Here is a 72089-nt window from a genome sequence, read left to right as displayed (position 1 = left end):
GGGATGAGTTTAGCGTAGCTGCCATTCAGCATGGACCTGTGCAAGTGGTGTTACCACAGTTCCCAGTCAATGAGCAGAAAAGATTTACATCTGAGAACTATTTCCATGTGCTGCCTAATGGAGCGAGAGCAAAACGCACTTGGCTGACATATTCGGTCTCAAATGATGCACTGTTTTGCTTTCCATGCAAATTGTTTGGACATTCTAACCATCTTCTCTGGTCAGGTGGTTACAAAGCATGGAGACAGATGTCCACAGCTTTACACAGCCATGACCTAGTGCCAGAGCATATGGCATGCATGATGAAGTGGAAGGAACTGGACCGAATAAAGAGTAGACAGACTATGGATGATAAGAGACAAGCAGTTGTTGAAAAGGAGATAACTCACTGGCATGGTGTGTTAGAACGCATTATTGCTGTTGTCCAGTACTTGGCAGAACGGAACATGGCATTCCGTGGTACAACTGATGCCCTGGACACCTATGGCAATGGCAACTTCTTAGGTCAAGTGCAACTTTTGTCGCAGTTTGACCCTGCCATGGCTGAACATTTGCGTGGTATTCGTAATAAAGAGATAATGGATCACTATCTTGGGAAGGACATACAGAATGAAGTTATCCACCTGATTGCAAATGCTATTTTAAGGATCATTGTAGGGAAGGTGAAGGATGCTAGGTACTTTTCTGTGATTCTTGGTTGCACGCCAGATATCAGCAATCAAGAGCAAATGACTGTAGTAGCTAGGTATGTGGACATTTCACAGACTGCAGCCACAGTTGAACATTTTCTGGGATTTGTGCATGTGAATGACACAACTGAGGCAGGACTGACAGAAGCTCTTCTTCAGACTCTTCAAAATCATCATCTGGACATTAATGACTGTCGAGGACAAGGATACGACAATGGCAGCAACATGAAGGGGAAACGAGCTGGACTGCAGGCCCGGATAAAACAGATGAATTCAAGGACTTTTTATGTGCCGTGTGCCTGCCATAATTTAAATCTTATAGTTAGTGATGGAGCACATTCATCAGTACAGGCAGTGTCATTCTTTGGATGCCTGCAGAATATTTATGTATTCTGTTCAGCATCAACAAGCTGATGGCAGATCTTAAAATGGCACACAAATGTCACTGTGAAGCCACTGTTGGAGACTCTCTGGGAATGCAGGATAGACTCTGTCAAGACAGTAAGATTTCAGTTGAAGGGAGTCATTGAGGCATTACAGGAGATAGGGCAAGCAGTAAGTACAAATGATGCTGCAACATATCAACAAGCAAGAGGACTGTGCTCAGAACTTATGTCATACCAGTTCATTGTATGTTTAGTGGTTTGGTATGATGTGCTGACAGAGGTAAATCATGCAAGCAAAGTTCTGCAGAGTCCATCTGTTGATATTTCACCATGTGTCAAAGTGCTGGCATCCACTATGGACCTGCTAAAGAATTACAGTGAAACGGGATTTCAACATGCCATGGGCGAAGCCTCCAAGATAGCGGAAGAACTGGATGTTGGCACCACGTTTCAAGAAAAGAGACGGAGGAAAGTAAAACAGTTCTTTGACTATGAAGGAGAAGATGAGACTGTACAGGATCCAGCGGTAAAATTACGTGTAGAGTTCTTCAATGTGCTGCTGGACACAACAATCCAGTCGTTTACTGACCGGTTTCAGCAGCTTTCCGAGTTTGATAAGGCATTTGGATTTTTATCAAATATTAAAGCCTTGAGTGATGTTGCAGAAGACACACTGCTGCAACACTGCAAGGCTTTGAAAGAACAACTGACTGACAGAATAAGTGGCCACTGTGATATTGATGACTCTGACCTTGGACACAAACTTAAAAGCCTTTCTCAAATGATTGATAATGAATCATCACCACTGACTGTGTTAAATTTCCTTATTCGCAACCACTTGCAAGACATATATATATAAATACTTATGTTTCACTGCGCATTTATTGGACTGCACCCATTACAGTGGCTACTGCAGAACGCAGCTTTTCTAAGCTGAAACTCATAAAGACATACCTGAGTTCGTCAATGAGTCAGGAGAGACTTTCAGGCTTAGCTGTGCTGTCAATTGAGCATGAAGTGGGACGAACTGTATCACATGGCAGCCTCATTGAAGACTTTGTCCGGAAGAAAATTCGTAAGATCCCAGTAAAACTGTAGATTAGGTATGTGCTCATATTTCCTTTCCAGTAATCTTTTATAATGCTGTCAGGCAGTAATTTCAGATAGTACTTTAGTATGGCTTGTATGCTGTGTATTCACTTTTTGTTTGCGTACCTCCAACAGGTAGGACCATGAGGATGGAATTAGCAGGATGTTAGGCAAAGGCAACTGGGAGCGGCTGGACTCGTCGGGAGTGGCAGGACTTGTCGGGAGCAGAAGGACTCGTGTGGAGCGGCAGGGTAGTGGCAGGACTCATCAGGATGGTAGGACAGTTGGGAGCAGCAGGACTCATCAGGGGCTAGGACAGAAGTGAAGGAAGAACAGACAAGTGGCAGCAGTCAGACGCTGAAGAGGTAAATGCATATGGAAGATGAATGGCACTTTGGTCTTCACCTTTTTCTCTCTGGGTTTGAGTCTGCCTGTGTCAGACTTACTAATTCCCATTACTCTCTTGTGCATGGGTTTGAGTCTGCCTCAGGCTCAGTAATCCCCATGTCTTTGTGTGTTTATTTGGGTTTGAGTCTGTCTGCCTCAGGCTCCATAATCCCCATGGCTTTCTTTTGGGTTTGAGTCTGCCTCAGGCTCTGTAATTCCCATGGCTTTCATTTGTATGTTGTCTTTAGTATTTTCTGTGTCCCATAGCTGTGTTGTGTACATCTGCAGTGTGACTGTTCTGCATGTCAGTAATTGTGTGGGTGTTCAGTCTTGCTGTAGTGCAGCCTTTATCATGTGTGTGTCTGTTTGTGTGTGTGTGTGTGTGTGTGTGTGTGTGTGTGTGTGTGTGTCTGTGTGTGTCTGTGTGTGTCTGTGTGTGTGTGTGTCTCTGTGTGTGTGTGTGTGTGTGTGTGTGTGTGTGTGTGTGTGTGTGTGTGTCTGTGTGTGTGTGTGTGTGTGTGTGTGTGTGTGTGTGTGTGTGTGTGTGTGTGTGTGTCTCTCTCTGTGTGTGTGTGTGTGTGTGTGTGTGTGTGTGTGTGTGTGTGTGTGTGTGTGTGTGTCTCTGTGTGTGTGTGTGTGTCTCTGTCTTTGTGTACCTCTGTGGGACTGGCTACCTTGATGCGATACAGAGGCTTGTCGTAATGTAACAACATTGCTACTAAATGCCAGTCAATGTGGGTGTCTTTGGGGAGTCAGTGTAGGTGTCTTTGTGTACCTTTTTGGGACTGGCTACCTTGATGCGGTACAGAGACTTGTCATAATGTAACAACATTGCTACTAAATGCCAGCTGTAGCTCTTTATCTCATGGCACAAAATCTGGACAAAGCCACAGATAATGGGGTTCCAGCCCCAAAGATCTGGGCAAATTTTAAATATTGCTCTTATAAACTGAAAATGTTAGAATAAAAGGTCTTACCATGCATGTTGTGAAGGGTATATGAAGTTAAACTGAAATGCCTGTCATTTAATGAATTCAGTCATCAATGATTTGCCACAAAAAGATCCAGAAAACTCTAAATTGAGGAACAGACCAAACAAGAGTCACATCTGGACATTTTTTAAAAAACTGGGCAGTTGAGTATGCAGTTAGTGTCTGCATCTGTGAGTGGCAACCTTGCTGTGATACAGGGGTTTCATAATGTCACAGTGGTACTCGATGCCAGTCAGAGTGTGCACCTGTGAGTTGCTACCTTATGTGCACCTGTGAATCGCTACTGCTGTGGTACAGGAGTTTATCAGGATTGTAACATTGGCACTAAATGCTAATCAGTGTGTGCGCACCTGTGAGTAGCTACCTTGCTGTGGTACAGGGGGTTGTCTTAATGAAACATTGGTATTGTGTTAGTCACTGTGCGCACCTGTGAGTAGCTACCTTGCTGTGGTACAGGGGGTTGTCTTAATGCAACATTGGTATTAAGTGTCAGTCAATGTGTGTACCTATGAGTAGCTACCGTACTGTAGTACAGAAGTTTATCGTAATATAACCTTGGTACTAAATGCCAGTCTGTGGCTTGGCACATCAATTCTTAATTATCTGAATGTAGTGACACTAGTGGTTAAATGGTGCTGGATGAGCTTGACAGGGAAGGAGGTGCAATGGCAATGTGGTAACGCTTGATGTCCTCTTGAGTAGGGCCCCCAACTTGAACCTTGCTGGGGGCCCCCAAAATGCTAGCACTGGCCCTGTTTAAAGGTAGCACCTGATAACACTGGTGATCTGTGTTCCTCATGTAAAAGCTGGATGATTTGCTTACCATTGTTAGAAGTAAATCTAGACTTAATGATGATGATTGCACTTGTGCAATTGGCACAGATTGGAAAACTGTTGTTATACATATTAATGACTGGATTGATGAAATAAATAATGTTAGGCAAAGAGCAAATAGAACACATTTAGGAAATTATGCATCTCTTGTCTGTAAAGATCACTCGACCCCTATGAAAACAAGATGATGCCCCTGATAACTTTGTAATTCTGGATGCAGGTATTCAGCAATCTGAGGATTCAGAGTGTTTAAAAGGAAACAAAAAAAGAAAGGCAGAAGTTCATAACAAATAACAAAGAAGAAAAAGAAAAATTACTGTAAAGTAAAGAATATACATATTTAAAAAGACACTGCTTTGTTATGTAACTCACATATTACAGGGAATAATATTTTTTTCTATCAGAAAACCTTCAATCTACAGAAAAAGGCATCTTTTTTCCAAAAGAGAAGGTAGAAAAAACAGGCAAGAGGCAGGTAAAAATGAGAAATCAAAATTAAATGTTGAAAGATTGAAGAACATTACTGTAAGAAAAAAGAAGAGAAAGGCGGATGTTGACTACATGGCTCAAGCTGTTGGATTTACAAAGCCAGCTGAATGACAATTGTATGCTTGCAAATTTGATTTGCAATGAAAACTGTGGGATTAATAAGACTAATGGTGATGAAGATCATTCCTTTGTAACAACTGATAGAGCAGATACTATTGTATTAGAAGTTGAAGATTCTTCATGTCTGGTCAGAAAAGATATTCTTGTAATTGAAGATTAAATTATTAGAGGAACTGATACTTATACTTGCAGAGAAGATAATGAACAGCGAACAGTGTTATGCTTGCCAGGAGCAAAAATAGAAGATGTGAGACAAGCCTTGGAATACCTTAATCTAAGGAAGTAAGGATTTGTTTTTATTCATGTCGGTGCAAATGATCTCATCTGCAAGGACTCTCTGACTATTAATAGAGAATTTACAGCTCTCTTAGTATAGCTTGCACTGGTGTTAAGATGTATTTTTCACAAATCACATATAGAAAGGATAGTCAGGTCACTGTAAATGAAAAACAATTATGGAAAAAATGTCCCGTTTTAAAAAATGGAAATGTATGCAACAGCATCCAAGCCTAGTTTTGGGCACACTTGTGTTCAGACAGGGTAGCGTGCATTTGTCAAGATCACAGAAAATAATTTTTGCAACATATATTTTGCAAAGTTTGACAAAAATTAGGTAGGATTTTTGCCAGGTCAAATATTTAACAGTTCACAGATGGTTGTTAATGCTAGCAGCGTAAATTTTTTATTGGAACATTTGATACATTTCCACAAGATTGATATTGTTATTGTTTGTGAGACATGGTTAAAGAACAGTAGCTGGAAACCAGTTCTGTTTTTACTGTAACAGACATTCTAACAAAAAAAATCAGATGTAGGTGTTATGATAGGAATTAAAGATAGTTATGAGACTTATGATAACACCAATACTGTAGACTGTGTAACTGTGACAATAAAGACAACCTTGGAACACATAACAATTGTTGGAGTGTATAGACCACCAAAGTCAAGTGCTGATGACCTAGAGGAATTTGTATATTTCTTGCATGAAACACAGGAGGGAACAATAATATTAGATGGGGACTTAAATTTACCAGAAACAGACTGGAACAATATTGATTCAACAGCATTAGTAAGGAAATTATTCAGAATGTATGTTCAGGAGCAACAATTGCTTCAGATTGTATAAAAAAACTACCAGGGAATATAACATGTTATGCATTGTTTCTGTTCCTAAATAAATTATTGTTACTTCAAGTCAAGTTTTACCATCATTGAGGTGCAGTGATCATGGGGTTATAAAGGTTAATTAGTTGCTAGTTATTTCTGCCAAACTGAAATATAAACCAATGCACAGAAGATTCATTACAGATTATATGGAAGTAAAAGAGTCATGTAAAACTAGCTGGAGTAACATGTTCAGTGGAAAAACTGCAGATTGAATGTGGAAAGGTTTGAAAGAGAAATTGACTGCAAAAAGTAATAAAAAATGTTTAACTCCAAGGTCTAAGCATACAATGTCAGGGGGGATATATTCCCACAAGGACAAGATACTTGATTAAGATGAGAGACAAAAAAATATAAGAAATGGAAAAGAGGTCAAACTAAAACTTTGAAAACTGAAATAAGCAAGCTGGACAAACAAATTAAGCATAGTGTGAGACAAACTCAAGAAAATTTTGAAGTAAATTTATATAAAGATATGAAGCATAATAGGAAACCTTTTTATAGATACATAAGATGTGGAAGGAGTAAAGACATACAAGTTGATAAACTGTGTGTAGATTCTAAAATTTATTCCTGACACAACAGAATATAGATATATTTACAAAATCTTATCCAACACAGTTTGACTCCACAAACTGGGTTATTAGTCAATCTAGTGACATCCAGGTAACCTCAGATACTGGAATCAAATTATTGAAAAAAAACTAGGAAGACTGAGCCCAACAAACCACAGGGAGGAGACAGAATTAATAATAGTGACCCAAGAACACTTCAGCAAGAACTTACAGTACCATTATATCTATTATTTACTAGGTCATATAAATATGAAGCGATTCCTCAAGACTGGAGACATGTGCTTATTAAACCTGTCTTTAAGGGAAAGGTGAGTAGGAGAAAGCCAGAATCGTACAGACCCTTAAGTCTACTTTCATGTTGTGGAAAATAATAGAGAATGTAATATTGGATAAATTATTGTCTGAATTTGGATAATATGGTACTTGAAACCATATATCAGCATGCACATGTTGAAAACAGATCTATTACCACCTGTAACATGATGTTCTATAAAAATATAATAACAGCTTTGAATGAAAAATAGTGCTGTGATGTAATTTATATAGATTTAACTTCAGCATTTACTGGGTCATACACAAAACACTGATTAATAAATTAGAACAACTAGATATTATTGTACTGTTGATAAGATGATTAGCTGCATGACTTACAAATAGGACATAGCAAGTATCATACAGCAATTGGACAGGTGAAATTCTTGGTTACAGTCAGGGTGTCCCACAGAGCTCTGTCTTAGGCCCTTACTTGTTTAGATTTCAGACCTAATATTTTCATTTGAGGTGTTCTTCATTCTATATGCAGATGTCCTGAAATTAGGTAAACTGATTACTTGTTACAGATAAGGCATGTCTGCAAAATAACTTAACTAAATTGACCATTTAGGCACAGGAGAATAAAATGCTGATAAATGTATCAAAAACTAAGCATATATGATTTGAGAGACATAAATTGAAAGGTAAATATTTAATATAGCACACAATGATTGCAACTATGGATTCATTTAAGGACCTGGGTATATGGGTATATGGGTATAGCGAGCTTTGAGTTTTTCTAATCATATAAACCAACGGGTTAATGACAGTTATAGAACTATAAGTTGTATAAAAGTCTAGGAAATCAGAAATTATGAAGTTATTGCTTATTAGTTACATTAGACCTAAACTTGAATATAGAATAACAATATGGACACCTTATAAGAAAACAAGCATGAGTAAACTAAAAGAGTACAGCAGAAATATACCAAGGGCATCCATAGATGTGAAAATTTAAGTTATTATAAAAGACTAAAATATCCGAACTTGTACAGTGTCCCTTATAGATGTCTAAGAAGAGATTTTATTCAGGTATATCGGGCATTTAGAGACAGCTACCTCAGGGAATGTTTGGGGCTATCAAAAATTAGTAGAGAGTCATCAGACAACCTATGTAGAAGATTCTATAGGAATGAGATGTGTACTAATTGGTTCTCTGAGAGAACAGTTAATGAATGGAACAGACTTCCAAATTACATTAAAGAAACTACTAATTTAGATATTTTAAGAACAGCCTGGACACTTATTATGGGAACAATTGTTTTGGTACATTGGCAGGTTAGAAGGGTATTAATGCCTGTGCTTGAAATATTTGTATGCATGTGTGTATGCATGTATCTTTTTACATTTGATCTAAAAATATTGTTCTTTTTGTATGTGCTCATAAGAACATTTGCTGTATGATGAGACAGTCTCCAGTATGGTTTGAGCACCCTTTGATGGATAAGTTTCAGGTCCTACTTGAAGAATTTGTTGGTGAAGTAAGCCAACATGGAAGTCTAAGACAGAAACACTTAACCCTACCCTCCCGGTGGTGGGTGGGTTATAATACATCTTCCTTCACAGGTTGTGGTTTCTGATATAACACAATGGATTAGGCAGCATAAAAAGAGTAAAGATGCGGGATTATGGAGAGGGGGGGGGTTAAACAACTATGAGATATGTGCTGGAAAGTGCCTCTTTACAAAAGGATCTGGGATCAGGCAGATGTTAAAGACAGAATTCCTAGATGTGAGCAGGTAGTATGGGAAGAAGCAGGTGTATATGGATGAGAACAGTTAAAGGAGCTAAGTAAGCAAGACCTTGGACAGGAGGAAAGAGGCCTTCATTCTCAGGAAACATGAAACTTTTCCTAGCTTATGTTCAACATAACTTCCCATGTAATACATTAATGAAGCTGTATGTTGAATAGTCCAGCACTGCATAAGGGAAGAAGTACAGTGAGGCTGCTTGGAACAAGTGGGGCAACATGAAAACAGGGTAAAAGTTGCCTAATATATAAAGATATCAGACAGCACAGAAGGGTTAAAAGAAAAGATGAGGGTCTAGATAATTCAGGTAAATATTAATGAGGAAATAAGTCAAGACAACTGGAAACTTACATGGGAAAATGCCTTTATCTTACAAAATGGCCGTATTTGTGAAATCACCCAATAATGGAACATGGGATAGACAAATTTCTAATATAAAATGTGAGAGATCTGGATCTGAAGAATGATTCATATGTTTTGGGAGTATACAGGAGAGCACAACAAGGATGGAGGTAGACAATTCAAAGGTGGACTGAGACATCTGGTAAAACCTCAACTTGGTCCTTCAGAAGTATTGGGACTCGGAGAAGAGACCCATGCAGCAGGGTGGAATAAAGAGGAATTGACCAGTCAAATGCTACTCAACATACCTCTCAACCTCTTAGTGCAAGGAATCTGGACAAAGCTTGACAAAATGAGGAGACAAAGGCCCGAAAATAGGGATGGATTATAAATATTGCTGTTATAAATTTAGAAATTTGCTAGACTAACAGGGTTTGTGTTGATATTAATTTTCTGAAGGATTTGAAGTCTGAAACTCAAGTGTATGTCATTATTTAGTGACTTCAATCTAAAGACTATCATAGTTATTTGACAGAAAACCACAAATTTTATAAGGAACAAAACAAAAATATGAGGGAAAAATCTGGACATTCTGTGAAAGTCTGGACAACTGAGAGATATGTGGTACTGGCATTTGTAGCAAAAGTGGTCACAGCAATGGAATAAAGAATGATTTAGTCTGTTAAAGTGGGGAGTTTGCATGTGGAGTATTTATTTATTGCTTTTTTTTTCTCCTGGGAAGGTCTGACTAGGCACAAGTCCCATTTTCAGCAGAGGCCCAGGGAGAAATGCTCTATTTTACAAAATGAGTAGAAGGCAGTTATACATTTACATAATGAATGCACATACATATACTAGTAATGATATGACAGTTAATCAAAAATAATATATGCACATACATAGAGTAGTAAATATACATACATAGAATAGCAAATGAACATATATAGAATAGTAATGATATAACAATTAATGAAAATATGACAGTTAAATGAAGAATACAGAAAATGTTAGCTAATATCAAGCTTATAAGAATCTAGTTATTTTCAAATGGAATCATCTGTAAATAGATATTGAGTAGGAGACAGTGAAGTAATTACAGGATGAAGATGGTTACAAATTATGAAGGAGCACTGAGGAGATCCAGGTAAAAGGGAGACAGAGATAGTAGTGGAGAGGGGTAGGTGATAGTCTAATAGTTAGAGATTGTGAAGAAGTAGCTGTATTATGGCCAGTTACATAAATGTGGTGACAGTAAGGTTTGGGGATTATCCCGGAACATCACATGTACAGAGCTGCCAATTGAGTGGGTAGGACATTAGTTGAGTTTTAAATGATTTTAGGGAATGTTCTTGTCATATAGCTAGTGATATGGAGTTCCAGGATTTAGCAATGTGGTGGGGGAGTTGTAATTTGGTAGCAGAATTGTTGGATTTGGACGCATGTAATAGGTATTTGTCCAATGAACGTAGCGGTCTGGAAGGGTTATATATTTGTATGAACTGGAAATGTGTTGACAGTTGTTAGGTTTATACACAATGTTGTGGATTTGTGGAAGTTGTGAGGAGGTTAGTTAATGTGGGAATTCCAGCCACTGTAATTCCCTTAGGGCAGCACAGTGGTGTGTTCTCTTGTGAAGACTGACAGCAAATTGTGTTATTTTGTTTAGCAAGGTCTTGGATCTTGTTAAGGATGGGTGCAGAAAACATTAGAGTAGGCAGGAGGAGAGAAGAGGTGACATGTTTTGTTACAGTGTCTGAGAAGAAGGGTTTGGCTCTATAGAGGTGTAAATTTTTTCACTATATTTTGGATGTGTGTCAAATTTTAGGTTTTTACCTACACAGATGCCTAACAATTTAGTATGTGTGACAAGATCAATTTTTGTTTTGTTGCATGACGTAACTGAGAGGGAGGTTTTATTGATTGTAAACTGGGAGCAAATAGGATTCGTTTGGATTTGAAAAGCTGGGCAGATATCAACCAAGTTTCAATACTGGAAAAGGACTGCTGAGTAAGTTCTTGTAGTTTGTTGATGTTTTTTTTTTTTTGCAATACAGATAACTGTAGTGTCATCTGTATACTGGACTAGGGATGCAGTTTTACAAGCTTTATGTAGGTCATTCATGAAGATATTAAAGAGAATGGGTCCCAAGACTGATCCTTGTGGTAAACCACCTGGGACGGGGAGGAAGAATGAGATGTCTTTTTGCCACTTGACAGTTTGAGCTCCATTTTGGAGGTAGCTACAAAACCATGATATAGCAGTGCTGACGAGTCCTAGGTTATGAAGTTTGTGTATGAGAATAAAGTGAGAGATCCTGTCAAAGGCCTTGGATAAATCAAGGAAGAGGGCAGACACTAGGTTTGTGTCATTCCTGTTTGTGTTTACTGTATTGGTGAAACTAAAGTAAAGCAGTGGAGGTATTGTAGTGGGGACAGAAGCCATGCTGAGATGAGGTTATTTTGTGTAAGGTAATATAAGAGTTGTGACTGGATGTATTTTTGGGGATATTTGAGAGGGGGGAGAGGATGGCAATGGGCCTGTAGTTGGAGAGTCCAGTTGAATGCCCTCCTATGTGGATGGGAAGAATGTATTTTTTTCCAGAGGGTAAGGACATATGCTTCACTGTTGGAGTGATTTATTAGAAATGAGATTGTGTAATCTATTGCTTCCTGAGGTATCCGCCAGGTATGCTTTCAGAGCTAAGGCTGTGGGTTTCAATTTAAGTAATATTTTTTTATATAAGTAGTGGGGACTGGTTGGAAGGAGAGGTTAAGAAGAGGAATAGTAGTTGGTGCTGTTGTCTGTTTGTTGTTGTTAGGGGAATTTTGAAGAAAAAGCATCAGCACAGGTGGTAGAGTTGTTGTTAGGGGTAAGTGTAGGAGGTGGTTGAATGATGCAGCCAGGATTAAGCAGCTGGTTTATACAGGACCAGAATGTTTTGAGATTTTTGTACTTTTCATGTTGCAGGTCAATGTAGTATATGTTTTATCTAACCTAATTTGAGCTATAGTTTAGTTTCCTGAGTTCTCTGAATTTTTGGAGATGTGTTAGTGTTTTATTGGATAGCCATGTACTCCAGGCTCTTTCTCTAAGTCTCATAAGGTGCTTTGTATTTCAAGACAGCCAGATGTCAGGATTGGCCCTAAACCTCTTTGTTTTTCTGAGTGGAGCAAGTTCATTTAAGATGTTCAAAAAATTAGAACTAAAACGATCCACTGCATCATCTAGTGGAACATATTTTAGAGCATTCTAGTTATATAGTTTTAGACAGGAGATAAAGGAATCTTTGTTGAAATGTATGAGGTTATGTGCTATGCTGAGATGTGACTGCTATGGAATATTAGTTTGTTTACTTATTACATGGGCAGGGAGATGATCACAGAGTATTTGGAAGAGTATCTGAGGTAAAGATTTTATGAGACCTACAGGTAAGAATCCAGTTCATTAATAGTCCCTTAGTGTTGCTTTTATTATAACGAGTGGGTGTGGTGATTAGTTGTGAGAGATCATAGAGATTTACTGATTGGTTAGGAGAGTCAGAGGGGAGAGGGAGACAGTCAATATTAAAATCACCCGATATGTCTGTTTCTTGACAGATGTTGGATATGACCCAGCAGAATAAATCTTTTAAACAGACAGATTACCAGATGGCAAATAAGCACTTATGATGGATATTGTCTTGTTTTGTTGGACTTTGAGGGTAAATATGATCATTTCTGTCTTACCAAATTATGGATGGCGGATTTAGTTAGTGGTGAAGGGGTAAGCTGTAGAAAATTTTCATACAGTATTGTGACTCCACCAGCCCTTTTATTTTCTCTGTCTGCTCTTAGTATATTATAGTTTGGAGGTAGAGTTCATTATCTTTTGTTTCTTTTTTCAGCCAAGTTTCAGTAAGTACTACTATATATGGAGGATGTAGGTTAAGCCAGGCATGGAACTGTGGTACCTTATTGTAGCTGCTTCTAATATTTATATGTGTAATGTTAGAGGATGAAGAAGTAGTGTTGTGTTGTATTGGAGGAGTGTGGTTTGGGGGGTTGTAGAGTTAAAGGTTTGTGGGGGTGTATCAGGATTTGGATGGATGTCACCACTCAGTTTTAGTTTGGAGGAGATATGCAGGCTGTAGGATAAACATTTCATTTTAATTTTTAATTTTAGCTTATATATTATGGGGTTGTGTCAGTGTAGGACGTGTTTGAAAACGTCTGTGGTATTGGGAGAGTATAAGGTGGGTGTTACCTTGGATGAATTAAGGGTTAAATATGCTGCAGCATGTTGGATAGTAAAACTAGGATGATGGTGATGGAGTGTGCGGTCTTGAGAGAGTATAAGGTGGGTGTTATCTTGGGTGAATTAAGGGTTAAATACACTGCAGCATGTTGGATAGTACAACTAGGATGTTGGTGATGGGCTGTGTGGTATTGGAGAGTATAAAGTGGGTGTTATCTTGGGTGAATTAAGGAGTAAGTATGCTGCAGCGCATGTTGGGTAGTTCAACTAGGATGATGGTGATGGGCTGGGTGGTATTGGGAGAATATAAGGTGGGTGGTATCTTGGGTGAATTAAGGGTTAAATGCACTGCATCATGTTGGATAGTACAACTAGGATGTTGGTGATGAGTTGTGTGGTATTGGGAGAGTATAAGGTGGGTTATCTATGATGAATTAAGGGTTTAGTATGCTGCAGCATGTTGGGTAGTACAACTAGGATGATGGTGATGGGCTGTGTGGTATTGGGAGAGTATAAGGTGGGTGTTATCTTGGGGGACTTAAGGGTTCAGTATACTGCAGTATGTTGGAAAGTACAACTAGGATGATGGTGATGGGTTGTGTTGTATTGGGAGAGTATAAGGTGGGTTTATCTATGATGAATTAAGGGTTTAGTATGCTGCAGCATGTTGGGTAGTACAACTAGGATGATGGTGATGGGCTGTGTGGTATTGGGAGAGTATAAGGTGGGTGTTATCTTGGGGGACTTAAGGGTTCAGTATACTGCAGTATGTTGGAAAGTACAACTAGGATGATGGTGATGGGTTGTGTTGTATTGGGAGAGTATAAGGTGGGTTTATCTATGATGAATTAAGGGTTTAGTATGCTGCAGCATGTTGGGTAGTACAACTAGGATGATGGTGATGGGCTGTGTGGTATTGGGAGAGTATAAGGTGGGTGTTATCTTGGGGGACTTAAGGGTTCAGTATACTGCAGTATGTTGGAAAGTACAACTAGGATGATGGTGATGGGTTGTGTTGTATTGGGAGAGTATAAGGTGGGTTTATCTATGATGAATTAAGGGTTAAATATGCTGCAGCATGTTGGATAATACAACTAGGATGATGGTGATGGGGTGTGTGGTCTTGGGAGAGTATAAGGTGGATGCTATCTTGGGTGAATTAAGGATTAAATACACTGCAGCATGTTGGATAATTCAACTAGGATGATGGTGATGGATGGTGCGGTATTGGGAGAGTATAAGGTGGGTATTATCTTGGGTGAATTAAGGGCTGAGTGTGCTGCAGCATGTTGGATATTACAACCAGGATGATGGTGATGGGCTGTGTGGTGTTGGGAGAGTATAAGGTGGGTGTTATCTTGGGTGACTTAAGGGTTGAGTATACTATGACATGTTAGACAGTACAACTAGGTTGATGGTGATGGGCTGTGTGGAAGTGTGAAGGAAAAGATGTTAAGTGGGCGATTTGCTGGGGAAGTGAGATAGTCAGCATAGAGATTGTTATTATGGTGGTTTGCTGTAGGATGATATTTTGACAAGTTTAGGGATAGACGAGGGGTTGAAAAAGAGGGGTGATGTGTTGTATTGGGAAATAATATTGTGCTGAAGTGTTAGTAAGTAAGAGGGCAGGGAGTATGTTATGATATACAGGACAGAATGGAGAACTGGATAATAGAGAAAGTATTTATGGGATCTGCGGTGGTGCAGCGGTAGAGTTGTTGCCTCACAGCAAGAGTTTCTCCTGTTCGATTCTCGGCTGGAGTGCGGGGAGTGCCTTCTGTGTGGAGTCTGCATGTCCTGCCTGCGGTTGGGTGGGCATTAGAAAGACATGCATAAATGGGCGTGCCTTCTTTGAAGGTCGAACATTGAGCTGGCACCTCGGTGTTCATGAAAATCTACTGCCAATCATTAGTGGACTGGAGTTCCGCTGTGGTGACCCCTAACTGGGAAAAGCCGAAAGACAACAACAACATTGAATGAAATATGGGATGGGCTGCAAAAAAGTTGGAAACTGATTACAAGAGTTAAACTTTATTACAAACTGTTATGGAAATTGAACCTAAAACTGAGACACCTGTGACACATTTTATTGGAATTTGAGCAAAACTAAGGGTCTATAACCTATATTGGATGAATAATGATGTTCAGGTTTGAGAACTGTGTAGACGGGGGCATTTTGGTCATATGTAAATATGTATCTAATATTCAAATATCAGAAGCATAACTAAAGTGTGGTAAGAGAGGCAACTACCTCAGGTGCAAACTGGGGAGATCAAGATCAGAGTGCCATCCATGATCCAGCCTCCCAGTCACTGTTTAGTGCAATACTGGCATTTGCAGTTAAACCTGAGCTCTGTATAGCTTCCATATGTGGTCTAAACTGTAGTAAGAAATTGTTACATTGTAGTACGGTTTAAAACTGAAAGAAAATATATTTTTTTTTAATTAAAACCTGACCGCTGTAGCACTCTATGAAGGCAGGTTATAAACTGTAGTAAATGTGTGCTACATTTGAAGCAATCAGTTTACTACAATTTAAAACAACAATTTTTTTTTAATTAAAACCTGATCACTGCAGTGCTTTGTGTTGGCTGGATATGAACTGTAGCAGTTGTTTACTACATTTGCAGCAAGCAGTTTGCTACAGTTTAAAAGAAGAAAGGATTTTTCTCACTAAACTGTGAGGAAAGCATGACGGGGAGGGGGGAGGGGTATATATACACCTGACTTAGGTACTGTCCCTATGCCTGTAGCAACTATCCTGCAAGTTTTAGAGAAATCCTATTTTTTTTTTTTGCTTGTTTGTTTTTCAGCTGAGGGGGTGGGGTGCTAGTTTGTGGGAACCAGCAAAGGGCAATGGTTGAACCAGCTATGCTTCTTTCAGATACTGTTTTTAATTCTGTCACAGATTATGTATACATACTGTAAAGATGTTGAATTTATTTACCTTCCTGTTGTTCATGTGCTTTTATTTTGAAAATGTAATAAAATGATTAAAGTAAGGATTAACCAATGATATATGTGCAACTGCTCATGACTACATGCCTATTCTTATCTCACTTGCACACATCATCAGCTTTTATACACACACCTACCTATGCATCAACTCACCAACTACTGACAACTCATGCATTTTTTTCCCTCACATCACCTGAACTCAACCTCCACTCACTACCGCACTTGCATACACACAAATACAGCAACTGTAATAGACCCCACTCACTACTAATTAATGAAATCAAATCCAAATACAACTGCCCATTGCGTAATACCACCACCAAACTTAAAATCACTGGTGACAATCATCCAAATCCCCGGTTCCACCATTTTCCTACAACCATATCAAATAACTGTACCACGCAACTCTAGCTCACTCCCTTCTACTCACTAAAGGCCCCAACCTTCTTCTACTCAACATAACCTTCCAAAGCATCTGCACTAAAACTCTAGACCTTCATGCATGCCTAGAATACTACAGCCCTGGCACAACAGTAGCAAGCAAAACGTGTCTGAAATGCAAAATAAGTGATAATGACATCCTCCTCCATGGACATAATACAGTTAGATCGGGTACACAATACAAACATGGGGATGGCACAGCAGTTATAATCAAAAACTCCCTAGAATAGCTAAATAACCAAACTCCCACAGTTTCAAAACACTGAAGTCCTAGCCACTTCATGAAAAGTCAAAAAGAACAAATCTGTTTCTGTTATAGGACTCTACATTCACCCAGGTAATAAGGCAGCCACACTTGAAGATGTCCTATGTTGGATAAACAGCAAAACAGCTCAAGAAGCCATAATAATGTGACTCGTGTACCCAGTGTATTCTGTATGACTATGCATGCCTTGGTGAGTTCCTGATATATGGAAGTAAGGCAACTGGTCAAATGACCAAAATGAGAACGACCATACTATTGATGTACTTACACTGAAAACACATAACATCAACACGTTCTGTGCATGCCGTGAGAATTACCCTGTGCTGGGCTAAATCAAAAGCAAATGTTTTTTCAGGAGGTCAAGCCCACTGCACTCCCATGTGGGGGAGCTGTACCCCTCATACCCTCTGCTAATAATATATACTAACTCTGAGACTGCACAATCCCCAAGGAAAGGGAATATTCCCTATCCAGACAATGCTGCTGTCACATACCTGTGATTTTCTGAAGCTTGGGGATTTTATTGGCTGTGCAGATAATGGCTGAATTGTCAGCAAACTGGATGAGGGCTGAGTTGGTAAGGCAAGAGGAAAGTTGTTAATGAATATGTGAGATATGGTGAAAGAATGTGACAGATTTTGACTAATATGTTTTATAGCAAAATAAGACTAGGTTATGTATTGAAAAGTCCAGTAAACACAAAAAAAGCAGCATTCCTTCCTTGGAGTCCAGTGTTCCATATGCTTATTTTTCTCTGAAAATGCCTTGAAATTTATACTGTGGACCTCTAACTAGGTACATCACATTAAGTATTCTCTAGCTTGAAAATATAGCTTTAAGCACCTAAATAACATCAGCACTGACTTAAAAGTCATGACCTCATAAATATCTGAACAAAATTTTGTACATACCCAATACACACAATCTTGAAACTGAAACAAGTCTGGTCCAGCTTTAGTTCATGGTCTTCTTGCTACTTAATAAGAAATAAACATCTCTGCTGGATTATTATTATTCTGATACAAATTCCATACTGGAGACTAGGAAGATTTTTGTTCAATTTGCATTGACATGTCTGGACAGTATAATGCATTACAAGTACTTTCCTTACACTTGACAGTTCTTAAATGTGAAGCGTATTCTTGTGTTTGTAGACGTTCTCTTACATTTGGACACATTTTCCTGTATTTGGGAACATTTCTCAGGGTTTGCAAACTTATTTCCAAGGATTCTTGATGCTGTGGGAGTTCTGCATTTTCTTGCAGAGCATTTATTACTGCACTTCAGCTTAAAACCAGTTTGTTTTACATTAAGAGGGTTTTATTCTGCACTCTGCTAGGAGCAGAGAGACTATTCAACCAATCTGGGTTGGGAACTGCTGGTGGAAGGCTTATTGTGTGTTTATCTGATTGACCTGAGGACCTAACTGTGTAAAAGTAACTCATCATGCTGGTATTTCTCTATTAGGGAACATTTCTCAGGGTTTGTGAACTTATTTCCAAGGATTCATGATACTGCAGGAGTTTTGTCTTTTGTTGTAAAGCATTTGTCACTGCACTTGAGCTCAAAACCAGTTTGTTTTACATTAAGAGGGTTTTATTATGCACTCTGATGTGTGCAGAGGGCTGATTCAACCCATCTGAGTTGAGAACTGCTGGTGGAAAGCTTATTGTGTATTTATCTGATTAGTCTGAGGGCTTAACTGTATAAAGCTTTCACCCTGCTGGTATTAAAGCCTTACATATTTGTGTAACTGTGCTCATTTATTCAGAGCTTCCATGTGCCTGTCTTGGATACCTGTGACTACAAGACCGTGGATTTCTTCTAAAAAATATGTGTGGATCTGAAATCTAATATAAGTATATATTTTTTGCACTTGTCCTAACTACTTCAGTGTTATTTTACAGTTCTGTGCTGCATTTTTTGATTTTGTTGAATTTATCGCTGTTTTTCAGCCTGCACTGTTAAAGAAATGCCATCTGTTTGTTACTGTACTGCTGTTAGGTCATTTTAGCAGTATTCTGATATTTCCTAACTTCCTCTTATAGTGCAGAAGCTGTTCTGCATTTACCAAAATTCTCCTGAGTTTATAAAGTTTTTCTGTGTTTGTAGAAGTTCTCCTACATTTGAGTACATTTTTCTGTATTCTGGAACATTTCTCAGGGTTTGTGAACTTATTCCCAAGGATTTCTGATACAGCAGGAGTTCTGCCTTTTGTCATAAAGCCTTTGTTACTGCACTTGAGCTCAAAACCAGTTTGTTTTACATTAAGAGGGTTTTATTATGCACTCTGATGTGTGCAGAGGGCTGATTCAACCCATCTGAGTTGAGAACTGCTGGTAGAAAGCTTATTGTGTATTTATCTGATTAGTCTGAGGGCTTAACTGTATAAAGCTTTCACCCTGCTGGTATTAAAGCCTTACATATTTGTGTAACTGTGCTCATTTATTCAGAGCTTCCATGTGCCTGTCTTGGATACCTGTGACTTCAAGACCGTGGATTTCTTCTAAAAAAATATGTGTGGACCTGAAATCTAATATAAGTATATATTTTTTGCACTTGTCCTAACTACTTCAGTGTTATTTTACAGTTCTGTGCTGCATTTATTGATTTTGTTGAATTTATCGCTGTTTTTCAGCCTGCACTGTTAAAGAAATGCCATCTGTTTGTTACTATACTGCTGTTAGGTCATTTTAGCAGTATTCTGATATTTCCTAACTTCCTCTTATAGTGCAGAAGCTGTTCTGCATTTACCAAAATTCTCCTGAGTTTGTAAAGTTTTTCTGTGTTTGTAGAAGTTCTCCTACATTTGAGTACATTTTTCTGTATTCTGGAACATTTCTCAGGGTTTGTGAACTTATTCCCAAGGATTTCTGATACAGCAGGAGTTCTGCCTTTTGTCATAAAGCCTTTGTTACTGCACTTGAGCTCAAAACCAGTTTGTTTTACATTAAGAGCATTTTATTCTGCACTCTGGTGGGAGCAGAGAGCTGATTCCACCCATATGAGTTGGAAACTGTTGGTGATAAGCTTACTGTGTGTTTACCTGATTGGCCTGAAAGTTTAACTGTGTAAAAGTCTTTCTTCCTGCTGCTATAAAAGCATAATGCAAATGTAGTTACCTGTGCCTTGTGTATAAGCAAACCTCTCCAGTTTAAAATCCTCTATAGGAAATGCTCACCATAGTCTCCACCTATTCATGTCTGCTCAAAGAGCTGTCAGTTTGCTCAGAGGGCAGCACCACTGCAGATCATCTAACAGCATACTAGTAAACACTCTCACTTAGACATTTAAGTGACTCTCCACGAAAAATAACACAGAAAAAAACAGTGCCATGCCAGTCAAGCGTTTATTGCGATCTGGTACCTCGGCTTTTCGCCTTCAAATGGATCACAAATTCAAGGTGCTGTTAACTACTTATTTATACACATCTTAATAAGTTAATCAGCACCAATTATTCAATCAGCTTTTACAAATCAGTTTAAAGTGCTCTAGCATTTTTTTATCCTTATGAAACATAGCTCATAATCATTAAAAGCAGAATATCAGCATTCAATCATTCATATTATTATATAATTCATGAATTTCATATATAAACATTCTGTAATTTAATAATATAACTATAAATATATGTTAAAGAGAGAAATTCAAATGGATTAAATTAAATAATGACCAAAAGAAAAAAAGAGTGACTCTCCCCTACTCCTTCCCATCTATTAAGGACCTGGTATAAAGGTCAGTAGCTTCCCTGTCATCTGTTTTTGGCCTTGTGGATATGGGCATCCTGAAGCAGGATTGTAACTGCCACATGTTAACTAGCAGCTATTTAATTTTAGAACAGACAAGCTTAGTATGTGAGAGATGTAGATACACGCAGCCATTGGAGGCAAAACCCTCACATAAACACATGAAAAATGAAAACTAGGTTGTCAGCACTCTACCCAAAGCACTCACTACCAACACTAAGGAACAAACACATAGACCTACATATGCAGAGGTACTCACTTGTAATCTACCAAATCCTCCAAGACTTCCTAAAAGCATCTCTAAGTGGCTCCACTCACGCTCAAAAAAGAAAGCATCTCACGCAACACATAACTCTGAAAATCAGGCCCATAAGGCAGCATACCACACAGCCAAAGATTCTAGTTATTGGGGATTCCATTATAAGTCATACTGATGTCCCCCTTAATAGGCTAATCAAGGAGAAACTCACAGTCAGCTGTCTGTCTGGAGCCAGGATCCATCAGAAAACACATGCACTTAGATCTTTAAACCAGAAGTACCAGTATGACACGGTCATAATCCATGTGGGCATAAATGACCAAAGTTGTACCTCACTGGACTATATTAAGAGAGACTCTGAATATGTATCCCAGGTGGGTACCAATGTAGCCTTGAGTAGCATCCTACCTTCATCAGTGATGATACCACAGTACCAGCAAAAATGACTGACTTCAACAATTGGCTTAGTTTCTGGTGTCACAATAAGGGAACTCAATTTCTGTCAGCCTGGAGAGGCATGATCGGCAAACCACAGTGCTTTGCCAGAGGTGGTTTGTACTTGTCACCACTTGGCTTCATACTAGCAAAAATTTTATCTGTCCTCATAGTGCACTTTTTAGGCTATGCCAAGTTATTAAACCCTCCATCATAACAAAAGTCACTCAAGACTTCTTAAAGGTACTGCTGCTCAACACCAGGAGAGTAAATAAAAAACTGCACTCCATGGAATTGCTCCTTAACCTAGAGAATGCAAACATATCTGCAGTGATGGAAACATGTTTCAGAACCATGGAAAGTATGGGTCTATGTTCGGCCATCAAATTGGATAACCACTGAATGGCTGAACAAGGAACAACAAGCATCGAAAGTTCACTCACCAAACTTTTATTTCATCAACAGGGTAAGTACTTGTCCAACACACATGGAAGTGTTTCAAACCCACCAACATGGGGGGCTTTAACCCCTACATCCCCCTTAAAATATGTACCAACTCCAAGACAACACTACAGTGGAGAAAAGGTGTTTGAAACACTTCCATGTGTGAGATGGGGAAGTGTTGGACAAGTAGTTACTTACCCTGTCCATGAAATGAAAGTTCGCTGAGTGAACTTTCAATGCTTATTGTTAGATGTTCAGACGTTTGATTGTTAGCCCATTTAATGACTGACAATTGACCAGGAAAGCACCCTGGCTATCAAAGGCTACGATGCTTTTCATACATTTAAATCCCCTCAGCTTAGGATAAAACAAAGGAAGAAGGTGTCTCAATAGCCATAAAGGGTAAGTACACTGCTAGACTGGTCCAACAACATTACTTGCTTGAGCTGCTCCATGCCCAACTAACAAGAGGTGCAATCCCTTATCATATCCTCGCTAGCTACAAATCCACTAACATGAGTCTAGAAAACCACAGATCCTACCTAAACCTACTGGAATCTCTTAACATTCAGCCTAACACTATACTTAAGGGTGACTTCAACTACAGCTCCATAATCTGTGAGACTTATACGACCCATAATTCACTTGATCAGAGGTTTTTAGACTTTATCAACACAAACACCCTGAAGTAACTAGTTAGCTCTCCAACTAGAGGTACAAGTGTCCTAGACCTAGTACTCATGAACATGGGGGAATGCTGCTCCCTCCCATGCATTAACTCCTTCTTGGTAATATCTGACCACAAAATGGTCTCCTTTAGTATTAAAACTAACCTAGAATCTCCATCAAACTTCAAACTTGTTAAGAACTTTGCTAAGACCAATTATCTGAAACTAAGCGACAGCTTATTAAACTTCCAAGTCCCTCCAAACCCAGGTGACTCTGATGCCTACTCTAAGCTGTATACAAAAGCACTGTAAAACCACATTCATAACTGCACACAGGAGTCAATACCTGTCTGAGTCAAACTTATGATTACTAGCAAAAATAAACCACCCTGGTGGACCCCTAGCATAAATAGGTTATTCAACAAAAAGAAAAATATATCCTCTCCAAAGCCAAGAAGGAACAGACAAAACAATGCAAAAAGATACTCACTAGTCTAAATAAACAAATTAGATAGTTGGTCAAATCTGCCAAAGCAAAGTATGAGGCAAAGATAGCCTCTCTGGTGAAAGACAACCATACAGCTTTTTTTTAATTATGTTCATGACCTCAGGGGAAACACTCATCAATGTGCCAAGTTAGTTATGAACAGCAACACTTCCACCCAGCCTGAAACTATAGCAAACCTGCTGGCCAACAAGTTTAGTTTAAACTTCTCCCCCCATCACCTCCTACTGCACCCAAAGTAATGCCCGCAATCATCCCCCTCCTGGGCATTATGAGGGAACAGGTCCTTACTGAGCCTGCTAAAGCCAAAAACACAGCCTCCGTGGGTTCTGATAACATTCCAGGTTGCTTCTTAAATAGTTTAAGACAGAATCTATCAGAGCCATTAGAAACCCTCTTTAACCACAGGCTTTGTCCCAGATGAATGGAGGACTGCAACACTCGTCCTTCTGCACAAGGGGTGCCCATCAATTGACTCAGTGAACTACAGATCGAAAAGCTTGACTAGTCTTATCTGCAAGGACACAGAGAGAATTATCATGGATCTGCTCAATAACAACATAGGAAGTATCCAAAAACTGCACCAGACCCAATTTGCCTTTGACAAAGGGAGGTCTTGCATGTTCAACTTGGTGGACTTCTTTGAGAAAGTGACCAGGGCCATGGATGACTGTAAAATGGTACACACCCCTTTTTCCAGACCTGGCCAAAGCTTTCAACACAATCCCCCACAAGCTAGAGTTTTCACTGTGTGATATCGTAAACCAAAGGATCATTTCCATATATCCCATGGGCCTGTATTACAGGAGGTTTAAGGTATCACACAGCAAAAACTCTAGCTTGATTATTTTTTCTTCTGGTTTTTACTAACTGGTTTGTCTGTGTGACCTTTTTTTCTTTTTGGTTTTGTTTAGTCGGGATATTTTGCAGACACCTTAATGGTTATAGACATCAGCTGGGTTTAAAGACCCTGGGTTTCTAGAGTATAGCCAGACAGTCCACTTATGCTATGCTGATGAGGTCATAGAAAGGCCAAAACATGCATGTCCACAGCTACAGACATTTTGTTTGTAGGCCTGAATCTGTCTATAAAGACTTAAAAAGGAAAATATTTAAAATCATGGACCTTCAAAAGCCATATAGATGAAACACTTAATGTCCATAATGGGTCATTTGCATATACCCCATGGCCTCTATTACAAGATTTTTAAGGTATCACACAGTGAAAACTCTCACTTGGCTAGGTTTTTCTTGTTGTTTTTAATATCTAGGAATTAAGATATAATATTGTCATATCCTAGGTATAACTGGCTAGGCTTGTAAAGACTCTTGTGCCATTAGCCTAGTAATCACCTATGAACCTATGACAGCACTTCATTCCATAGCTGATTAGGGATCATTACTTTGTCTGTTTTAAACATCAGACCATGTAATTAACCAATTTCTCCTTTAAATGAAAATATGGTTGTATTTATTTTTTTACAGTAGACTTCTTCTGGACATTTTTTATCACATTTCAAAGCATTCATATTTTATTTCATTTTGAGTGCACTATTATTCATTTATTTAATTGCTTATTTAACTTTGTTACCCTTGTAGGTGGGCTGGTCCATGGACCCTTTTCAGCAACAACCTAGACATATAGGCTACAAAGAGTTTAACTGTATGCAGGCAGGTACTGGGCCAGATTCCAAAGACTTGCTCTTGGTGTAAGTGACTTAGTCTGTTGTAAGGCCTTTCTATAAATCATGTTACACCAAAGTAAGTCACTTACACTCACAACAAGTCTTTTAGTATCAAGCCCTCCATAAATCATGGTAATATATACAGAGATAAGATATGGGAAAAAACTAGATAATACATGCAAAGATAGGTACATAAAGGAACTATCATTTGTAAGGCACAACAGTTCAGTTTACAGATTATAGGCATATTACAGAGGTGTACATAAAGTTAATAGAATTGGACAATACTAGTTTATAGTTATACATCAGAAGTTAGTGGTTTAAAACACTAAGAGTTAAGTCTATAAATAGAACATGCATTTGGAAGCAAATCTAAACAGCTTAAAAGACTATTTGCATATTTACTTGAGCAACTTTGGGTTTAACTTCAACATAGGTTTGAGTGGCATGCCTTTTTATTATTATTGAAGGATATTTGAAAATTCGGATAGGATAATTTCCCATTGTCCTTGAAACAGGTGCATAATACTATTTTAAGTCATTCAGCATTTTTTTCTATGCCTTTTCTAAGTTGTTAGTTTTCTTGTGTTAGGTAGAAGATAGTTTGAGATGGAAGGAAGAATTGTGGCAAAAAAAAAAAAAATACCCTAAAACACAAATGAAGAAAGCTTTTTAAAATGTTAGCATATTATTATCTTTTGTCCTAAGGATAGAAGGTGATGTTTTGATGTGCAGCTTATTTTAAGTGAAGGGCAATAGTTTATGTACATAAGTCTGGGAGGAAAGGAGGACGGTGGTAGCTTTCTGTAGGGTTGTAGGCAGTTACTGATTTCTTGGGGTAAGATAACTAATTCTACAGATACTGTTTATTAGTGTTTGAATGTGATACATACTTTGGAATGAATTAAAGGTTAAGATTGGTAGGGTGTATTACGGATAAGGAATGAGAGCAATTATAGCAATTTGACCTCTTTAAGTGTCTTTTCTATTGCAGTCAATTTAGAATTATCATGTTCGCTTCTTATTCCTTACCTAACAAATAATTTTGTTGCTGTGATAGGTACAAATGACTAAGCACATCTGTGCATGTATTTCTTTTCCTAGTTTATATTTCACTTTTAAATTTTATTTTCACATTTTTAAATCAGGATTTGTTGGTCAACTAAATAAAAATTTTGGACATATCTAAAAAATTATATCAACTATAAAGCGTGCTCTAAGGCTTTAACTGTATCATCAAAGACATTGAAAAAGTTAGTTGTGACTTTGTAATAAAATCGTGTTTTTTAGGTCTAGTAAGCTATCATTTAATGGATCTGAAATGCATGTTCCATAAACTTCACAATATCACCTATGGAAGACTAGTAAATTGAAATGTGATTAACCCTGCCTTTCCATTTTTCGGTGAGGATGATACATTGATTTCTCAAAGGGACAGTAACTCTCCAGTAGTTAAGAAACTAGCTTCTCAACAGTTACCATGCTATTGATCCATTCACTGTGTTGTATCTGATGCAGAGATGGTAGAGAAAATTAAGATCAAATGGCATTTTTTATCTATATCTTCCTTCAAGATAACATCTGGAGTAATCACGTTTTGTAGTTTTCTATCAATATAAGTAAGGATTCCCTCATTAGCAGTTGAGAGAAGCACATGTTAAGATACCACATACAGATAACTTATTTGTGGAAATAATAGAATCTTTGAAGGTTATTCATAAACATTGTGCTCAAGTTTGTAGGATTGGCATACAATATTAATGCATCCTACACTTAAAGAATACAGATGAAAAATTCAATAAACTTCCAAAAAAAATAAGCCTAAAGCCCTGTGCAGATTATAAAGGTCCCAATACCCATTGCATAATTACTTGCAAAACAGATTACCTGGAAGAGGCCAGGAATGCAACAGGTATGCAAACCAAGGTTCACTCCAACTTCTGCAAGTTACAAATAAGTGAATCATGGAGTACAGTAGACAAAATGATTTGGGATATGACTGCGGACTAGACACAAAAAAATAAAATATGAAATCCTAGTGCAACTTTAGAAGTTTATGAACTGGAATATACTATGTTCTGATGACCGAGTTAAAACTCTGGTAGGGACCACCCTTCAATATGCCTATAAGAACAAGAAATCCCTTAAGAGACTCTTATGTGCCCCCAAGTATAAGCAAGCAATAGAGGTTCAACCTTCCACTCTCATATATGGGACGAAACCCTATAACTCCTGTAACTATTGTCAATATATTGACAAGAGAGGGCATTTTAGACATCCAGACACTGGAAAGACTACCTATTTCAGACTTACAGCTGATTGTAATACCAGTAACATTGTGTACCTAGCTTTCTGTACTACATGTTGTTCATTCTATGTGGGCATGAAGGTTTCGTGATAGGATTAGGAAACACATATATGACATAAACAGAGGGGCAAGAACTAATGTCCTGGCTAGGCATGTTCTAGTATCAGGGACAACACACAACTTTCAATTTATGGTAATTGAGAAAGTTCAGCTAGGATGCAGAGGTGGTGCAATTAGAAATTTGGTAGAGACTAAAGAGCTTGAATGGATTATTAGGATGCGTGCCAACATGGGCAAAGGCCTGTATGATAAAGTTTGTATTAAACCAGTTTTGGTTAATAAGCCACAACACAGATAAAGTCTCTGTATATGCACTTTTATGTATTTTTATTCATTTTAATGTTTCATTAGTTGATATTATGTCTCTATGTAGTGCTTCTCCTTTAAATCAGTGGCTATTAAGGTAATTGTTTATTGGGAACTGACACTGATAGGCTGTTGCTGGTTTTAAAAATCCCTGTGGAGTTTATTGAGTTGTCTGATGAAGTAGCTCTGGCTATGAAAGTGCTCACCATTTTTGTACTGTGGATTAAACTTTGGAGCTTTATTTGATACTATCTGCTGTGGTCTGGCGTTTCCTATAATTTTCTGCAAATACTAGTTGTTTGGGAACCCAGTCTGCTCATATGACTTTGTATTTTTTATTTTTTGTATTTTTTATTAGGAGTGATGGTGTGCTTACACAAGCAGTGTCGAGTAGCATCAATGACAGAAAGCACAGTCCTACCATGCAACAGGCCATAGAAAAATACACTAATTCAGTGGACCCCATCAACAACCCTAGACTGCTCTGTAACTAGTGCTGCAACTAGACTCAAGGATGGCTGATATTTGCCTATGTAATACTGTTCGCACCTATAACATGCCAGCACACCAGTGGGTCCCATTATTAACATGTATTGCAACATACACCTGAACCACATATTCTCAAATGAGGTGGTCACATTCACGAATCTCTTATTGCCTGTATGCAGAACATGGATACATGTTATAACCTGCTCCATTGCAGCTGTGTAGCGATCTAACCTGTGTGACCGCTACCGATGCATGAAGGAGGTTACCAATGCACGTCCAGAATGATCTTATTTCTCTGTATGTATCCGTTGTAGTTGTATATTAGATTTAGTGATATCTCAGGAATGGGGTACGTGTCATATATACTGATTTTATGACTTAGAACAATGGCTCCTGTAACCTGCATTCTGTTATTTTTTTCTGAGTGCTATATATACCTTACTGTGCAGTGTTATTAGTTTGGCCAAAATGTAAAATAAAGCTTTTGTGTCCTAATACACTTTGATGGCATTCACCATGTGCATTGTCTACTGTTTCCTGACCCCCCCCCCCCCACCCAGCAGGGACTGTGCCTGAGAGTGATGCCAAAAACTAAGCAAACACAGTTCCTCCTATGAATATGGACATGATAATCCTCCACTGCCATACCATTAAGTGTCCAAATTGATAATTAAACCTGGGTCATAGTCCGGGCTTTATCTCTCTGTGTCACCTGCATGGCTGTACACTATGGATATATGTCATGGCATGCATTGTTACCCAAGTAGTTCAGCAAAGACTATGAAACTATTTTGGAGAGTAACCAAAGTATGCAGGCCATTTCTAAAAAAATTGACATCATTGTGTTTTCCCTTTTTTCCTAAGATATGTAAAAAGCGCATATTTATTATCTTTGCTTAGCTGTTGTGTGCTCTATTTTATTTCTGTGTTTTTAAAACTTTACTCAATATTTCACTGGGTCTGTTTACAAAGAAAACAAGAATGTTTTATTCTATACACCTGCATATGGTGATAATCCGTCTTTTAAAAGTGGATTAAATTATTAATTTTATTATCTAGATTTGGTCAAAAGGATACATTTGCATTGAAGGCTTCATTTATTTCTGATATGACAAAGTAGGATGTCAGTAGGTGTTTCACCTGACTTGGATGTAGACACATAGTTATGGTTCATATCACTATGCACAGAAACAACTGGAACACAATTTTATAAGGAATTATGTTCTTAACAAGTAGTGATGGGGAGATGTGAGATGACTGCTCTGTTACTTGGAGAAGCTAATAGTATGCATTAGTGTTAGTTTATCCAAGTGAAGAACATGTTTCAACACTCCAAGGCTCAGGAGAATTAATCTATAAAGCAGACATCACAAATATTTTCTTTATGAGTAGAAAGGTATACGTTTTGAATCACATCATAAATATATCAGAAAAAAGGCTAAGAGCTAGGTGTCAAAGGTTACAGGTATTCAGGCAGCCTAAAGCCCATCCAGTTATCCAGGTTGCACTTAAAAGGGATAATGAGGTACTCTGCTTGACGTGAAGAGGAAGCCTGTTCCACGGATGGGGGAGTCTCTGGTACACAGATCTGTCCCGCCACCAAGTCCTATTGATATCACAGATTAGGTTGAGGTTGTATGTACAGGTTGTTTGAGTGCAGCTTGACTTGCGGATATGCAGCAGTCCCATCAGGGCGGGGTCTGAGATTACTTTGTATGCCAGACAGAGGTCACCTCTGAGGAGTCTGTATTAAACAGAGTAGAGGGACGGGACTTTTAGCCTATCTGTGTAGGGTAGATGTTTGAGGCCCTGGATTCTCCTGGTGAGGAACCTCTGTGATCTCTCCAGCTGCTGCATGTCCTTTGTGAGGTACATGCCAGAAGGGAGATTGTACTCAATAATTGGCCTTATAAGGGAAGAATACAGGGATGTTATGACCTCTTTGTCCCTGGATGAGATACCCTTACTTATGAGGTGGGCCATATAGAAAGCTTTCCGTACAATGGAAGCAAGATGGTGGTCAAAAGTTAGGTTGCTATCAGCCTGGGTGCCCAAATCCCTCACTACTGAATGTGTACTTAAGACTCTGTTATTACTGTGATAATATGTGGGAACATCACTCACCTCAAAGGGGATGATGATGATGCATCTTTTGGCATTCAGCTTGAGGCCATGTTTCTGGCACCAGTCATTTGTTTGGGTGAGACCCTCTTGGAGGACATCCACATCACTTGGAAAATTGATGACTGTGCCCATCTTGCAGTCATCTGCAAACTTGGTCAGCCATAGCTCACTGGTTTTGGCTTGCACCTCAGAGAAGTATATCCCGAATAACAGAGGTCCCAAGACCAATCCCTGGGGTAACATATGGATTGATGCCTAATAATAAGGAAAGGAAGAAAGAGCAAAACGGCTCTCAGGCAAACACCAAAAACTTTTATTTAGCGTTTTCATCTGCTTGTCAGCCTTGACTTCATCAGAATACATCTCCTACTAGTTTAGTTCCTATTTATAAAAAATAATCACATGACTTAATTTAATTAATTAAACAATTGATAAAAAAATTTAAAAACATGTCATCTCATTGCCTAACTATAAACCTAAAAATATTGTTTTAATAATCTTATTTTAAAACATATTAGCAACAGAGGCACATAATCTTAACTATCAAAATCTATAAAAACTTAGCAAAAACTTGAACAAACAGACTTTGTTAGTCACATCATAAAAGTAATAATAAGATTTTGTACTATCACTAACTAGAACCTATATATCTAAATTCATTTATTTATTTTCATATGGAAATCAGCTTTCAATTTAAGATAATTAGAAAGGCTAACAGCTTCATTAAGTCCCGGGGGGTATGTCGTATTACATTTTAACTGTCACATTAATTCTCGGTACTCCAAGAAAATGTCCAAAGGACCCCCCCCACACTATTGTTCCTCACCTGTTCGGGAGCATTGAATTTAAACCAATGCCCCTCATGTTCCTTAATATGTTTAAAAAGAGCATTCTTAAGATTTTTCTTACTATCATATAGATGCTGATAGACCCGCCTGTTTAGACTATTGATAGTTTTCCCTATATAAAAACTCTGACACTGTTGACAAATCGCTATATATATTATACTTTTACTATAACAGTTGAACCTTTGCTTCAAGGCCATCCAACCAAACCCCTTGATAAACAAGGATTCATTTTCCATCATATGAGGACATTGATTACAATGTCCACATTTACTCATCTTACCCTTGGTCCCTTTTGTTGTGTTGGTCTCTAATAAGTTTTTAAAGGATTTGTCCTTCTTATTGTTGCTCCATATCAAATAGCACCCAATTCACATTTAATATTTCTTTTATTTTTCCATATAATGGACTAAATATAAGTATCATAGGATGCGAAAAAAAGAGTCCTGCCATTATCAGTCCTGTTATCACTGTTGGTATTAAATAGACTACCTAATATAGGGGAAACATCCCTTCCTCTCTCTTATTAATAACTTCTTGAAATATAGGCTCTATAAAAGGTAAGGTATACCCTCTTGCCAATAACATACTCTTTAAAGTTGCTATTTCATTGAGAAACAGATCCTTCTGACTGACCATCCTAGCCAAACTAACTCCTTGCCCCTTTACCAAAGATCTCTTTTGGTGGACTGGGTGGGCACTAGAAAAGTGTAGCAATGTGTTGGAGTAGGTTGGCTTCCTAAATAATGTAGAAATAAATCTACAATTATCTTGGTCCTTGATAATAGTAATGTCCAAAAAATGCATAACATTGTCATCAGCATGAATTGTAAACTGTAAGAAAGATGTACTTCTATTTAAATAATAAAAAAAATCATACAAAATAGACCCTAAGATTATGTTTCCTTACGAAAATTTTAAATTCTAATAAACAATTTTCATATGGATTGATGCCTAGTTGAGAGAGTTTTATCTTCTATGCCCGAGTGGGGAATAGTGTTGAAGGCTTTGGCCTGGTCTAGGTAGGCGGTGTGCACCATCTTCCCCTCATCCATGGCTTTGGTGACTGTCTCAAAGAAGTCAACCAGATTTAACAGACATGACCTCCCCTTGACAAAGGCAAACTGTATGGGTTGAGTGTTTGGAGGTTGCCATTGTCCCTGTTAATGAGGTCCATGATAGTCCGTTCCATGGCCTTGCAGATCAGGCTTGTTAGGCTGATGGGTCTGTAATTTCCTGGATCAGTGGATGCTCCACCATAGTGTAAAGGGATGACAGTAGCTGTCCTTCACACGCCTTGGACAAAGCCGATACTCAGGCGTTGGTTGAATAGGGTGCCTAATGGTTCTGCAAGTTCATGCCTGAGTTCATGTAGGATGCAGCCTGGGATGTTATCTGGTCGTATGGAGGCTGTATTTTTTGCCTTTGAGAGGGCAGTGATGACCTGTTCCCTAGAGATAAGGGGTGGGGGAAGGTACTGGGGATATCCGGATTTACTGATGGGGGGACAGAGGGGAGAAGTTTTCGCTGAATCTGTCAGCCAGTAGATTGGCTATATCTACAGCATTTGTGTATGTGGTGTCTTTGACCACCAGTTCTGAACAGATCTGGCTGCTTCCTTTGAGATTGCGGACATATGTGAAGAAGGCCTTATGATTGTCTCTAGCTGATGTGGCCAATTTGGACTCGAAGTTGGCTTTAGTGGATTTCACTAATGCTCTTATTTGCTTGTTCAGGGTACCTCTTATTTGCTTGTTCAGGGTAAAGAGAGATTGCTTCCAATTGGGCACCTGCTCCTTCTTGGTCCTGGACAGCAGTTTTTTCTTTTGTTATATAGTTTATTTATTGCAGATCTCCACCAGACAGATTTACTCTTCTTTGCGTTGGATGATATTGTCCTGTCAGGTATTCCTAATTCCATGCATCTATATAAATGCCCGTATAGTACTTTGGTGTAGATTTGGACATTGATGCCAGTTCCTACAGTGGGGGAGGTGGTTATGAAGCTGTTTATACCATCCCTCAGGAGGTTGTAATCAGCTTTGGAGAAGTTTTTTTGTTTGACCCTAGCTAGTGGGGGTTCAGGGGAGATGGGTGACTTTGAAAGTGACTGCTTTATTGTCAGATCTTACCAGGAAGGATGATACCATAGGGGTGCTGCAGTGGTTACTCATGTTGGTTAATACCAAGTCCAAGTTATTATCATCTCTTGTGAGGGTATTGACTAACTGTTCCAAGGCATTTTCTTTGATAAAATCGAGGAATCTCTGGACATTTGTGTTCTGGCATGAGTAGTTTTTCCAATCTATGTTTGGGTAATTAAAGTCACCCAGGATTAGGGTAAAGAGTTGAATATTGATAGATATGAAGAGGTCCAGATAGGTGGAGTGGGTATCTTGAGTCAAATTTGGGGGCCTGTAGCTAGCTATAATTTGAATAGGGGTCTTGTCGATGGTTAACTACACCTGAAGTGTCTCCTGTGTGTCATACTGTTTGACCAACCTGGAGGTGTGTGTGTGTGTCTTTAATATATATTGAAACCCCACTTCCTTTGGCTTTACTACCCACATGTTAAGGTCTGAATGTATGATAGGATGAGTAACCAGGTAAGGCTGGGGTACTCTCCACTGCTTTGAACCAGGTTTCTATGACTGCACAAATATCAGCATCTTCCAGGTTAGGAATGCTTGCAATGAGTGAAGTTTCATGTTTAGACTCCTAGCGTTTAGCTGCATGACCTATAATTTGTGTTTTGTTGAAATTCGTATGTTAGTAGTATCCACCTCATGACTTTTCCTAAAAAAGCCACTATGGGGGAGGCAAGGGCCTTTGCCAGATGCCAGATGCCTGCCAGATGCCTGAAGCCCAAGTGAGACAAATGCAGGCCATCTCTAGCAAAGCATCATGGTCTGTCAATCATATCTTCCCAGGCTGTCAGGTACTGGATCCCCCTGGAATGACACCAGAGACTAAGCCAATTGTTAAAGTCAATAATTTTCTGTTTGTATTGAGGCATCATTCTGGGTGACAGTAGAATGCTGCTTAAGGCTAGGGACATACTTACCTGGGACACATATTCAGCGAGCTTCTCTTCATATAGCCCAGGGAGGTATGTCTCAAGTTGTTCACACCAACATGGACTATAACAGAGTCATAAGGGTACCTGTTGTTGAGAGACTTGAGTGCGCGTGTGTGTCTTAAGCAAGACTTCATCAGAATCTGTAACCGCAGCACTTCTCCCACTTTAAATCATACAAAAACATTTGCAATCACTAACTATTTGTGCATGTGCTTAAACATGGAAATATCACCTAGTATGTAACATTTCTATCTAACAAAAAGTAGTTAAAAGTCCTTTATAAATTACCACATAAACTGTATAAAATGATAGTTATTATAAGTCAACATTTTTCAGTGTTAAAATATCATAGTGAGGCAGTTTATCTCACTCTTTACAGATCCCTCTTTTTATGTAACAGTAAATATGATTCTTCCAGGAATCTGCCAATTATTTGATTATTTCTGATACCCCATGCAATTCTTCTGAAGCTTGTGAATCATGTAAGTCACCAATCGCACAGTCTTTAGCTCAGATGTTTAATGTAGTGCACTGTGCCTCCATGGGGTAGCAGATTTTTTTTTAGATTAACTTTTGTTGTTGTGTCTTTCGGCTTTTCCCGGTTAGGGATCACCACAGTGGAACTCCGGTCTGCTAATGATTGGCAATAGATTTTTACGTGCCAAGTTGCCAGTCCTGACGCACAACCTTCAACGAAGGTACGCCCATTCACACATGTCTCCGCACAGAAGACGCTCTAACTGAGAATCGAACAACAATGCTACCACAGCACCACCACCACAGATTATTTTTTTTAGATTAACAGTAGGTCCAAAACTTTTGTCTCACTGCTCTGAAGGCTCTTCTGCATTACAAACTTTCAGGGTTTCTTCATCTGTGATATGCATGAACATAGCACACTGTAGCTTTTCAGGATTCTCAGGTATTTTACTCATACTCAGGAATAAAATTACTTTCTGGATTTACAGTTTTCAGTTGTCAGACAAATTATCCTGAATAGAGAGAGAGATTAATAGGTGGCTGCAGCTGAACCATTTCTCAAATGAAAATTGAAGTGGCCTGTTTTAAGTTATTTCTAGTATTATGTACTATCTGCATTGCTGCCTAGATCATGAATCAGACTCCAGATGTCCATAGCCAGCTTCGTCTGCATGTATTTCAGACAGCATAATGCTACACATTACGAACTTTGTTGAAGGCTAGAGATACTAAACTTTGTAAAGCTATATGCATGTGTTTAACTTATATCCTGGATTTAAAGAGCCCTAGTTACCATTTAAGTATTTCCTTGAATCACAGACTGCTGATCCATCTTTATTCAGTCTTCAAAATCCATTTATTTTCTGGCAGCCACAGTAAATGCCTGAGAAATTCCTTTGTCATGTTGTCTCCATGTTAAAATGGATTTTTACCCATTAATCTTTGTACATTCATCTCCTATTATGGAAGTGTCTTGGTCTTGATCAGGGAACCATTAGCAATAAAAGGAATGTGGGTATAATCTAAGCCAGCTGAACTATACATCACTTTCTCTTTTTAGTACTGATGGATAGGATGTGTTAAGATGCCATTTTACCTCACACTAACATCCTTATGGCTCACAAAACATACTGCATGCATATCAGTGGTGGGGTTCTCACTGTTGTCAGAATTAAAACTGAACATGCTGGAAATTCTCTACCCTTTCTTTCTTATCCTGGGTAGGTGGCAAGTTAGTCTGTGTTCAGTTCTGGCCCATCCTAGCTGGCACTATTGATATCTAAGTCATTCCCCAAACTCTGGCCTCCAGTGCTACATGCAGAACATTTACTATTATGCTAATGACTAACAACCTTTGAATCTCTTAATACATTTTCTTTTCATACCACAATAGCTTCTGGCCGAAGAGCAGATTGTGCCTTTGAACTATGTGCAATTCTTGAAGAATTCTTTCATGAAAGTGTGCAAAGCATACAATTATTTCATTACTGTATAAGCAGTTCTATGGAACGTTTCCTGTGGTAAACAAGATTAGTCTGTGTACACCCACTATAGTTTTCTGAATCAGAGTTTTAGTAGCCTTGTTGAAGCACACTGCAAAATTATCAAAGTGAAATTCTATACTTTACTGTAATCCCACAGACAGCCATTCATTTCCATGAAACACGACTCAGCAGTTTATGCTGCAGAATTATAGAACAATGTGTTTCAGACTATTGTTTTGAAAATACATTCTGACCATCTGTTTAAATAAGCAAGCTCTAGGTATTCATCTGAATGCAGTCATCCTACAAACGCTGTCGCCAAAATATTCCCCAGTCACATCACCGTGTTTACTTAGTATCTGGTAAAGAACAGATCTCCTGGTACGCCAACCAGGATGTGAACAGATTCAGAGATTTATACTGAGACTCTTGTTTTCTGCTGAATATGGTTTGCTTCCAAATAGTTTCTTGTAATATAAGTCTCCCAGAAGTAACCTTGCAAGCACAGCTGTAAACTCAGTAATTTTACTTTTGCATTTTGTACCCATGTTTGTTGGGCTTGCAGATCCTGAATATGCATGTCTCCCTTTAAGATATTCAAGTATCTGAGACAGATTTTTGGTAAGAATCACATTCCTACATTGTTTATTTTTTATTCAATTTCTTCATTTCTTTGGCACAAAATGGCATTGATCTATACTTTGACAACTTTCACTCCAGTATGATTACTCACACTTCCAGTATCTTATCCCTGTATCTCCAATAAAAGCTGATATAACAACTTACTAGTTCACAAATATTGCATTTTGAGCTTACTTTTATTTGTATCATTGCATTTATTTATGTATTTATTTTTGTATTTCTTAACATGGTAAGCCTACGATCCATAACAGTTTCATTACAAGGGTAACCTGGAAGCACAGTCTAGTTAAGTATCTTGCTTAGAATCGCCTGTTAAGTAATTAGAGGCTGAGGGGATCAAACCTGGGACTACAGAATAAAGCTTTTTAGCTGCTAATAGCCTTAGTAGTCTGCTTTAATCTACCAGATGCATATGAAACTTGACATTTCTTGGCACACTGTGCCAGAAACATTACAGTTTCCTCTTCCTTTCTATGTAGCTATATGAGGCCTTTTTAGTCCTGTATTTATTGGTAGGGCAGATACCCTGATTTTTTTCTTCCCTTACCCTTTCTTTTTTGAGGAGGAAGCTCACAGTTTTCATGAGTTACATAACTCAGTTTAGTTAATGCAATGACCATGTATATTGCATTTGAAAAGAGATCTGAAATGCAGTAGCAAGCAATTTCAGTATCCAGGACTGCTTTCATAATCTAAACCAGATACTTGACAGAACACAAGGTCAAAATAAATCAAATCTGATAGGAACCACAACTGTTTTCAAAACAGAAGCACCAAGGATGCAATGCCAGCATTACTCCCCGTGGTTTGCCGGACTGGATTGAATCTTGGAAAGTCTCATGGTATTTGGAGTCATTAGAATAAAATATTTCTGAAATATTATTTAATTAGAAAAACATAGTCAGTACCTTCACTGTGCCTCATTTAAAATGAGCAGATGTGCACACAGCTTATCCTTCCATCTCACAAGAGGATGATTCTGATTTAGAATAATTATTTATTTATGTGAATCATTATAAATAGATTTTCTGCAGTAGTTTTCTTGTACTGCATTGCTTTTTATTTATTTAACCAAAAGGAAGATTTATAAATGCTTACAAATAAAGACAGCTATTTGTGAACAAAAGATCAGAAAGTTAAATGAGATCATTGGTTTGTCCTACAGCCCTCATGTTCAAACTTGTGTACTTATCTGACCCTAACAGCAATGGTCTGGTGTAGACACTTTGTAGTAAACCCTGAATGCTAAGTTCCTAGTTGACTGAATGCTGATTTCTATACTTTCTTTTTTTTGTGAAGGCCCATTTTTGTTTATCTCAGGTTTAAGGGCTGTGATTCTTAGCTCCTCTTTTTTATATAATGTATCTTACCCTGCATCTGAAGGGACTTTGTGCCATACTATACACTGACAATGTGCCTCTCTTCACAAGTGCTGGTTGAGCTGTTATAAAGAAACATAAGCAATGGTTTATCAGTGTCTCTGCCCGATTTTGTCAGCACAAATTACAAAAAAAAAAAAAAAAAAAAAAACACAAAGGCAAAGGATACTTCGATGTATACAGCCAGCGCTGCCTGACTAGATGTTTCAGGGCCCTGACGATGTGTTGGTAGGTAACTGCAATTAGTTTTACATAAGTTGGGGTGAGGCATAGCATTTCATTCTCCTTTACATGACACAGTACCACTATGCAGAAGGTGTTTTGATAGCTGAGCATTTATTACAGGATGAAAACATCACTGTCACTGAAAGAGACTAGCCACTTAATGTTTTCATATGTTCATAGATTAACACTAGGCTGTTTATCCAGGGGACTATTAGTAGCTGAGCCACAATACCCCAAATCGTATGTATCCATTAATATGACTAATTTATACTTAGTGTTGACCTCTTTCAATAAGGACATGATGGGCCAAACCAGGGTGTATTTATCTTTGCCCATCCCTTTATTCCAATTACACTTAAAAAAGGGTCAGGAAACTACTTTGCTTTACATCCAGAGTAAGGTATTCCATAAAAGAGGGATTCTCTCTATCTCAGCAGCAGGTCCTATTTAAATTTGGTGGGAGTTAAGATCTCTTGAATGGGAGTTGAAGGTGCTATTAGTTTTGTAGATGTGGATGAGCTCATGTAGGACTGGATCCTTTGAGGGTCTGTAGGCTATACAGAGGTCACAAGAGTATGTAAGAAATAGCAAAAAAGATCAAGTGTTTTAAGGCAGTCTGGGTACCTCAAGGAAGACATGCCCTTGATTATCTTAATAAGGAAACACTGCTGTCTCTCAAGCTGGGTTATTTGGTTAAACAGGTAAATATCAAAGGAGCCTTTATACTCTATTGTGGGTTTAATGAGGGAAGGACAAAGAAGGTTGATAGCTTCCTTCAATCTGCAAGAAGTACTCCTGGATATTAGTTTGGCAGGGTAAAAGGATTTTCAAACAACAGTGAATACATGGTGATCAAAGGATAGTTTGCTGTCAAAGTGCCCGGGTCTTTTCTGACTGTGTCAACTTTCAAAGGGTTGTCCCATGCATGGGTGTCTAGGTTTGTCTAAGTACACAGTGCTGTATTTCTTGGCATTTAGTTTTAAGCTATGGCCCAGGCACCACATATTGGTGCATGTTAGTCCCTTCTGAAGAATTTGGAAGTTGGATGAGAAAATTACAGCTCCAAGTTTGTAGTCATCTGTAAACTTAGTCAGCCACAGGCTCTTGATGTCAACCTTGACATCAGAGAAGTAAATACCAAAGAGAAGTGGTTCTAGGATGGATCTCTATGGACACCAGTGGTAACTACTCCTTTTGTAGTGCCATCCACAGTAATATATTGGGTTCTGTCAGTTATCCAGTTTGTTATCCAGTGGGTAACAGGAGTTTGCATTTAGTTTGATTAGATTGTTGGTAACGTCAGAATGAGATAGGCAGTGCAAAGTGATTTGCCTAAGAGTAACACATCAGTGATACGTTCAAAGATCCCACCAGGTTCAGGAAGAAAGATTTGCCTTTAATAAAGCCAAACTGGCTTAGATCCAGGGCTTGTAAACTGCCTATGCCGTTGTTAATAAGTTCCACAATGATGCATTCCATTGCTTTGCAGATAAGGCTGGTGAGGATTATAGGAAAATAGTTTCCTGGATCAGTGGAGGATGCCCCTTGTGGAGTTGGATGACTATTGCAGTTCTCCACGAATCCAGCGCTGAGGCTAAGGATGAATATGCTTAGAAATTAATCTTCCAGACAGCTTCTGGTGCTGCCAAGAAGGCAGCCTGGCACATTATCAGGATCCATGGACCAAGTGTTTCTGGACTTGGAGACAGCATTCAGGCAGTGCTCAGAGCTGATCAGAGGGATGGTGTGGGTGTGCTAATAAGTTAGAGAAAGTTAAGGGGTAAAAGATGAGTTAAATTTGAACCAAATTTTTCCACTAGTATGCTGGCTATGTCTTCAAGAGATGAATAAGTGTTGTTATATATTGTATGTGTGGATTGCTGGGCATTACGTCTAAGGTTTCTGACATTGCTGAAGAAAGTTTTGTGGTTATCCGTAGCAGGGGTAGCAGTTTTCAATTCATACATACTTTTGGAAGATCTGCTTTTAATTCTGAGTTTTCGTTGATCATTTTGAGCTCATCACTAGATTATAGGGTAGGTGCTGCGGCAGCGTTGTCGCCTCACAGTAAGACGTTGTCCTGTTCGATTCTCAGCTAGAGCGTCTTCTGTGTGGAGACATGCGTGAATGGGCGTACCTTCGTTGAAGGTTGTGCATCAGGGCCGGCAACTCGGCACGTAAAAATCTACTGCCAATCATTAGCAGACAGGAGTTCCGCTGTGGCGACTCCTAACTGGGAAAAGCCAAAAGACACAACAACAACCTTTGCTTTTATGGGCTATGAGTTTTTTTACACTTTATTTAGAGTTTATTTATACTAGGGTTCCACCATAGGGGTTTTAATTCCCAAATTTAGTATTGTGTTTATAGGGTGGCCACGGTGGTGCAGCGGTTAGCGTTGCCGCCTCACAGCAAGAGGTTCTCTGGTTCGATCCTTGGCTGGGGTGCCTTCTGTGTGGAGTCTGCATGTCCTCCCTGTGGTCACGTGGGTTTCCTCCGGGTGCTCCGGTTTCCTCCCACATCCCAAAGACATGCTGTAAGTGGATTGGACACTCTAAATTGGCCCTAGGTGTGTGTGTGCCTTCTGTGGAAGGTTGGGCACTGGCTGGCAACTCGACACTGTAAAACTCCACTGCCAATCATGAGCAGACAGGTGATCCGCTGTGGTGACCCCTAACAGGGAAAAGCCGAAAGAAGAAGAAGTATTGTGTTTATGTCTTATAGTGACAGATGCCTTGATGCTTGCTTTGAGGTGGAAATATAAATGTATCCTTTCAGTTATCAGTTTAAATATCACTGTCATTCTAAAGGAATCCAATATATATCAGCCTGGGAGGAAATGATCAACAACCCTGACTGCATTCCTAGGGATGGCCTGCAGATTACACTCTCACCCAGAATCTAGCCTGTGTTTTTTTTTTTTTCCTTTCCTGATTTAGAGATAGTCAGAAGGACTAGTGCATTTTAGATTAAAAATGTAGCCAAAAACATCAGTCTTATTTCAGGTTAGTCAGTTGAACTACAGTCTGATCATTGCTATTTAGGTTTGGGCTAAACATATGGATGTCTTTGTATCTCGTCCTTAATCTGCCTAGGTTGCACTATTTTGAACTACTGACTGGCATCTCACCTCACAAGTGTAACCCCTGGTATTGTTTGTTTGTGCCTTTCGGCTTTTCCCGGTTAGGGGTCGCCACAGCGGAACTCCTGTCTGCTAATGATTGGCAGTAGATTTTTATGTGCTGGCTTGCCGGGCCTAACGCACAACCTTCAATGAAGGAACGCCCATTCACACATGTGGCCACACAGAAGACGCTCTAACTGAGAATCGAATGGGCAACTGGTATTATGATGTCTAAATTACTGCTTGATGACATTTATCCTTATTCCTGTGAAGATTACACACCAAAGACTGTGCCAGAGGTTTTGAATTCTCTAAAATATTTCTATTACTGGAAATACATTGATTTAATTGCACTGCCAGAAGCAGGGTACTTTTATACACTATACTCTAGCTGTGGATCAACATTTTATAGCCTTTCATGGTACTGTCCCCTGTAATACTGTGTTTTTCAAACCCTACTAAAAATTCAGTCACAATGCTACTGATCTTATTAACAACTGCGTCTATCTGGTTCAATGCTGTCTTATATTTAATGTGAGGAAGCCTGGAAATTCCAGATAAAATCGTTCATCAGCACTAGTTTTATTTCATTCTACAAAGTATTTTGCTCTTAACTGATTCATATACAAGTTTAATTTTTTTATGGAGAAATGTAATAAAATGCTAATTCCTGACAAAGAAGAACTTATCAGATTCATTTCATATGCATTCAATGGCTCAGCTAATTTCAAGTTAAATCACATCCTAGCTTATTTTGTTTATCTGTGTCAGATAAGACATTTCGGCGTATTGTGTAACACTGGGACTGACTGAAATAACCATATTATGCTTAGGATTTGTTTAGTTGCATTAAAATAAAATGTTATGCTATCTGGCTGTGTAAGCCGATAATGATCAACACTGTATAATCAGGTTATCTGCCCTATCCCCCTGTTCACATCATCAAATTTTACATGAAATAACAACATCAATGAAATCAAAAGGCTGATCACTGAAAACTCCTCACCAAGGAATACAAAATCGTGGGAAGGAGGCACACCCTCTTCCTTGAGACTGTGTAACCTTGGTCTAAGAAAATATAAGCTGTGGAGGTGTTAAGGCACAGCTTACCACATAGGATCATAGGATCATAGGAGGTTACTAGGCTAATGGCCCCAGGGCCCTTACAAGCCTAGCCAAGTTTAACCTATGTTCTCAAGTGTGTCTGGTTTAAGCAGACACTAAAATAAGCACCTATTGTCTCTGTCCAAGAGGGACACATGTGGAACCCCTGGGGGTGAATTTTAAGTTACCCATTCAATCATCCAAATTCTGATTAAATAGGGCCAATGAGGGGCTTTGTTTAACATGAATAGGAAGCTTGTTCCAAAGGTGGAGGAGCCTCTGTGAGACAAATGTCTCTCCAGGAAGTTTTGTTAATGTCACAAACCAGGTTAAGGTCCTTTGAGCAAGTGACCCGTGTGTCATTGACTTGCGAATGTAAAACTCCTCCAATATCCAGATTATTATTTGAAACTAAATCATCTAGGGCAAAGAAGGCTCTATCCCTGTATGTTACAAAGCTGCAGGTTTTCATTTTAACAAGTAGCTATTCAGCATTCACATCACCAGCATCTGTGACTGGATCTGTAATTGATAATGTTGTTTATGCTTGTAGATTAGAAATAATGTTTACTGTAAAGTGTCATTGTAACTTATTTCACAAAAGTCCGTAATCTTTAATCTCCTTATTTCAACATTAGCAATTGCTATTGAATTTATTGAGGATAATAATGCCTACCTTTAAATAGATGATACAGTTACACTGCTGTAATTCTTGTCTGTCATTACATATTTCTAAATTTTGCTGTTATATATGTGTGTTTTTCAGATTATTCTTTTAGATATTCTGTGTTTCATGGGTAGGTGTTTTTGATATAGTTATACCTTTGGCTTAAGTTATGACTTAACATTAGTTATTTAGAACAATTATTTTGGCTGGTCACTGAAGGCGTAAATAAAATAAACAAATCTGATTTGGAGCAGCCTCAGTATAGGTTGGAGTCTATGTTACCTGTCCCCCATACTCCATGAAACAAATATTTTTCTCCTTTTGACTCCATTTCTAATTTACTCAAGTATCAGTCGCCTATAACCACACAACCACATGAAAACAGCAGCAGCAAATTACCTTTAAATCTTCATCAATCTAATTTATTCACAATTTATACATATATGTAGCTTCAAACTACACCCCATCCCTATTGCTTTTAATCATTCATTGAACTCCTGAAAATGACTGACAAATGGGGAGAAGAAGGTGGAACCATTGTATCCTTGGGGTGTAAAATATTGATTGAGCCTGAGAATGGTATTAGGTTACTAGCCATCTGCAGTTTTGATGACTGAAATTAAAAGGTGGGTGGCAGCTAAGCCACAATTTTCACATATATTCATCTGAACTATGTCATTAGAAAAAATGTTGTAATGCAAAGGCAGCAAAAATAAAATTAAAATAAATATACAAAAATTAACATTTAGTCCATTGTGACAGATTTCATCCTCAATGGATGTGATCTACCATAAAATGGCAACCTGCTTTGTGCCATGCATTAGAAATCATATACTGAAAAAATGCACGCTTTTTTTGCAAATGGATATTCTTTTCTAAAGAACCATCAAAACTTGATTTTCTGTGTTTTTGTATAGCATACCTTTGTTTGAGTTTGTATGGAGTTTGCATGTACTGCCCACATCTGATTGAGTTTTTTCAAGTCCTCTGGGTGTCTACTCTAGTCCAAAATATGCTCTTTAGTTACTGAAAAATGTCTGCGTATTCTTAAATTATCCCTCCCTTTATGGTTCACTTAGGCAAAATCCTATTATTCTTTCTACTTCCTATGACTTATTACTGGCCGTGCCATGGGGATGTACAGAAGTGACGGATATCCAGTCAGATCAGGATTTGTAACCTTTCTCTATAAGTCTTCCAGTGTGATTGCTGCTCTGGTGGTGTAGAGAGATAAAGCCCTGACTGTGACCCAGGTGTCTTGGGTCTGATTAATGGCTCAGGAGATAGATAACAGAAGTCTTCTGATACATTGGCTTTATTATTTGTATGTAAGAGGACATATATCAGTTCCCTCATGGCGGTTCATAATAAAAGATGTAGGTAATTCTAATAAGAAGCATAGGTACAAAACAAATTACAGAATGCCATTCTAACACCATGGATTGCACTGCATCTCAGTCCTGATTTATATGACAGCATACTGCCTTTGTTAGTAAAAAAAAGTTTAGGTCTTAACCTATATGCAGTAATACAAATGGTACTCAACTTGGAAATATTTACTTATTTTATTCATGATGTAATGACAATACACTAAAGACAAATTCTGGATGTGGATATTCTGTCACCCTAAGCCAGAGTAATACCTACACCTAATGGAGACTGATTATAATGCAACTTGACAGCCCAACACATTCTAATGTCCATGTAGGCCTTCTGGTGGAGACTACCAATATAGGGTTATATCTCTGAGACAGTTTGAAATTACCTAGAGCAATCTTATGGACAAAAAACCCGGATATTCCATTATAAACCAGAAATAGACTGCAATTTTATGTTCAGAAATAAAGAACAGCTGCACATCGAACATCTGAGTGCCAGATCACATTTTTTTGGTAATGCTTTCCATTTGTTTTTTTTCAAATATTCAAAACCATCATGTTAGAGACAAAGGAATAATGATTTTTATTTTTATGTTTTAAAATAAAAAATATATATGATTTTATAAATTACATGTTCGTCCTCTGTAACAAAAAGTTAAGATTTACATATTTATTGTGTATTGAAGCTAAAAGCATTTGCATTATTGATATGAAATGATGATACTCTTCCTTCTTCATTAACTGTTTAGTTTTTATTTCCCACTATCATTGTCCTATTGTTGTTGCCTCACAGCAAGAGGTTCTCCTGTTCGATTCTCAGCTGGAGTGCCTTCTGTGTGGAGTCTGCATGTCCTCCCCGTGGTCGAGTGGTCTCCGAAAGACATGCGTGAATGGGCGTGCTTTCACTGAAGGTTGGGCGTCGGGCTGGCAACTCGGCACCATAAAAATTGACTGCCAATCATTAGCGGACCAGAGTTCCACTGTGGTGATCCGTAACCGGGAAAAAGCTGAAAAGACAAACAACAACAACATTGTCCTATTCTACTCAGTAGATTCCCACCTCATCCAGCAATTACTACTTATATCTTTATATAGTTCAGAACCATAGTTTATCTGTTTATGTAATCCATAATAATTATTTCCCGGTTCTATTTCTTTGGTATTAACCTCCCTTTGTAATATAGCTTCAAAATGAAATGGCGATTCCAGTAATGAGGGCTGCTAGTTGTAGGCAGATCAGCACTCTCCTGGTAGGCTAACTTAATTAAACAAAATTAGTGGTAGTCATCTCTTTTGGTCCTGGATTAAATGCTTGATCTTCATTTTGGCCCTGGATGATTTCACGAAGAGGACAATGGTACCTAAATCAAAGAAAAAGAAAATGGTTAAAGCAGCTGCACTGAGTAAAATTTTTAATGAACCTTTGCCAATCGCAGCACCACACAACATCAGCTTCACCTTACATACACCACCAGCTTCACCTTAAGAACATACTAGAAGGAGTGGAACAGTCACCAGTGAGAACAGTTTTAGAAAAACTGGTTCGAATTGATGAGATGGAAAAATGCTATCTGTGCACAGTTTGATGGCCTAACAGATTTACAACAGGACACCAGAGACATCAGATATCTGTGAACCCAAGTCACATATATTTTTTTGAAAGTGGAACTTCTGGAAGTCCAGATCACCAAAATGGAAAACAGGGTGAGAAGGAAAATCTTGTAATAAATTAGAATGCCAAGGTTAGCAGAAGAAAGAGAACTGATATCTTTTTGCAGGAAACTAATTGCTACATGGACTGACATAGAGGAGCAGAACTTGCAACTCCAGGAAGCATATATAATTTTTGTCCCATGATCCCCAGCAATCTTAAAGTTACTCAGGCAGCTGGGGTAGTGCCATTTGCTACTTAATTGCAAAAAGAAGCCTTGTCTATTTTATTGGTACCATGGAAGAAATAAATCTTCAAGCTTCAAGGATTCATACATTTCTGTGAAATGTTCTCCTATTTGGCAGCTACTATTCTTAAGTAAAAGTCAATACTATAGGGCTCTGGCTGACTTAAGTTTGCAGATGACTGTAAGCTAGGAGCAGTCATTGAATACCCAGATGGCTTAGCTATCCTCCAGGAATGTTTATCTCAAATAAATAACTAGTTCCAAAATCATGGTCTGAAACAAAATGCCAAAAAATGCATTATTGTATTCTTTTGGAAATCATCTACCCCAGGGAACAACCACATTGATAATGTACCCTTAAGAATTGACCCAGTTGTATGGATTTGGGAACTTATGTGGATGCTGACCTAACTTTTGACCAGCATGTATCTATTGTTGTAAGAAAGTCCATCTATATTGCACAGCTTAAAAACAAAGAGATTGTGTCTAGATCTAGGGATGTCAGTGTCACCCTTTACTCAGCCTTCATTAGGTCAAGTCATTGACTATAATGCCCCCTTTGACATGTATCTGTCAAGGCGCATGCAACTACTTGAATTCTAATAGAAATACGTACTAAAAGAAAACTAGGCCTAAACAACACACCCTACATGGACCAACTGAAACCCGTCACTATACTCGGTATTCTACAGACTGCTAAAAGGTGACCTGTGTCTGGCATACAAGGTATTCTCTGACCTATTACTGATGAATTTACTGCACATGAGCAAGTCAGAAAAACTCAGTCTAAGGATCTAAACCACTTCTTCAACATCAACAGAATGGTTTGGAAGTACAGCTATATTTCACAGAGAATACTGCTGCTATGGAACAGACTCCCCAGCCACATAAAACAATGTTCATCCCTGTCCATTTTCAAGTGCAACTTACATCTATAGATGGGAAACAGAAAATATACCCCAGGACTTCCCCTGCACAACTAATGGACAGATGCAGCTCCTGAATGCTTTATCCCATGCATAGGCCCCCCTCACTTTATCTATGGTATGATCTCAGTTATTCTCATTAGGGGTAATATATAATTATCAACAAAGGCATGAGTAAGGCCAGTCTATAACTAAATGGGATAGGTTATTTCAAACAGAAAAAGGGAAATGGCTAGGCTTAAAATGGCCCGCAAGAGCAGCTAGCCTAGTACTCACCTATGAATAGGATTATAGCATGGAAACAATGAAAAAAAGTAAGTTTATTCCCACTATGGATACACCCAAATTACACTTCAAGATTGTATTTCCTGTATTTTCCAAAGTCTTTGTACCTACAGGAACAAGAACATTTTTAAAGTCAGAGGATATTAACAAGGTTTTCAAGCAGTGGGCAACAAGTATGAGTTAGGAGGCTATTGGAAAATTGGTGGACCCATCACTGAAGGGTCTGAAAGAGAAAAAAAGACCCTAGAACCATTTTCTTATTTAAAAAAAAAAAAAAAAAAAAAAAAAAGATTAAAGTGGAGAATGAGGTGGCTTGTAAGGTAGATTGGGGTCAGCAAAACACAGACAAGACAACACACCGAAGTAGATAGGAACTAACAATGAGTTACAGGGCCTGGAAGGAGAGCGAGAGAGTCTGGTACTTTGGATCTGATTTAAAGTAAGTGTATTTTGTTTACCTGAGCCCTCCCCCTTTCTGAACTATGACATATAGTTGTTTGTCTTTGAAGATGTTGTTGCGTCTTTTGGCTTTTCCCGGTTAGGGGTCGCCACAGCGGAACTCCAGTCCACTAATGATTGGCAGTAGATTTTTACGTGCCGAGTTGCCGGCCCTGGTGCACAACCTTCAACGAAGGTACGCCCATTCACCCATGTCTCCACACAGAAGACGCTCTAGCTGAGAATCGAACAGGACAACGTCTTACTGTGAGGCGACAACGCTACTGCAGCACTACCACCGCAGTTGTCTTTGAAGATGTAAACATTTAAATTAGACAGAAGTATCTGTTATAAGGCAAGGAGACAAATATGATGATAGGCATTTGCAGGGGTTGAAAACAAAAAGGGAAGGATATAACATGCACTGAACTAGGACTGCTGATGAAAGAAAGGGACAGGAAAGACACTGACTAAATTGGCTGTGCATCTTGAAAAATGATCATGAATGTTGTTGCGTAGAATAGCCTGGACGATCAGATAGTGTATATAACCACACCAAGGAAGAAGGACATTTTGATGGACCAGATAAATGATAGATTTATTGCTGCAACTTTTTCTCTATATAGCTTATTAGTTCTAAATGTTTGTAATTTCATTTTAATGCAGTTACTAGTTGTTTATCAAAGTGATGAATTACTATTAATAAATAAAATGTTCCTCAAATGTTTTGTGGTTTTAGCAAGATAAGGATACAGGAAATACCTCAACCCTTAGTAAGCTTAGGAGTAATTAGGGAAGTGATCTATACATGCCAGTCTGCACCTCTGTAGTCTCTGGACATTTGTAAGACATTATGAAATTGCTGCAGAATGCTGGGCCAGGGAATGTTAATAAAGGCTAATGTAGTGTGTGTATGGAGGCAGGTCTATATTATATTATATATTCGAACTTTCTAAACTTCGAATCCTATATGTTTGACAACATATGATCGAAGTTTAAAAGTTCGAATATATAATAAAAAAAAAAACAAAAAAAAAATAAACTTACCTTAACGGTGCAGGCAGGGGGGCAAGCCCCCCTGCACCCCCCCCACTTAAATATACCAACTCCAAGATTGCACTTCAGTGCAGAAAAGGGAAATTCTTCCATTCTGCACCGAACAGCGCCGTTACGTTTAACCTTCAAACGCTTGATATTTTGATCATATGGTGTCGACCATATGCCATTTGAAAGTTCAAGCGTTCGTGGTTCTAATAGGAATCCATGGGGGCTACCTGATGGAAAATGCAAGCGAGACAAAGTTATTGATCTAAATCTCTAGGTTGGGTAGGAGAATTTGTAAGCTATAGGAAATTAGTCATTAATAAGCTCAGTTGGACAGCCTTAAGGAGTAAACCCCAATTAGGATCGAATCCTAAGTAAAAGAAACTGTCGTTGCTCTGCTCATGGAATGTAAATAAATTATCAAACCTTGCTAAATGATCCATGGTCCTTGCATACATAAAGGGACATGCCACCTACTTTGCCTGCCTACAAGAGACACACTTTACATCCCATGACTATTCTGAATTAGCCAAGAGGGGATAATAGGTTGTGGCAGTATCAGGTTTCACTGAGGACAGAAGAGAACGGTGGTAATTTTGACAAATATGGGTTTGGGATTTTAACATTTATGATAAGTTACAGGATCTAGAAGGCAGATTTGCTGCAGCTAAATGTATGTGGAGAGGATAGGGATTAACATTGACTGGTGTCTATATCCTGTCTTCAATAGTATAGCAGGAAATTACAACAATATTGGCAAAGTTGTTTGGTTTCCATGAGGAGTTTCTCATGTTAACAGGGCACTGTAATAGAGTGACAGATAAAAAGAGATGCGTGTTTAGGTCTCAGAAGCTTTAAAGTTCCCCAAAAAATCAGGACTTGCTACCACATGTGCCTGGAATATGTCAAACACCTAAGTAAGAGGAAGGAAATTGATTTACATGTTTTCCCCAGTAAGCAGTGGTTATTCTTGATTAGACAGAATTTTAACTGCAAGGGAATATGTTCATCTGGTATTGCAATTACATACTCTTCCAGTAGTTTTATCAGCTCATGCCCCACTATTAAGCAAGAGGCTATAACAATTCTGAGATACACAAGGTATAATACATCCTTTTGTTAGAACAAGTATTTTCAGGAATGACTCAAGGATCAGATCTAGGCATGGAATGCTAAGTTTGCTCCATGTCTAAATAATGGGATGAACCAGTGGGAGATTTTTAAGAGGGACTCAAGGACTGGGCTGCAGCAGTATATGCAACAGATAATGGAATTAAGACACTTTAACTGGCAGCATTAGCAGCAGTGGTTGGGTGAAGTGCAAAGGGAATATACAAGCGGGAATGATTCAATACTTCAGTACTTAGAGAAAGGCAAGAAGTAACTGAACAAGACTGTAGAGGCTAAATTGGACTACACAATCAGATCGCTCAAATTCAGAGAATTTGAATGATCTCCAAAGGCCAAGAGTGGCCAAGTCCTTCATTTAAGATATGAAAAACTAGACCATATGGTTATTAAGATCAATCGAAGAAAGACAAACACACCTGAAAGAAAGAAATCCAACAAACAAAATCAAAATCCCTTGCTTATGACTAAACCAATGATGGAAGCAGTGAAAGAACCAGGAAAATTAACGCTTTTTCACTTTAATATCTTACAGGAACTTCTTCAGAAATAATTCGCAAAATGCAAGGAACAAGTTCAAATAACTGCACCTGACCAATCACAGACCATAAAACTCAAGTGCAATGGTGCCAAAAATTGAAAGAACCAAACCACTGTTTAACATCAATATAAATATAAATATATATGTATACATATATAAATACATATGTAAATACATAAATACATTGTTTGAAATGGAATTAATCTAAATCACATAAACGTAAAAAACCTTCAATTTTAAAAAGCTCTTAACATTAATATGTTCATTCAGACCTGGAGAATGGATTGCCCTAAGATAAATTTGCCAGCTAGCCTCACAAACTTCAAGCCCTTTATTACACCTGCCAATAAAATTAGGGCTATACATTTGCTCCAAAACTGAAAAATGAAATTTTCTGAAACCTATACATTCTAGGCTGTTTGCATAAGGAATGTTTAAAGTTCTTTGGACTTAATGGCTTTGATATGTTCCCTAATGCTGATTCTAAAAACAGTCTAATACTCTTTCCGACATAAAAACTCCTGCATGTGCTACAGACTGCTATATACACTATGTTTTTACTATAACAATCATAGAAGCTTTTAGCTTAAAAATAGGTATTAAGATGAAAAAAGTGGACAATATTGGAATTGCTAATGTACTTGCATTGTGGGCAACCACAGCAGAAATACATTTCTTTTTCGTGAATATTAGAAATTCATCCTTAACTAGGGTGGAACTCTAACAAGGTCTTTAAATTGTATTTTTTTGTAAATAAACTTAGGTTCTTTACCTAAAATCTTAACCAAATCATAACTACCTACACCGATTCTCTAATTGCCTTTTACAATCTTGCGAATACTGTGAGTACAGTCATGGGAACAGCCATAGCCAAACTTTTGGTATCACCATTAACGTCCCTACACCTTCCTATTTTATCTAAGTCAATTCCTTGTCTAAGAATAGGAGGAAAATCACTCAACCTTTTAAAACAAATTTCTTTAACAATTTTCTGTACTTCTAGTAAGGGATACCCACTGTCCAAAAATAGACTAGGAATAAAATCTACCTCCTCATAAAAATATTGGCCTTCACTAACCAGTCTATTAGCCATAATAATTTCCCCCCAAAACATTCAATTTCATAAATTTGGGATGAAAACTGGTATAATGTACGTATTTTTAGTGAATGTGTTTTTACGATGTATGAAACTGTAAAAATATCTGTTAGGTGCATCAGTTTGAATATTTATATCTAAAAAAATCAACAGGCAATGTCAGCCATCCAATATTTTCATTAATCTCTTAAAAAAGCTTCTTGGTCAGCCTTCCAAATAAAAAATAAATCATCAATGTACCTGCAGTAATAGTTCACACATTTATATGAAGGAAGGTAAGCAAGAATCATACTTTCCCACCAGCATAAGACAATGTTATGAAAGGCTGGTGCCATTTTGCCACCCATGACTACTCCCATTAATTGTTAATAGATGTCCCTATGAAAAACAAAAAAAAATATTGCACAAGACCCCATAAGGGTTTTAACAATATTAATGGTAATTACATCAAGTTTAGCATATTCCCTTATGTATTTAATGGTAAAATCCAACTCTTCTACCTAATCTACAGTATGGTGTAGTGTATAAAAACACAATGTCCACAATACACAGCAGATTTTCTTCTCCAGTAAAAGTGTATTATTTGAGCCTGTTTAAAAGAAAAAAAAAAACGGGAATCCCTGACAAAAATAAAATCACTTTTTTGGACTATGGGATTAAGAATCTTATCTAAAAAGTATGAAATTGAGGTAGTTTTATGTCTTGGGGAAGCGACTATTGGTCTAAAAAGTGGATGAAATACATCTTTGTGGATCTTAGGAATGGTAAATATATTTCCAGTCTCACGTTCATCCACCATTAAGAATTCAAAGACCAAATAGTCAATATATTTATTAGACAGAGGAATCTAATTCCATGAAACTTCCTTTAACTTGATATAAAGAAACTTTTTTTATAATGTTTGACATCACAGAGCATATCTGACATAGCCTTCTTATAATCTTGTTGCTGCATAATTACAAGGCCGCAGCCCTTATCAGCCTTCATAAAACACAGTTCTTTATAACTACATAACTTAAATAGGGATTTTTTTGTTGTTAGTTCAAATTAAATAATTTACCCTCAGGCCTTATGTTGATCATGGCATCAAAGTCATGTTCACATTCTGTGCAAAAAAACATTAACAGTAGACTGGAACAAAGGATTATCAGTACTAGGTTTTGTAACAATAGCTTTAGGTTCACCAAAATTAACAGAAACATCATTAAAATATATTTTAAATGTAATTTTCTAACATATAGTTTAAAATCTATAATTAATTCAGTACATCTAGCCCTCCTGGCTAGTATAAAAGAGAATCCTTTAGACAAAATGTCCAGTCCACAATCAGAAAACTTTTTTCCAGATAAATTAAAAAAAAGGCATGCTTTAATCATCATCCTCTTCATCTGTCCCTCCCCCTTCTCTTGCCGCAGTTGGTCATTTGAACTTTTGCAGGTGCCTGAGTCTTGGGTCTGGCACCCAGCTGAAAAAATAGCAAAGATGAGCTAGCCAAAGTACATTGGTCATTATCACCTTCATTCTCATTTACAGCCATCAATGAATGAGTATTAACAGGGCTTTGATGAGGTGCAGACATGGTGACATTGTTGTTAAAATTGTCCAATTCATTAACCTTGTTGTCAACTGTTACAGCCTCACGAGGAATGTTAACAGGGCAAACAACCTTGGGTCTGAAGCATTCTTTAAAACATAAGCTTGTTTATTTGTATAAACAATGTCTCTGTCCAGCTTTTTCTTTTTCTTCATTAAAAGAATAAAAACATGTCTATCAATTTTAATAGCAATGGTTTCATACAAGCTCTGAACTAAACTAAAGCACTCATGCTTTAAGATAGAATCATTAAGTTGCTCAGTTTCAGTCCTACAGGCATGCATCTGAACTTCATTATATTTCACTAGTTTACCCACCATTTCCAGTCCCGTATTGTTATAAAGGTTGACCAGTTCATGAAGCAAAGGGTCATTATATGTTAACCCATTTGGAAACCTGTAGGCTCTTAAACCAAGTGGAACCATCTTAAGCTCAATACACCTCTTCAGGTACAAATTACCAAATTGTAATGATTTATATTTAGTCAATTTCTTTTCTAAATCATTAATTAATAACTTACAGTTATTGATGGTTCCTTTGCTGTTATTATTCCAACCCAGAGCTATATCAAAACCATGTTCAGCATAAGGATTTGTAGTGATATCACGCACCAATTCAAGAACAAAATTAGGACCGGGAGCTCCATTATCACCCACCAGAATTGAACTACTATTATCAGTCAGTTCCTGCCTGTTCTCACTTAGGCCAATACTGCCAGTTTTGGTAGTCCCAATCTATGTAGCATCCCTGAATGACCAACTGACATCGGACCTCAGTCTACATAGCTTGTTAAGGACCGTATTAACTTGCACAAAGGCCGCCCAAAAACTTTGTGTTAGTCCCTGTAAACTGTCCATTTGATGTGATATGGATTAATTCCATTTCAATGTATTTATTAATACATTTATTTATATATGTATCTATATCTGTATTTATATATGCTGACATATATATTTATATTTATATTGATGTTAAACAGTGGTTTGGTTCTTTACATTTTTGACGCAATTGTGCTTGAGTTTTATGGTCTGTGATTGGTCAGATACAGTTATTTAAACTTGTTGCTTGCATTTTGTGAATTATTTCTGAAGAAGTTCCCGTAAGATATTAAAGTGGAATGAACAAGCTAATTTTCCTCATTCTTTCACTGTTTCCATCATTGGTTTAGTCATAAGCAAGGGTTTGATTTTATTAAGATCAATGATAACATAGGGCATAAGGTATATCATGCCCCTTTTCAAAGCTTATAGTGTTTTCTGAATATTATAGTACATTATGTGTGAGGGATACCCAAATTCTGGAACAGACAGGGAAGAGTGAATCTTTCAGAAAAGAGACAGTAGTTCTTCAAATGGTAGAGGAAACTCAAAGAAGGCTTCTGTTAGCAGTGGCTTAGAAAGAATTAGTGAGGCTGCTACAGGCATCTTCTAAAGGTAAATAATCCAGCCTGGATAAGATTCTCTTGGAGCTATATCTGTTGAGGGATGAGCAGCAATGAAGAAATTTGTTGCAAGAATTATATGAAGAATTAAAAATGGTGAGTCTCCAACTCCTAGAATGAGGCAGTGATCTGTGTGATCTCTAAAGAAGAAAAAGATCCCCTGCAACCAAATATTATAGACTTAGCTCATTGTTAAAACAAAATTACAAGATTCTTATGACAATATTAGTGAATAGACTAAAGGCATTTATGCCCTTGTTGATACACCCAAATCAGAATGGATTTATCCCAGCTACATAGATGTTTGATAACATAATCAAAACATTTATATTATTGGAGGAGATGGAAATGCAGGGGCAGAGGTTTCTGGTATCTGACTTAGACACGAAAAAGGCTTTCAGAGAGGTAAATTGGGCCTATTTATTTAGGGCTCTTGAGTGGTTGCTCTTGAGTGGTTTAGATCTGTGTGTTAAGGTCCATAAAGTTCTAAAACATATATATATATATATATATATATATATATATATATATATGAAAGCTGTAAAGTGAGGGTAGATTTTAATGCTGTATTATCCTCAGAATTTTGCTAAGGCGGGTGAATTAGTCTAGGATGTCCCCTTTAATCCTTGGTATTTCATTTATATATGGTGTCACAGGCAGTTTTCTCTAGGCCACAGCAAAGAAGGGCTTTGGAGTTTGCAGGGTAATTGGTAAAATATCATTATATGCTGATTATTTGTTTGTAAATTAGCTGATTCTGAATGGAATCTTGGAACTCTAGTCAATGGATTAGAAGATTTTTGACACATTCACAAGATAAATGGTCAATAATACATTTTAGAAAGAAATTATAGCTGCTCCCACGAACTACAAGTACAGTTTCTGAGCTGGTAGAACCTTGACAAGATCAAATACCTTGGTATACATTTATCTACATTGATGCAACAAATACTGGCGATTGAATAGGATGATGTCCTTAAAACTGTAAAACTTTTTTGAGGAGGCAGTTGTACTTAGCACTAGGCTTTACTCAGAGAGCAACACTTATACAAGTGGTGGTTCTCCTCCAGCTTTTATATGTGCTTCAAGCATTGCCTGTACACCCAGGAAAATAATGCCTTTTACAAAACTTAAAGGACTGTTAGTGAGCTTTATTTGGAAGGGTAAAAAGGCACAGGTAGCCTGGGATAAAATGATCCTCAAGGAGGAATAAGGTAGTTTGGGACTTCCAGAAGTTTATTGAATAGCAGCACAGCTGAAGACATCCTTTAACTGGAAGGTAAAACCCTTTCCCTGGGTTAGAATAGTAGGTACATTGAGCAACTTAAGATAAAAAAAACAAGGGATTTGATGCATTATGATTTGAAAGGATATCAAGATTTAGATATTCAGAGAAAGAAGTTGCTAAAGTATTAGACTGGTTCTTTGAGCCCTGGGTCTAGAAAGTGGGAAGGAGCTGGTTGGTTCAATCAAATGGGTTTGAGGGACAAGCCACAATTACTGCAGTTATACCAGGGTAGTTGAGTCTGATGTAGATTAAAATACCAATTACAATTTTTGGGTGAGATGATGGATAAATTTTGGGTCCAATGTCAGACAGAATTTTTTTTCTATAAATAGAGGTACTACTTTATAATGGGTTAAAATAAGTCCTACTGATGAAGATGGCACCTCTCTCTGAACCCTTTAAGGCTTTGCAATGGATGGAATTGTCACAGAAAATGGGATGAAAGTATACTGAGTAGAATATGCACCTAATTAAGTGAGACCAGATGTTTGGTGGAGGTAGGTTTTAGAATAATTGGTCTAGAAGTTTGGGGCTGCCATTTTACCGCAGGCAGATGGTATAAGGTACACACTGTCATGAAATCATCTACAAAATCATGGAAATTCAGGATTTTTGGAAGAAAATGCCTAGATAAATATTATTATACCCTTAGGATATTAAGCATCATGTACCCTTGGACTAAGCATCAGTGTTGAAGATACACCAAGGGGGAGGTAGGAACATGGATACATATTTCTGGGAATGTACTAAGCTAGAAAAACTAATGGCAATCTTTCTGGAAGAACCTAGGGCAGGTGGGTGCTATTAGCTAAGATACCCTTCCTATTAGGCTTTCTGCTCTAGAATAACTGGGTGGCACACACAATCATGTTATTTTCTTAAATTACACCGGCAACAAAGAACATAATCACATAGAAATGGTAGCAACTAGATCCCCCAGCAGCACATGATCTCCACAGTCTATTGCAAGGAACTGCCATAACATAACTTGAGGAGCTCAGATAAAGAAATCTATAGTCAGTCTTAAAAAGAGATGGTTCTCATGATTCTATGAGCATCAGATCTAATTTATGACAATTAAATGTAGAATTACAGATGTGAATTGCCAGAAGGGCATTGGGGAATTAGTATTCAACAGGGGAGAGAAAATGCAATGAGAAATGGAGTGCACAATATTTATGTATATAAATATAATAAGCAGGTATTAAGTGTAAAATCTCTTTGAGGTCTTTATTTTCTTTTTTGTTGCTATTATTGTTTTTATTTATTACTTTATCGTAAGAAAGAATACCAATCATGGAAATGTTTTGCTATTAGTATTTGTATATTTAATAAAGTTAAACCAAATATGAAACTGCAGAGCCTGTCTTCTGAAACTGATTAGACAATTACATGATTAAGAGCGTATTTCTAAATAAACAGTTCTCTAAAAAGGCATGCTAATGCCCTCTTAACTTATTTGGTGTTTCTTTATAAATTAAAGGGACATTAAAACTGGAACAAAATAATATTTTGCATAATGCTTTATACTGGATTCTGTCTCTAACATTTTGACTGTCTAAAGCTATCACTCTCTCTTACAGCAATAGTTGATAAAATTATCTGTTTTAAGAGTGTATTTCTACTTTTCCAGATTGCCATCACTTGTGTAAACTTTTATGTTTCCTTTCCTGTATTTTCCCATTCAGTTTCCACAAACTCTTCAGTCTGCCGTCTCTATGTCTGGTAAAAGCCTATCATTCCAACATTTTCCTTTCAATGCTTTCATTTCTTTTTTCTTGACTCCATTCCATTCTTTATTTACTGCATTTCTAGTCTTTATTATGACCTTAAATCTTAAACTGACTTATTTGGGTGTACCATATTGCCACTTTTTATACTATTTTTGCAATGTCCTGTTCTCAGCTCTTCAACTACCTTCTGTGCTATTTAACTTGCCCCATTAAAGGAACAATTGCAGGCTGCAGATCTTTCACTAGACTGACTAAATCTTCAGATAATAAACCCTTTCAATGTATATGATTCCCACCCCTCCCCCACTTTTCCGTTTTTTTTCTTCTACACTGACATTTATTCAATGGTTAAACAACCATTTAGAGATATCACTAAACCTTCTTATGGATTAGGTACTCTACCATTTTCTATCACTGGTAGGTTCTAGCATCATCCCCCACAGTGAATAATTGATATTGGAATAGTTGTAATGATTTCCATTCTTCCTCAAGTAACTTTACATTTAAATTTATTTTTAAACACATTTAAATGTATTTTTAAAAGACATCCACACTTCCCACTTAATAGTTATTTGCCTTTAGTGTATTTCTCTTCTGTAAGTAGTTAATTTATTTTTATTTTTTATTTTTGCAATGCACATCATCTTTATTCTTTTCTGTTTTGTTTATGATCATGTTTCTTATTTATTGTGAGGTATTAATCTTTTGACCAACATTTTTGTTTTTGTTTCTTTATTCATTTCACTAATTTTACTTTCTGTACCAATTATCTACATGAATGCATTACTTGTGATCTTATCTAAATTGTCATTTCCTTATTTATTTATCTACTTATGTATTGCACTTGTTCACCAAGAAAGTCTGACTGGGCACAGAGTTCCTTTTTTAGCAACTGCCCAGGGAGTAACGCTCCAAATGCTACATACTAAAGATTATACATAGTGTAGAAAAAATAGCATTGTGCAAGTGTAAGCATAGTCTAGAAGATATTTTGTAAAAGTTTATACATTGCATAGAAAAAAGTCATTCAATAGCATTCTGAAAAGTCTTCATAGTAATGGAGTCATTGCAGATTGTACAATAAGGCACAGATACAGATATTTTTTTTAAACAAAAAGCATCTTTATTGAATTACCACTTATGACACAGGTAATAATACATTTATATAAATGAAAACAAACCATACTGACATATTTCAGTTGCAAACATTGCACATCACATATAATCTTCTCTACAGTTACTGTCAATCAAACATTACACCTCATTCAGTTCCTGCCTTCCCTTAAACCTCATTCCTATTCCAAAGCATTATTCGGCATATATTGTTCCCACAAGTCCCACGTTTTGCTATGTAATTTGCTCCTACCCTTTTCTAAAGATTCCACTTACTGTTCTTTTATTTCTGTTACTATGTCTACTACTTCTAATGCACTTGGCTTAGACTTTGATTTCTATTTTCTAGTAATTGCTTCTTTAGCAGCCACCAGAATTAAACTCAGCAATGCCTTACTATGTCCAGGCAATTCAGATACTGTATCACAGCTCAAAAAAATGATTTCCTTCAATACACCAATTTGCTTATCCAGTATTTCTGACAGACTAGTCTACAGTGAATTTTTAAAGTCTGCCAACTCATTACACTCACAAAAATACATTCCCAATTACTTATTTCTTCACCATCATGCCTCCAACATTTGTAATCTATGTGAGGAAAAATTATTCGAAGTCGGCTTCAGGGTATAAAACTACCTATGCAAACACTTCCAAGTAAAAAAGCCTAAATCTTTCAAACTTTGTTGCATATTTGGGAGCAACACATATGTCCTCCCATTGTTTCTTTGTGAATTGCTGATCCTAATACCTTGGTTCCTTTGCCAGTTTTCGCCAGTAAATTCCAGCCCCCTCTTGCCTATTTTCTGTACCGCTAATTGTAGTCATCCCTATCAGCAGAATCTCCTTTCTCCATTCCTGTTTTAGCTTACATCTTAGAATACTTTCTGCTATGTTATAAATAAAATATTCGGTATGGCTATTGTTATTCTCCTTAAAGATGTGCATCCAAAATCCCATTCTCTCCTTATTTCTTAAGCTTCACACTGTTTCATCATCATCCCTTTCCACTTTGAATTACAGCTTTCTGCTTGTGCTATCCATAGGAGCCTTAACTGTGTAGCTCTGAAATATCCTATCAAATCAAGTATTCCCAAACCACCTTGTTCTTTCTATAAGAAGGATCAACTTATCCCACTTAACTCTTTCACTGTTCCCTCCCAGATAAAATCTTTCAACTTTTTATTAATTGCTATTCACAACTCTCCTCTGGTTGATAAAAGTATGCCTGACCTGTGTGTTAAACTAAAGGGACTAAAAACATTTTCACAGTTTGTATCTTACATATCCGTAGGCAAGAGCTTCCAATTTTTCAGTTTTTGTATTATCGTTTGTTTATTCTCTTCGCACACATCCTTTGCTGTCATAACAGAATCTTTTTAATCCATCCTTTTAATTACTTCATTTTATTATGTTCCCATAAATATGGGTATTGCTGAACCAATTTTTGTGTGGGTACATAGTTTACAGCTATTGCCTTTGTTTAATCTTCATTAATTTTTGTTTTACCTTCATTAATTTTGTATTATAAAAAGACCTGAAACTGTCTCAGAATGTTCCACAACACCGAAATGTCCTTTTCTCATTTATCAGGTACAAAATAATATCATCTGCAAATAAAGCCAAATTTTCTTGATCACCATACCAATTGTATTCTTGAATTTCTGAGTCCCTTATTATTATTTTTTTAATGATTCTAAATATAAAGCAAATAACAAAGGGAAAACAGAGCACCCCTGTCTAATTCCTCTGGTCAAACAGAACTTAGAGAGGAACCCCCACTTTAATTTTTGCCTCCAGTCTGTCATATACCCTCCTAATTAACCTTATTATTGTGTGAGGGAGAATACTTTGACCCACCAACAACAGTAGTGTTTTCTTGTTTTCATATATTCTGCTTCCCTCTGGATCATCATTGTTCTATAAATGTTGTCAAATATCTGAATATCCTCCACAAAATCACATGGATCCATATCAATCAATTTTGACAACACCTTTGGCATTCCTTTAGTCATTACATACACCTCACTGTTTTGAGCAAAGAAGACAATGAGCATAAGTCAGTACATAGACATACATTTCAGTATTGTATACTTCAGTACGCAGTTTCATAATAAAGACATAAAACAGACAAAGTTGCATGAAGCAGCATCCTTTATGTCCTAGTGTTTTTTTATTATTATTATTTATTAGTTAGCAGATGATTTAATAAACTAAAGACAGATTAACTAGAAGTGATTGAACATGTGAAGGAGGAGGAGGAGATGTAGGGGAAAAGAAGATTCTATAGGTGAACATAAGAAAAACAATGTGAGTTGAAAAGTGAGGGGATAGTGGTCAGTTATGGTGAGAGGGTGAGAGTAAAGAGAAAGTACAGCTGTGTAAGTAAAACTTACCATATCAGTAAATGTCCGAATGATCACTGCTGCAGTAGCCTTAGCAATATAGGTTATATCCTGCCAAGGAAATAACAGCCAGCCAGCTTCCAAAGCTAAAGGACACCTTCTATGTACCCAAAGCAGGCAGTTTGAGCTGAGCTGACTAACAGAGAAGTTTGGTTGTGAAGCCCTTCAGAGTTTTTTGCCAGCAGATAGAGGGATGCTGAGCCGTGAAAGGCCAATGCAAAGAACAACAACAAAAAAAATGTCCACACCTTGACATAAAAAATATGGTTTATTATCAAATGATTGAAAATCAAAAGACTGAATCCCAAAAAGACTGAAAATTCAAAATACTGAATGATGGAATTTGCCCCTTCTCCACTGTTGTGCGATCTTAGAGTTGGTATATATATTTAGCAGGGGGTGTGGGGGGGTTGCCCCTTGCATTAAAAATGTATTCAATATTTTGAATTTTCAGTCTTTTTGGGATTCAGTCTTTTGATTTTCAGTCATTTGAGGATGGAAAGAGTGAGCTGCTGCTGCCACAGTGATCATTTGAACATCTGCTGCTATGGCAAGTTTTACATACACAACTGTACTATGTTCTTCAACTTGATCACTGCTGCACTTGTTTTAGCTATATGGGTAGATTACCTTGGCTAACTACATTTGAGAGATGGAAGGGGAAGAATCCAGCAGGCCCTGGGGAATGGTCCTAATAATGCTGGATCTGGACCTAGAGAAGGAATCAAGCTTGTAGTATTTTGTAAAAGTATGTATAGATGACTTAAGTATCAGCTTCTAGAATACTACTAGAATCCATCCTTTTCCAAAAAGCCATAGATGAAGCCAAGGCCATGGCAGAGTAGACCTTGACCTTGCTTGGAATAGCTTTCCTATGGTGAGTATAACAATAGGTAAGAGCCTTAGACAACCATTTAGAAATAATCTGTTTTGACACGGGTTATCCATTCTTCTTACCTTCACAAGAAATTAACAATTGATCTGAAGATCTGAAAGATTTAGTTCTGTCAAGATAGTACCTGACTGATCTGTGGATATCCAAGGTATGGAGTATTCTTTCTCCCTCATTTTTAGGATCAGGAAAAAAATGGCGAAATTATTAGTTTGGCTTAAAGTAAACTTGATATCACTTTAGGCATAAAAGGATTAGTTCTTAAAGAAACCACGACCCTATGGAAAATGAGATAGGGCTGACTCAACATAAGAACTTGTACTTCAGGTACCCTTCTTGCAGGGGTCGGAGCAATCAGTAAAAGTGTTTTCCATGTTAAGAACCTCAAGTCAGGCAGATTAGTTGATTCAAATGGGGCAAGCATTAGCTTCTCTAACACAAAATTAAGATCCCAAGGAGGGGCCACTGGTTTTCTTGGAGGCCTCTTATTCAAATCCCCTTTCAAGAACATTTTGACATGAGACTCCATTGAAAGAGGAGGATACATGGGCATACATGCTGAAATGGGTGATAAATGAACACAGATAGAGGAATAAGAAAGGCCATGGAATAGTAACTTGCACAAATAGTGTAGAACCAGGGAACAGCTAGCTCTGAATGGGTGCTGGTTATGTTGTTGGCACTAACTAGAAAACCTTTTACCATTTGCTAATATATGATTTCTGAGTAACATATTTTCTTGCCTCCATTAGTACCTCCTGTCAGTAAAAAGGTGTCTAAATGAAGTTTATTGATGTCAGGGTGTATCAAACACCCCTGTTGTTATGTGATTAGATCTAGCTTGTGGTAATTGTCCCTGGACATTTCCAAAAGAAGGGAGAACCACAGTGGCCTAAGCCAAAAGAGAGACACCACAATGATCTTGGGGATCCCTTCTGAATCTTTATTAGTATCCTGGATATTAGTGGAAGGAGTGAAAAAGCATACAAGATCATTCTTCTCCATGGAAAAGAAAAGGTATTTTTCTTCCAGGCCTTTTTGCATGGAGTTCTGGAACTGAGTCTTGCCAGTTGATTGTTCAAAGAGGAGGCAAAGAGATCTATTTGAGGAACTCTTCACAGATGGAGCAAATCCTGGAAGACCCCCTGATCTAGTTTCCATTTATGAGGGTCTGCTCTGGTCCTGCTCAGATCTATATTACACCATCGAATGCTTAAAAAAGCGAACAATGATTAATCGACCCCATGTAAGCGAAAGCTTACAATGTTGAAACCTCAGAACAGTGATTTTTTTTTTCCAAGGGAAAAAAATCTCTATTCAAAAAAAAAAAAAATTTTAAAGCATTACATAAAGTGGGGGGCTGTGCCCCCCGCTTAAATATACCAACTCCAAGATCACACTAAAGTGCCAAAAATGCCAAAGTAATGGTAGCAGCCAAGCAAATTATTTTCTAGAGAAAGAATTTGCTTAAAAGCCGCTTCACTATTTTGCCTTTTTGCTGTTTTATGTTTGATCAAAACGCATTTGACAGAATGCGTCTGCGATCATGTAATAGGAACCCTCCTACTCAGCTTGTCTGCCACACACTCTTGCTCTGATGGAATTTAGGATGCCTGTAGAGTGAGATTTTGCTGTGAAGCTATATTCCAGGTTAATGTGGCTAGCCTGCAAAGGGGCTGACAACTTGGTTCCCCCTTGCTTGATAATGACCACATGACTGTGGTGTCATTTGTTACTACTTGAAGAGGTCCCAGGAAACAAAGATGTTTTAGAGATTTTAATGTTTTGTTTAGGGCAAGCATTTCCTTGATATTTATGCACTTGCATCTGTCCTTAGTGTTCCCCCTGCAGTTTTACCCTTGTGAAACTGCTCCCCAAGGAAAGTGCAAAGCGTCTATGGTGACTGACTGACTGCTTTGGAGCAGGGAGAGACCTGGATTTAAGGATATCTATTGTCTACACCAAAATTTTCTCTTATGATAAACTCCAGCACTGTGATTTGAAAAGAAAAAGGGTGTTCACACTGGGACCAAAGAGATTTCAGATACCACTGTATATTTTTCATATAGAGTTTTGCCAGGGGTATCATGGGAATCATAAATGCCATGAGCCCCAAAATCCTAAGATATTCCCTCGCAGTGAATGAACTCTGAGTGAAAAAACATAGAAATATATTTTGATGTTGATCTATTTTTCCTGTGGAAGAAAAACTCTTTGAGCTGAGGTGTCTAGTTATATCCCAAGAACACAATCCTATATGAAGGAGTCAAGAAAGACTTCTGAATGTTCTCTTGGAAGTAGCCTAAATATGGATGAGGAGATAGAAAAACCCTTGAAAATTTTGGAGAAGGAGGGCTGAAAAACCTTAGAGATTCGCTGGATCAATTTCCCCTTTAATCACACGTTTTGCTCACCTCTGCAGCAGAGGGGCCAAGCTCTAACTCTCATTTTTAACATAATCTGGGAGCTTCTGAGAATGAAGGCATGCAAACCTCCTTAAAACAGTACCAGTGGCCATAGCCCTGGAAGAAGTATCAACCGAGTCATACACACACACTGCAAACGATGAGTAGTGACCTGTGCATTAGAAGGAACTAAGTTATTTATAGCAGATTGTTCCTCAGAACTGCAGATAAAGCATTCCTCAGTCTTTCATAATTTGTCAGAACAAACTTTAACATCTGAGCCTGATAATTCAAAATTGTGAAAATCAAAGTCGCAGAAGTCCCAGAACTATCAATTCTTTTATCATACTTATCAGAAAGAGTAGGACTGGAATTAACTAAGTACTTAGCAGCAGTGGGATCGACTAAAGCTATAGCTGTTTGGTCAGGTTTGGGAATAATGTATAACAATTTAAAAGAGTGAGGGACTTTCTGAATACTATCTGCCTGTTTAAGGGCAGATGGCTGACTACAAGTAAAACTTCCGATAGTAACACACACACATCTTCTAAAGCAGACAGGAGGAATGGATGCAGGTTCTGGAAAATCCTTCTGTAACAACTGATAGTATTTACTGAGGGACTGAAAACACAGTGTTCTCCTACTGAAAATACTGACACATTCTAGAAGTAGTCTCAGAGAAAGAGAAGCCCCCACACAGAGAATCAGAAACTGGGCTCTCCTGTGATTGTAAGTCAGAAATCTGTGGAAAAAAACTGTATCCGTTCCAGCATATTTCTGTTAAGATTCAGAATCTTGAATCTCTTCAGGAAAAAAGGAATCCCTCTTTCTTTTACCAGTACCTACTTTACAAGATGAATCGATAGGCTGAATTAAACACTGAGCCAGACCTAGTAAACTATTCCTATCCAAAGAAAATTGAGCAGGAGTAGATACATGCTTGGTTTTCTGTTTCTTTTCAGCAGGAAAAATGGGACCGTCCATGTTACTAATGGCAGCAGCAGCTTCCCCAGGGATGGGCCCAGCTTTCTGATGCAACAGGGAAAACTTCCCTACTCCCATTCCTAGGGCCTACAAGAGTGGCTCTCCCTTGTCCACTGAGAGGACTCCAACAACCTCAGAGATCCTGGATAACCCCTGGTCCATAGTGGCTGTAGGTACTACACCAGATGGATCTGGGATAAAAGATGAGTGGCCTGAAGTACAATAAATGGCCATACCAGAGTTACCCACCTGTGGCTGAAGCAAATTGTTAGCCTGCTATGGTGGCAAAGGCTGTTTGCTATTTATTTTTCTTTTTGTGTCTGGAAGCAGGACAAACTGCGAGACAGGTAGTCTGTTCCATGGTCAAGCCAAAAATGGTACCTCTTTCCTGTGGAAGACAAGCAGTAGTTGCTGGTAAACACTACTAATCCACAGAAAAACATAGTAAAAAGCACTTTAAAGCACTATGCTAGCCCCAGGAAAGTTAAATAACCACAACTTCTCCACCAAAAGAAAAACATTTTTCAGTTACTTTGCACCACTTTTGAACTGAGAGAAAAACTGGGTACTTCATTTAAAAATATGTTGCAGTCTTGACAGTCTCTTAAAACACAACAGTCCTAGCTTTAAAATGCCTTTCCTGAAGAGGAAATTAGTAAAACATAAACAAAATTAAAAAAATGGAAGCTTTTTTTCCCCAAAGGGAACTTATTTGTCCAACAAAGGAAGGCACAAGCCAACTGTCAATCCTTGAAAACCTCAGAGGAGCAAACTCTTTAGTGTTAGTAAAGGTCTGAAGGGCTTCATGCCCAAACTTGTCCTTTAGTCAGCTCAGTTCAAGCTACCTGACAATCTGGATGCATGGAAGGTGTCCTGATAATTTGCAAGCTGGCCAGCTGTTATATCCTTGGCAGGTCAATATGATAAACATGAAGGGTTTTGAGAAAGGGATGAGAAGGAAGTAGTTAAAAGGTACAAAGAAGTTTAGAAGTTTGCTTTAGTCTAAGGGTACTTATCCAGGGTTAGTGCAGGGACAAAGTCAGAGATTCAGCATGGGTGACTTTAGCTTCTGTTTAAAATGTTTGAGATGTTCTGTTTTTAAGTAGATATGTATGGTGTTCCTTGCATTGGTGACACAGTTTGAGAATAGACAGTCACCAGCTATATTGTTGGATTTAGGGAAGTGGCAGAGCAGCATTTGCGTTGAGTGAAGTGGTCTATTTGGTTTGTATGGTTGGATTAGAGTTGACAGAGATGGACAGTTTGTAGATTTATCGACAAGGTTATGAGTAGTTGCAAGCTGGTAGTAAGACAGTAAGTGGAGTAGATCAAGCCAATTCAATTTTTTGTGTGCTAGTTGGGCTAACTTTTTTAGCCCAACAAACCACCACACTCCTCTACCCAGCTCCCCAAACCAAATTTTTCCTTCAGATTGAGGGTAATGGCCTGATCAAGATGTGCGAGACCCTGAGAGTGAGTTATCATTCCTACATGGCATCCCCCGTGTCTGTCCTAACCTCTCAACACAGTGACTTATCTCTTCTGCAATTACAACTGATTACAGGACATCTGTTTGCATCCACACATATCTGTACCCCTTATCTAGTCTCACAGTATAGGTACAGAGCAGAAGCCCTCATGGTCTGTAATACTGCATCCCACACCACAACACTCCAGATATCATCAACAGTCCAGAACACTAACCACCTCGTTCTCGCTGGGATGAATAGCCAGCACTGGATATGACACCATCTCCATGTCAGAATCTTCCATATTACTGTGCTGTTACTCAACCATGTGTCTAATGGAGAGATGTCAAGCCTCTGTTCCTCTACACTGCAGGGGATGGTGTCACCGTTCCTTAATTATGATCAAATAACTTAAAATATCTATGTATTGGATTGTACAGTGACTTAAAAACTTGTCTTCTTCTATGATGAATGTACATTATAATTCTCTTTTTCAGAGACTATTTTTATTCATGGTTTTTATTCTTCAAATTATAATAAGCTTGCTTAATTAATTGAGAATGTGTAGTTATATGCACCAGTGATTGTGTATGTTGTCTTTACATCAATATGCTTATCTGATGTAGTACGAGTTATTAAATACTGCATATATACCTGTTTAAATAATATAATTTAAGTTACTATTCTGGCAGACTGAAAAAGGAGGAAAAAACAAACAGTGCTGTTTTCTCATTAGTATAATTAACAGAGTTGTTTTTTTTTTAATGTATTAATTTCTTAGCTGCTAAGTAAACTAATCATCACAGTTCCTTTTCAGCCATGACCCAGGTCACATGGTAAGGGGAAATGTAATACATCTGAGTACATTCATCCTAGAAGAGTCACCTCTATTTAAAGCTTAACTTTTATTGATTTTCTGTACTGCCATTCTGCGTCCCTTTACTCTCTTAACATTCAGGCTGTCCCAAAACAGTTGGAACAGATCCAGTAATTAATTTCCGCAATAAAACAGACAGGAAACAAATGATTAATACTTTAAAACAAAAATGCAAAATATGTTCAGTGATCTTCACAAGCAGATGCATGATGAGAAGAGCAGCATAGTATTGGACCATTAAGTGTGAATATAAAGGGGTTTTATACATGTGTTTTACAAAAGTTAGTTAGAATGCAGTGTTTCACTGACTCCTATGACAGCCCATAGTGTTCTTCAGTTTAAAGAAATCCTACAAACTGTGTTTTCCTTAGTTACACCTATTGTACTATAAAAGAGAGATATATTGGCTTGTATAGTTATATGATTTCAACTGCTACCACTCCCTATACAAGACTCCCTTCCTATTGGTCCACAGGTCTGTAGCAGAGGAAGGCACAGTAAAAATCTCCATGACTCGCCCCCACACATGCATACACTAGCCAGAGCATACGCTGCAGGCTTACAAGGCACACACACACACACACACACACACACACACACACACACACACACACACACAAACACACACACACGCACAACACACACACACACACACACACAATCTCTCTCTCTCTAAGAAGGAATTGTATCATTGGGATGTGAAGTTTTTCCAACATAACCAGCACAGTAGTGCTCTAAGAAAAGCACAATCATTGGGTCATCACAGGTAGAAGCTCAGTCACGATTTGAATGGGCTATGTGTACCCACATTATTTTGCCTGCACTGCACTGACCAGCATCAAACTCCTTAACTGTAACAGAAGGGGATAATCACTAACGTTTTACAACCAAATAAGCGGGAACCAAAATAGTCACCACAGAATGAAAACAAGCCAGTATATTTCCTTTTATGATTTAATAAAATCTCCAATCCTGTTCTGTGGTGACTTTAAAAGAGGATAATCCTTCACTCTATGTAATCCTTAACTGTCACTCAGAAAAAACGAGCTTAGGGTATGGAACAAAACACCAAAACCTCGTAAAAAGCAGTCCCTGTCCAGACCAAAAACCACCAGGAATAGTGAAGTTGTCACACAATTTATTGGAAGCCAGTAAAAACGAGCAGCTGTCACTCAATTATTGTATAAAAACAGGTAAAATAAAACAGCAATATCAAGAAATCAGGTAAGCGCATTCGTCTGTTCACATGACAGACTTTTTCAAAACCAGTCACTAAAATCTCAGTTAGTGTTTAAATAGCATGTGATAAATATGCCAGTCCTAAATTAAAGCAACAGCTTACTTTGAAAATACCTAAATATAAAAAAACACATTTAAAAGTAACCATTTGAAGCACAATGAAGTACATAAATGGAAAATAACTGAGTACATATTTAAATACATATAAAAACTACGATAGGTTCCTAGCCCTTGATTTTAAAACAGGTAAAAGAGACAGGTGGTCATTAATGCATGGGTTTTCAGTAGCATTTAATAATATCTGCCAATTCAATTCTCTTGTCTCTAATTCATTCCCCCAGTCATCTCCCCTCACATTCTGTCTAACAATATTCACTATGCCAAACTTGAAACACAAAAAATTGTTACAAGTCTTCACATGTTTGTATAGGACGTTGTTGTTGTTTTGGGTCTCAATTGCATAAAGATGCTCATATACTCTCCTCCTCAGGGTTCTCTCAGTCTTCCCTATGTAAAACTTGTTGCACCCTTGGCACACAGCCACATAAACTAACCCTTTCATGTGACAATTACCCCTTGCCAACTCAATTCTTTGCAAAGGGTCCCCCAAGCAAATCTCTTTACTGTCTAAAATGTGGGGACACTGATTGCATCTCCCACATTTTGTGGTCGCTTTTAAAGGTCCTCTTTGTGTTTTACGAGGTTTTGGTGTTTTGTTCCATACCCCAAGCTCATTTCTTTTGAGTGAGTGATTTTTCGAGTGGTGGACAGACCAGACCGAGGTTTGTTTAAAACGATAGACAGGATTTTATAGTGCTACCGAGCACACCATGGATTCTACCAATGAACTGACTCTGCTTTCCAGCAGTTTGGAACAATTAAATAACATGGAGACCCACACCAGTGATGACAACAATTTGGGACAATTGATTAAATTGATGACATTGCAGTGCTCATAGTTACAGAAGTCGTTGAATAGACTACATATTCCAGGAGTCTGTGTTACAACTCCACAAACATTGATGATGATGACTTCCAGTCCTGCAGACCCGAACAGGGAAGGACAAGAAAGCAACAGAAGTAATTCTCTCATGAATAGTATCCCCTGTGGACAGATGAGGAATACTAACAACAACACTAACAATTCACAAGAGACTAATAGGAGGAAGCAGTTTGAATGGTGGATTCAAGAAGAACCACTACCCTTTAACAAGGAGAAGCTGACGAGAAATATTGACATTCAGCAACGTTTGAAGGAGTTTGAACTCAAGATGAGAAGGTACGTGAATTGCAGGTTGACAAAGCGTACCTTGCAGAAAGTATTAGGGTACACAGGATTCCAAAAGGACTGAGAATGAGTAAATTTCCCAATAGATTGATGAACTGCTGGCCATGTTTGATAGACTTGGCGTGGAGTTGCTTCACTTTACTATTAAAATTAACACTAGTAAAATTAATGTTTTATTGGATGAAGTGAACAAGTTAAATGAAGAAATTGTTAATGTCACTATTTTTTTTAATTATGAAAAGAAATATGGCAATGTGTTTACGAAAATTAAGTCAATTGTTAAAGATTAGGAAGCAGAGGAAGTTAAAAAGGGATGAGTTGGAGTACAAACAGAAGGAAGCATACCAGCTTCTGAGAAGTTATTTTGGGGATGGGAATGAATTAGAATGAGTAGGAAACCTCAATAATGAACCAGGTTTAACAACTGAGGATTTAAGATTTAGGAATGAAGAAGGGCAAATAACTGGTTTTAATGAAGAGATCGACAAGGTTTGCAATCATCTACTAAAACAATGGAACCAATTGCCCAAACAGTCCGACCAACAAAACAAACCAGAGCAATGGTAAAATAAGAGGCTCCACTCCTGGATAACATGAACCACGGTTTATTGCCACAAAAACTCCTGAAGCACCAAATCACATTGACGCTGTTACAAAACACCCTGCGTTTTCGTTTCGAATGACTTCTTCAGATGGATAACAGAATGCATACCTGCAACAGACCGCTCTTTATATATCATTTGGGATATTTAACTAAAATTAATCAATAAAACAATTGTGTAATTTAATTTAACGAATGCTTCCCCAAAATAGCATACAATGCAAGACCTTAACGTTGAGTAAAACACACTATAAATTCATACAAGCATCCTTCTCCTAACCCTATCCTTAAAACCTACAATTTAATATATTTAATATTAATATACAATAAATATGTATATAAGGTTTTCGATCATGAATACTCACCCCTTAGGGGATCCGAAAGGATCCAAAACAGAGATCAAAACAGGCATAATTTTTTAGGGGGTCAGCAGACACCCAGAACGAGGTCACAGAGAGGCCACATAACTTACTGGAACAACAAGAATTGCAACAGATACCAGTAGGTATGGGTAGCAAAGAAGTGATTAGGGTTACCCAAGAAGGTAAAGTTTGGTCATTTAAAGGGTTTAGCATATTCAATTATACTGAGGACTCCATGACGGAGACCCATTTTTCTCTTTTTGAGTAAGGGTTCAAATTTCTTCCATCCAAAAAAAGAGGTATCTAAGGTTTTGACTGACTTAAAACTTTACATTAGAAAATTAAACCTTCAGACATTTTTTCAAGATACACGAGAACAACAAACAGTTCAAGTCAATAGATTTAAAAAGAAAAGCATATTCTAGGGAGATTTTCTATGAGTTTCACAGACACAAAGAAAGATTGTATAACTTAACTAGAGAAGAAAAGTTACTTTTAAACGTTTTAAGGGAGTCCAACACCATACGAGTGATGAAGCCTGATAAGGGGGGGAGGGGTAGTGTTGGTAGAAAGAATTGAT

The sequence above is a fragment of the Protopterus annectens genome, chromosome 4.part1, assembly GCF_019279795.1.
Source record: "Protopterus annectens isolate FY-2018-M chromosome 4.part1, PAN1.0, whole genome shotgun sequence".
In the NCBI taxonomy this organism is placed as follows: Eukaryota; Metazoa; Chordata; order Ceratodontiformes; family Protopteridae; genus Protopterus; species Protopterus annectens.
The sequence above is the reverse complement of the archived record's forward strand: the minus strand, read 5'-3'. Positions refer to the sequence as shown.